The sequence below is a fragment of the Tachypleus tridentatus genome, chromosome 10 (genome assembly GCF_004210375.1).
Source record: "Tachypleus tridentatus isolate NWPU-2018 chromosome 10, ASM421037v1, whole genome shotgun sequence".
Classification (NCBI taxonomy): domain Eukaryota; kingdom Metazoa; phylum Arthropoda; class Merostomata; order Xiphosura; family Limulidae; genus Tachypleus; species Tachypleus tridentatus.
In genome coordinates this window covers 6,961,321-7,027,783 of record NC_134834.1, presented here as the reverse complement: position 1 = coordinate 7,027,783, position 66,463 = coordinate 6,961,321, and the positions used below count along the sequence as shown (strand labels likewise).

The 66,463-nt window shown below is 32.2% G+C and overlaps 1 protein-coding gene across 1 annotated transcript; it reads right to left on the bottom strand.

Moving 5' to 3' along the window:
• Positions 1–5,768: 5,768 nt before the first annotated feature.
• On the bottom strand, positions 5,769–35,315 carry LOC143227936 (uncharacterized). Its single transcript, XM_076459291.1, has 12 exons — positions 35,194–35,315; positions 34,384–34,495; positions 31,346–31,417; positions 29,392–29,463; positions 27,532–27,603; positions 16,763–16,834; positions 16,137–16,205; positions 15,867–15,938; positions 11,683–11,754; positions 10,081–10,152; positions 6,938–7,009; positions 5,769–5,844 (listed from the first exon to the last, which is right to left on the bottom strand). The coding sequence occupies exons 1-12, from the start codon at positions 35,294–35,296 to the stop codon at positions 5,769–5,771; spliced, it is 936 nt and encodes a 311-aa protein (XP_076315406.1). The 5' UTR covers positions 35,297–35,315.
• Between the last annotated feature and the right edge of the window lie 31,148 nt (positions 35,316–66,463).

Sequence of the window (66,463 nt, the reverse complement as noted above, 5' to 3'; positions counted from 1 at the left end):
AAGCTACCATCACTACAGTTTCACCAAGCTACTATCACTACAGTTTCACTAAGCTACTATCACTACAGTTTCACCAAGCTACCATCACTACAGTCTCACCAAGCTACCATCACTACAGTTTCACCAAGCTACCATCACTACAGTTTCACCAAGCTACCATCACTACAGTTTCACCAAGCTACCATCACTACAGTTTCACCAAGCTACTATCACTACAGTTTCACCAAACTACTATCACTACAGTTTCACCAAACTACCATCACTACAGTTTCACCAAGCTACCATCACTACAGTCTCACCAAGCTACCATCACTACAGGTCTCACCAAGCTACCATCACTACAGTCTCACCAAGTTACCATCACCACAGTTTCACCAAGCTACCATCACTACAGTTTCACCAAGCTACCATCACTACAGTTTCACCAAGCTACCATCACTACAGTTTCACCAAGCTACCATCACTACAGTTTCACCAGGCTACTATCATCACTACAGTTTCAATTCAAGCTACTACAGTTTCACCAAGCTCATCTACAGTTTCACACCAAGCTACCATCACTACAGTTTCACCCAAGCTACCATCACTCACGGTCTCACCAAGCTACCATCACTACAGTTTCTCTTACCATCACTACAGTTTCACCATCATCACTACAGTTTCACCAAGCTACCATCACTACAGTCTCACCAAGCTACCATCACTACAATCTTAAGCTACCATCACTACAGTTTCACCAAGCTACCAAGCTTACTTCATTACATACAGTTCACCCAAGCTACCATCACTACAGTTTCACCTGCTTACAGTTCACCAAACTCATCTATAGTCTCACCAAGCTACCATCACTACAGTCTCACCAAGCTACCATCACTACAGTTTCACCAAGCTACTATTTACTGGTCTCACCAGTTTCACCAAGCACTACAGTCACCAAGGTTTCATCACTTACCATCACTACAGTTTCACCAAGCTACCATCACTACAGTCTCACCAAGCTACCATCACTACAGTCTCAACCAAGCTACCATCACTACAGTTTCACCAAGTTACTATCACTACAGTTTCACCAAAGCTACCATCACTACAGTTTCACCAAGCTACCATCACTACAGTCTCACCAAGCTACCATCACTACAGTCTCACCAAGCTACCATCACTACGGTTTCACCAAGTTACTATCACTACGGTTTCACCAAGCTACCATCACTACAGTTTCACCAAGCTACCATCACTACAGTCTCACCAAGCTACCATCACTACGGTTTCACCTGTTACCATCACTACATTACTACGGTTTTCACCAAGCTACTATCACTAAGGTACCATCACTACAGTCTCAAGCTACCATCACTACAGTTTCACCAAGCTACTATCACTACATAGTTTCACCAAGCTACCATCACTACAGTTTCACCAAGCTACCATCACTACAGTTTCACCAAGCTACCATCACTACAGTTTCACCAAGCTACCATCACTACAGTTTCACCAAGCTACCATCACTACAGTTTCACCAAGCTACCATCACTACAGTTTCACCAAGCTACCATCACTACAGTTTCACCAAGCTACCATCACTACAGTCTCACCAAGCTACCATCACTACAGTTTCACCAAGCTACCATCACTACAGTCTCACCAAGCTACCATCACTACAGTTTCACCAGGTTACTATTACTACATACTATCACTACGGTTTCACCAGGCTACATCACTACAGTCTCAAGCTACCATCACTACGGTTTCACCAAGCTACTATCACTACAGTTTCACCAAGCTACTATCACTACAGTTTCACCAAGCTACCATCACTACAGTCTCTCACCAAGCTACCATCACTACGGTTTCACCAAGCTACCATCACTACGGTACTCACCAAGCTACCATCACTACGGTTTCACCAAACTACCATCACTACGGTTTCACCAAGCTACCATCACTACAGTCTCACCAAGCTACCATCACTACAGGTTTCACCAAGCTACCATCACTACAGTTTCACCAGGCTACCATCACTACAGTTTCATCACCAGCTACCATCATTACAGTCTCACCAAGCTACCATCACTACGGTTTCACCAAGCTACCATCACTACAGTTTCACCAAGCTACTATCACTATAGTTTCATCAAGTCACCATTACTGTGGTCTCACCAGGCTACCATCACTACAGTCTCACCAAGCTACCATCACTACAGTTTCACCAAGCTACCATCACTACAGTTTCACCAAGCTACCATCACTACAGTTTCATCAAGCTACCATCACTACAGTCTCACCAAGCTACCATCACTACAGTTTCACCAAGCTACCATCACTACTTCAGGTTTCACCAGGCTACCATCACTACAGTTTCACCAAGCTACCATCACTACAGTTTCACCAAGCTACCATCACTACAGTCTCACCAAGCTACCATCACTACAGTCTCACCAAGGTACCATCACTACAGTTTCACTAAGCTACCATCACTACAGTCTCACCAAGTTACTATTACTACAGTTTCACCAAGCTACTATCACTACAGTTTCACCAAGCTACCATCACTACATTCTCACCAAGCTACCATCACTACAGTTTCACCAAGCTACCATCACTATAGTTTCACCAAGCTACCATCATTACAGTTTCACCAAGCTACTATCACTACAGTTTCATCAAACTACTATCATTACAGTCTCACCAAACTACCATCACTACAGTTTCACCAAGCTACCATCACTACAGTTTCACCAAGCTACTATCACTATAGTTTCATCAAGTCACCATTATTGTGGTCTCACCAGGCTACCATCACTACAGTCTCACCAAGCTACCATCACTACAGTTTCACCAAGCTACCATCACTACAGTTTCACCAAGCTACTATCATTACAGTTTCACCAAGCTACTATCACTACAGTCTCACCAAGCTACCATCACTACAGTTTCACCAAGCTACTATCACTACAGTTTCACCAGGCTACCATCACTACAGTTTCACCAAGCTACCATCACTACAGTTTCACCAAGCTACCATCACTACAGTCTCACCAAGCTACCATCACTACAGTCTCACCAAGGTACCATCACTACAGTTTCACCAAGCTACCATCACTACAGTCTCACCAAGCTACCATCACTACAGTCTATTCAAGCTACCATCACTACAGTTTCACCAAGTTACTATTACTACAGTTTCACCAAGCTACCATCACTCAGTTTCACCAGCTACCATCACTACAATCTCACCAAGCTACCATCACTACAGTCTCACCAAGCTACCATCACTACAGTTTCACCAAGTTACTATTACTACAGTTTCACCAAGCTACTATCACTATAGTTTCACCAAGCTACCATCACTACAGTCTCACCAAGCTACCATCACTACAGTTTCACCAAGCTACCACCACTACAGTTTCACCAAGCTACCATCACAAGAGTTTCATCAAATTACCATCACTACAGTTTCACCAAGCTACCATCACTACAGTCTCACCAAGCTACCATCACTACAGTCTAACCAAGCTACCATCACTACAGTTTCACCAAGTTACTATTACTACAGTTTCACCAAGTTACCATCACTTCAGTTTCACCAAGCTACCATCACTACAATCTCACCAAGCTACCATCACTACAGTCTCACCAAGCTACCATCACTACAGTTTCACCAAGTTACTATTACTACAGTTTCACCAAGCTACTATCACTACAGTTTCACCAAGCTACCATCACTACAGTCTCACCAAGCTACCATCACTACAGTTTCACCAAGTTACTATTACTACAGTTTCACCAAGCTACTATCACTACAGTTTCACCAAGCTACCATCACTACAGTCTCACCAAGCTACCATCACTACAGTTTCACCTAGCTACCACCACTACAGTTTCACCAAGCTACCATCACTAGAGTTTCATCAAATTACCATCACTACAGTTTCACCAAGCTACCATCACTACAGTTTCATCAAACTTCATTGATTATAAAAAATTTCTTTTTATGTGAATTTGTACAATAATAGCCACTGTTGTAAAGTCTATAGTAGACCATAAACAAACACTTTACAATAATAACCTTTACTGTCAAGAGTAACACAGACCATAAACAAACACTTTACAATAATAACCACTACTGTCAAGAGTAACACAGACCATAAACAAACACTTTACAATAATAACCACTACTGTCAAGAGTAACATAGACGATAAACAAACACTTTACAATAATACCCACTACTGTCAGTTGTAACATAGACCATAAACAAACACTTTACATAATAACCACTACTGTCAAGAGTAACATAGACCATAAACAAACACTTTACAATAATAACCACTACTGTCAAGAGTAACATACACCATAAACAAACACTTTACAATAATAACCACTACTGTCAAGAGTAACATACACCATAAACAAACACTTTACAATAATAACTACTTCTGTCAATAGTAATATAGACCATAAACAAACACTTTACAATAATAACCACCACTGTCAAGAGTAAACATGGACCATAAACAAACATTATACAATAATACCCACTACTGTCAAAAGTAACATAGACCATAAACAAACACTTTACAATAATAACTACTTCTGTCAATAGTAATATAGACCATAAACAAACACTTTACAATAATAACCACTACTGTCAAGAGTAACATAGACCATAAACAAACACTTTACAGTAATAACCACTACTGTCAAGAGCAACATAGACCATAAACAAACACTTTACAATAATACCCACTACTGTCAAGAGCAACATAGACCATAAACAAACACTTTACAATAATACCCACCACTGTCAAGAGTAACATAGACCATAAACAAACATTATACAATAATACCCACTACTGTCAAAAGTAACATAGACCATAAACAAACACTTTACAATAGTAACCACTTCTTTCAAGAGTAACATAGACCATAAACAAACACTTTACAATAATAACAACCAATGTCAAGAGCAACATAAACCATAAACAAGCACTTTACAATAATAACCACTACTGTCAAGAGTAACATAGACCATAAACAAACATTGTACAATAATAACCACAACTGTCAAGAGTAACATAGACCATAAACAAACATTGTACAATAATAACCACAACTGTCAAGAGTAACATAGACCATAAACAAACACTTCACAATAATAACCACTACTGTCAAAAGTAACATGGACCATAAACAAACATTTTACAATAATAACTACTACTGTCAATAGTAACATAGACCATAAACAAACACTTTACAATAATAACTACTACTGTCAATAGTAACATAGGCCATAAACAAACACTTTACAATAATAACCACTACTGTCAAAAGTAACATAGACCATAAACAAACATTGTACAATAATAACCACTACTGTCAAGAGTAACATAGACCATAATCAAACACTTTACAATAATAACTACTACTGTCAATAGTAACATAGACCATAAAAAACACTTTACAATAATACTCATTACTGTGAAATGTAACATAGACAATAAACAAACACTTTACCATAATAACCACTACTGTCAAAAGTAACATAGACCATAAACAAACACTTTACAATAATAACCACTACTGTCAAAAGTAACATAGACCATAAACAAACATTGTACAATAATAACCACTACTGTCAAGAGTAACATAGATCATAAACAAACACTTTACAATAATAACTACCACTGTGAAGAGCAACATAGACCATAAAGAAACACTTACAATAATAACCACTATTATTGTAACATAGTAACTTAAACAAACATTGTACTTACAAAAACTCTAAGCTTTCTAGTTTTTCAAAATGTGTCACTTCAATGTTTCCAATTTCGACTTGTGATAAATTCCTACCATGAAATAAAAAATATGTTAATTATGTAACGGACAATTAAAGATTGACAGATAAGTTGGAACATGTAAAGAAGATACACCAAATCAATGTTTATAGAATAGAAAGAAATGTTAAGTTCTATAGCATAGAAAGTAATACAGTAATTTATTGTTTTATATAGATTACAGTTTGATTAAAATCATGGTGGGGAAACAAGATATTTTGAAGTGACATACTGGTTTACTTGTAAGTAGACAATTCAAGACATTTTTGAATCTAATCTTAAAGGAGTTGAATAATCCTACAGACTGCACACTTCAGTCAAAGTTTAAGTGTCAATAAGTGTTTGCTTCATCTTATAAGGAAACATTCGTGTACCTCTGAGAAAGTTTTAAATATGTTTAACTAATGAGCGAATTCGGAACGTGTAGACCAGTTATTTTAAAATAGGAGAGAATTTAATATTGGAAGATGAGGTTACTTATATGATAAGAAACCTCCCAACTTATGTTCTTTTTAACACTTGTTCTCCGAAAAACATTGTTCCTTTATTGAAACTATTTGTCGAAGATAAACTGTTCTATTTTAACACTAGTTGTTGTAAATGTGTTGCTATTTTTAAAAACTAGTTCTCTGATAAACATTCTTATTTAAAACTATTTGTCCAATAAACATTGTGCTTTTTTCATAAACTAGCTGTCAAAGAAACATTATCTCTTTCTGAAACCTAGGTATCATGGTTTTTTGTTGTGGTTTTTGCAGAAAGTTACACGGGGGCTGTCTGTACTGGCTGTCCCTAATTTTACAGTGTAAGACTAGAGAGAAGACAGATAGTCATCACCACCCACCGCTAACTCTTGGGCTACTCTTTTACCAACGAACGTTGGGATTGACTGTATCATTATAACGTCTTCAGAGCTAAAAGGATGAGCATGTTTGGTTATGACAGGAATTCGAACCCGCTACCCTTGGATTACGAGTCGAGTGTCTTAACCATCTGCCCGTGCCGGCCTGATATCATGGAAACTCCATTTTTTAACCAAACTTGTTGCCAAGATAATATTATTTTTATTTCTTTAAATCCAGTTGCCACTAAAACAACTACTCACAGTGTTTTCAATCTCAAGAGGTCCTGGAAGATGTTTATTTTCAAGGTTTTCAGTGGATTGAAAGCAAGTTCTCTACACACAGGTATTAAAGAAATATTTTAGTTTTTCTAGAAAATAAGTAAAAGCCAAGACTCTAATAAACTTGAAACATGGACTTATGATAAAACAATATTCCAATATTAGATTATCTGTAAAGTTTTGGAACTCAATTTTAAAGAAAGTTCGTAATTTATTGTAAAAATCAATGTTCGACAACCTTGGTGTACCACTAAGGGTCAAGCTGATGAACCTGGACATATTAAAGTATATTTAATGTGGCTAATTTTCATTTAAAATCATTGTTTCCGGCCCGTGACTGGTCATTAAAGTTTTGTGGCTGCTTACTGATGGGCCAGTTTATTTTAGGATTGGCCATCCCTGACTACAATACATTAAAATTAAAACCAATATTTATATAAAATTTACTCTGTCTGTCTATAATAATATATTAATAAATCGTTCATTAACTAAGCTTATACAGTTGTTTTTAATAACAGAAAAAAAGTAACTCTTTATTGGGTTTTATTCTGAAATACTGACAGTTTCAACCCCAGTGGCTCAGCGGTATGTCTGCAGACTTACAGCGCTAAAATCCGGCTTTCGATACCCGTGGTGGGCAGAGCACAGATAGCCCATTGTGTAGCTTTGTGTTTAATTCAAAACAACAACAACTGACAGTTTTTACTACGCATTGCTTCGTAAATACAGGGTGTTCCAAAATAACGTTTACACTATTTGACTGTGTATAGCTAATAAATCGTTTCTTTTGTTTCAGATTTGACTTGTGTCCAAGGATGGCGGATAATCAGCTTACAATCTAGCACAAAATATTCATTCTCAAAACTTTTTGGAAAGTCGAAAACAAAGCTGAAATGCAAAGACGTTTCACTGGAAAATTCCATATGGATGCGCCATCTCGCCCCAGCATTTCACGCATCATCGCCAAGTTTGATGAACACGGAACTCTCCACAATATGAGAAAGTGTCGCTCCGGTCGAAAAAGATCATCAACAAGCCCAACAAGAGAGCAAGAGATCATTGATAATGTTCTGAATTCTCCAGGAAAATCAGTGCGCCAACTGTCTCGTGAAACAGGTATCCCTAAATCCAACGTTCATCGCATTTTGAAGCGTTCCCAATTCAAAAGTTTCATCCCATCGCTTGTTCACGCTCTGAATGAAGATGACCCTGATCGAAGGTTTGAGTTCTGTGAATGGTATCTTGCTAGATGTGCAGGCGATGATGAATTTCCACTCAAAATTGTTTGGAGTGACGAAGCAACGTTTAAGCTGAATGGCTCAATATATCGACACAACTGCACCTACTGGGCAACAGAAAATCCACATGTTACAGAGGAACATCACTTGAATTTGCCTGGAGTGACTGTGTGGTGTGGTCTGTCCGCTAGGGGACTCATCGGACCATTCTTTTTCCAAGACACCATAACAGGATTGAATTATCTCAACATGCTACAAGAGTTTGCCATGCCACGCATCCAAAAACAATTTGGAGAAGAAGGGTGTTTCTTCCAGCAGGATGGTGCTCCTCCCCATCGCGACGTGAGAGCTTATCTGGATGCATCTATGCCAGACAGATGGATTGGACGAAGAGGAAGTGTAGAATTTCCTGCTAGATCACCAGATTTAACACCCATGGATTTCTTTTTGTGGGGTTTCTAAAAGACAAAGTTTACAGCACAAAAAGGGCAACAAATGACGAATTGAGAGTTGCAATTGAAGAACAATGTGCTTTAATATCAGATGAGATGGTGTTTGATGTGTGTACTTCCATTTCTTCCCGTTATTAGTGTGTCTGGAGCAGAACGGATTTCAGTTTGAACACCTGAAGTGAAGCAAGCAAATTGTGACATTTTACAATTTCAACCAAGGAGAGTTTTCTTTGGGAAGAATTTATTTGTTATTTTTTCTCTTGATTTCAGTATTAAATATTTAAATAAATCCTTTGGCTATCACCTGTATCTTGCTTCATTGTTAAAATCAATAAACAGGGCAAGTTATGATGATCCAAAGAGTGTAAGCGTTATTTTGGGGCACCCTTAACTTGTTGATAGTGGTGTCGTGAAGTTACCATTGAAAGACTCGGGCTGACATCTATGGAGTCAATCCGAAACTAACGTTCGATGTATTTTTTCGATACTGTATAAAGACGACAAAAGGCTGTTTGTGTTGCTCTCTTCATAAAATCGAATCTCGAATTTTAGTGTTACAATACCAAAGGCTTATGATATGTTTGTGTATGCTGTAAATACACAGTAAATGTATCGTTAGAAAACACAATAATTCAAAATGAGCTATATATATATATATATGTCATGTGTCCACCACAGGGATCAAAGTCCGCAGTTTAGCATTATGACGTTTACCACTAAACAATCAAAGAGACATCAATAATGAACACATTAATTATCCAACAGATTACAAACCTTTGTGTATTCATTATCAATTTTTATGTTTGTTTTTAATTTCGCACAAAGCTACACGAGGGCTATCTGCGCTGGCCGTCCCTAATTTAGCAGTGTAAGACTAGAGTGAAAGCAGCTCTACATCACCACCCACCGCCAACTCTTGGACTACTCTTTTGCCAATGAATAGTGGGATTGACCGTTACATTATAATGCCCCCACATTTGAAAGGGCGAACATGTTTGATGTGACGGGGATTCAAACCCGTGACCCTCGGAATACGAATCGAATGCCTTAACCACCTGGCCATGCTAGGTCCTCCAGAGAGCCAGTACTACTTCGACTTCTTTGACAGAGATCGATAATTGTTCGGTAATAACAACATTTGTTTTGTTTGGGGTCTAAAATAATATAATGTGTTTGACACGTCAAAAAAACACTTCATTTTACACTAAAACACCTATGAAATATACAGGGTGGACAAAAATTACTGTAGTTTTTGTCACCTACAAAAATATTCCAAAGACATGTAATTATTGCTTATCTCAGTGAGACGTTAAAAATTTAAATTATATTTTTAACAAAACAAGGTCTACAGTAAATGTTCTCAAAATTTATAAACAAATTTATTTGTTCAGAAAAAAATGACCAAAATGTGCATAATGTTCTAGTAAGGACTTACAGTTTTCTTAGTTGACATAGATTGTAGAATGTTTTAGAAGAGAGATATCCCAGCCTGTTGTTTGATAAATTCCTGAAAAGGAATTTTTTTTTTTTAGTTTGTAGTAAATGTCGTAAGTTTAAGCACCTGTCAACAATATCTCATTATTAGCGATAGCTACATACTAATAACTATTCCAAGTTTTAGAATTTTGCTTAAATCACACAAACGGATGTCTACGTATAGCTTCCTTTTCATTTTACAGACATAGGGAAGGCAACTAGCGAACAGCACCCACCGCCAACTCTTGAACAGATCTTGTCCAGTTGAATAGTGGTTAGATTGTTTTATAATGTTCTCAAAAACGACACTAAAGAATGTTTCCTTATAGCCTCCTTAACCCTGAACTTAAACACAAAAGGGAATGCAAATAATCAAAAGCACCCACCGCCAACTCTCAGTCTATTTTTGTGAAACCAACCAGTGAACATTTGACTGTTATTTTTTTCAGTGCATCGACAGACCCACATTACTTAGCGAGTATAACGAGTTGCAAACCCAGGGTCTACGGATTCACAGTCCGGGCACACTAAATACTAAGCCACGCGCAACGAATTAATTAATGGTACTTTTACTAAATGGTTTGAAACAACATTTTATGTTGATAACACAAATGTAAAAAATCATTTAAAGTGTACAAATGAATTCTTCAATTCTCCTCAACAGAAAACAAGACAGTATGAAAATTAACTGAGATAAATATATATATTAATGATGAACCTAAAAATATAAATATATATATTAATGATGAACCTAAAAATATAAATATATATATTAATGATGAACCTAAAAAATATATATATATATATATTAATGATGAACCTAAAAATATAAATATATATATTAATGATGAACCTAAAATATATATATATACATTAATGATGAACCTAAAAATAAAAATATATATTAATGATGAAACTAAAAATAAAAATATATATATTAATGATGAACCTAAAAATAAAAAAATATATTAATGATGAACCTAAAAATAAAAATATATATTAATGATGAACCTAAAAATAAAATATATATTAATGATGAAACTAAAAATAAAAATATATATATTAATGATGAACCTAAAAATAAAAATATATATATTAATGATGAACCTAAAAATAAAAAAATATATTAATGATGAACCTAAAAATAAATATATATATATTAATGATGAACCTAAAAATATAAATATATATATTAATGATGAACCTAAAATATAAATATATATATTAATGATGAACCTAAAATATATATATATATATTAATGATGAACCTAAAAATATAAATATATATATTAATGATGAACCTAAAATATATATATATATATTAATGATGAACCTAAAAATATAAATATATATATTAATGATGAACCTAAAAATAAATATATATATTAATGATGAAACTAAAAATAAAAATATATATTTGCACTAATTTACTGTTGGAAACATAAGAGTTTATTTTAATTAGAACTTAGAAAATATTGTATTATTATTAATTACATGAGTTAAGCACAAACGTTAGGAACAAAACAAACCCGGGAAACCCAATTGAACGTAGCCTACTCACAGGTCTATCAGGTTGACTAAGTGATGGAAAGCTTCTTTGTGAATGAATGAGACTCGGTTATTCTGGAGTGATCTGTAATCGAATGTAAGCAAGAAACGTTTGTCAATTACAAAACATTTTACAATCCGAATCAAATCTCTTACGTTTTATTGAGCACGTGGGGCCGCGTTATTATAGGAAACACATTCATACAGACACCTGTTCTGAGATTTAAACATCATAAATTACAAAAGCATAAGTTTCATGTCATAAATCACGCTGGAGGCAGCACCATCACCTGCTTGCAACTCGAGACAAACAGTACTGGCGTGGATAATCACATGGCTCGTACGTGCGACATATCAATTTCGTTCTTTTCGAGCAAAACTGATATACGGATATCTGCACTACTGTCCCTAATTTAGAGGAATATACTTCATGAAAAGTGAACACCGCCACCTCTTGAATACTTTTTTAATAATAAAAAGTGGGATTGACCTCACGCCTTAACATCTCCACAATTGTCATGGATTGGAACCCGCAGATTACGGGCCGTACTGGCCGCGAAACGTCAGAGACATAACTAACCTAGTTTCCTGTTGCCATATTCAGGTTAAACACGTTTCTCAGTCATTTAAAGAACAGGACTAAGATAGAAGAGTACGATACTGTATTATAACAGGACAAAGATAGAAGCGTGCGATACTGTATTATAACAGGACTAAGATAGAAGTGTACGATACTGTATTGTAACAGGACTAAGATAGAAGTGTACGATACTGTATTATAACAGGACTAAGATAGAAATGTACGATACTGTATTATAACAGGACTAAAATAGAAGCGTGCGATACTGTATTGTAACAGGACTAAGATAGAAGTTTACGATACTGTATTGTAACAGGACTAAGATACAAGAGTGCGATACTGTATTGTAACAGGACTAAGATACAAGAGTACGATACTGTATTATAACAGGACTAAGATAGAAGTGTACGATACTGTATTGTAACAGGACTAAGATAGAAGTGTACGATACTGTATTATAACAGGACTAAGATAGAAATGTACGATACTGTATTATAACAGGACTAAAATAGAAGCGTGCGATACTGTATTGTAACAGGACTAAGATAGAAGTGTACGATACTGTATTGTAACAGGACTAAGATAGAAGAGTACCATACTGTATTATAACAGGACTAAGATAAAAGAGTGCGATACTGTATTATAACAGGACTAAGATAGAAGAGTGCGATACTGTATTATAATAGGACTAAGATAGAAGTGTACGATACTGTATTGTAACAGGACTAAGATAGAAGCGTACGATACTGTATTATAACAGGACTAAGATAGAAGCGTGCGATACTGTATTATAACAGGACTAAGATAGAAGTGTACGATACTGTATTATAACAGGACTAAGATAGAAGAGTACCATACTGTATTATAACAGGACTAAGATAGAAGTGTACGATACTGTATTATAACAGGACTAAGATACAAGAGTACGATACTGTATTATAACAGGACTAAGATAGAAGAGTACGATACTGTATTATAACAGGACTAAGATAGAAGAGTACCATACTGTATTATAACAGGACTAAGATAGAAGAGTACCATACTGTATTATAACAGGACTAAGATAGAAGTGTACGATACTGTATTATAACAGGACTAAGATAAAAGTGTACGATACTGTATTATAACAGGACTAAGATAGAAGTGTACGATACTGTATTATAACAGGACTAAGATAGAAGAGCACGATACTGTATTGTAACAGGACTAAGATAGGAGTGTACGATACTGTATTATAACAGGACTAAGATAGAAGAGTACGATACTGTATTATAACAGGACTAAGATAGAAGAGTGCGATACTGTATTATAACAGGACTAAGACAGAAGAGTACCATACTGTATTATAACAGGACTAAGATAGAAGTGTACGATACTGTATTATAACAGGACTAAGATAGAAGTGTACGATACTGTATTGTAACAGGACTAAGATAGAAGCGTACGATACTGTATTATAACAGGACTAAGATAGAAGCGTGCGATACTGTATTATAACAGGACTAAGATAGAAGTGTACGATACTGTATTATAACAGGACTAAGATAGAAGTGTACGATACTGTATTATAACAGGACAAAGATAGAAGCGTGCGATACTGTATTATAACAGGACTAAGATAGAAGTGTACGATACTGTATTGTAACAGGACTAAGATAGAAGTGTACGATACTGTATTATAACAGGACTAAGATAGAAATGTACGATACTGTATTATAACAGGACTAAAATAGAAGCGTGCGATACTGTATTGTAACAGGACTAAGATAGAAGTTTACGATACTGTATTGTAACAGGACTAAGATACAAGAGTGCGATACTGTATTGTAACAGGACTAAGATACAAGAGTACGATACTGTATTATAACAGGACTAAGATAGAAGTGTACGATACTGTATTGTAACAGGACTAAGATAGAAGTGTACGATACTGTATTATAACAGAACTAAGATAGAAATGTACGATACTGTATTATAACAGGACTAAAATAGAAGCGTGCGATACTGTATTGTAACAGGACTAAGATAGAAGTGTACGATACTGTATTGTAACAGGACTAAGATAGAAGAGTACCATACTGTATTATAACAGGACTAAGATAAAAGAGTGCGATACTGTATTATAACAGGACTAAGATAGAAGAGTGCGATACTGTATTATAATAGGACTAAGATAGAAGTGTACGATACTGTATTGTAACAGGACTAAGATAGAAGCGTACGATACTGTATTATAACAGGACTAAGATAGAAGCGTGCGATACTGTATTATAACAGGACTAAGATAGAAGTGTACGATACTGTATTATAACAGGACTAAGATAGAAGAGTACCATACTGTATTATAACAGGACTAAGATAGAAGTGTACGATACTGTATTATAACAGGACTAAGATACAAGAGTACGATACTGTATTATAACAGGACTAAGATAGAAGAGTACGATACTGTATTATAACAGGACTAAGATAGAAGAGTACCATACTGTATTATAACAGGACTAAGATAGAAGAGTACCATACTGTATTATAACAGGACTAAGATAGAAGTGTACGATACTGTATTATAACAGGACTAAGATAAAAGTGTACGATACTGTATTATAACAGGACTAAGATAGAAGTGTACGATACTGTATTATAACAGGACTAAGATAGAAGAGCACGATACTGTATTGTAACAGGACTAAGATAGGAGTGTACGATACTGTATTATAACAGGACTAAGATAGAAGAGTACGATACTGTATTATAACAGGACTAAGATAGAAGAGTGCGATACTGTATTATAACAGGACTAAGACAGAAGAGTACCATACTGTATTATAACAGGACTAAGATAGAAGTGTACGATACTGTATTATAACAGGACTAAGATAGAAGTGTACGATACTGTATTGTAACAGGACTAAGATAGAAGTGTACGATACTGTATTGTAACAGGACTAAGATAGAAGCGTACGATACTGTATTATAACAGGACTAAGATAGAAACGTGCGATACTGTATTATAACAGGACTAAGATAGAAGTGTACGATACTGTATTATAACAGGACTAAGATAGAAGTGTACGATACTGTATTATAACAGGACTAAGATAGAAGTGTACGATACTGTATTGTAACAGGACTAAGATAGAAGTGTACGATACTGTATTATAACAGGACTAAGATAGAAGTGTACGATACTGTATTGTAACAGGACTAAGATACAAGAGTACGATACTGTATTATAACAGGACTAAGATAGAAGTGTACGATACTGTATTATAACAGGACTAAGATAGAAGAGTACGATACTGTACTGTAACAGGACTAAAATAGAAGAGTACGATACTGTATTGTAACAGGACTAAGATAGAAGTGTACGATACTGTATTATAACAGGACTAAGATAGAAGTGTACGATAGTGTATTATAACGGGACTAAGATAGAAGTGTACGATACTGTATTATAACAGGACTAAGATAGAAGTGTACGATACTGTATTATAACAGGACTAAGATAGAAGAGTACGATACTGTACTGTAACAGGACTAAAATAGAAGAGTACGATACTGTATTGTAACAGGACTAAAATAGAAGTGTATGATACTGTATTATATTGGCTACTTACAACACCTTCAGAGAGTTTAAGGACGCGAATGTATTTCTCCCAATGCTGGTGATTTGGTTGTTTTCAAGAAACCTAAACACAAAAATCATGTTAAAACATTAGTCAGATCTAAACACTGATCTAGAGTAAGGTACTTTTCCTTTAAACACAAATACCTTTAAGTCTCTGACAAGTTATTAGATCAGTGAGTGACATGACGTTAAGTTTTGATACCGCAATAAAACAACTGAAAATGGTGTAACATATTTAAGGACTGTTTATCGGACTTACAGCCACTTCACTTGAAGACCGTCAGGCCAAGTCACGCCATCTAGTGTTAACTGGTTGTAGGATAAATCCCTAGACGAAAAAAAGACAGTTGCTATAAATTATCTTACAATTCTTACACTTATACACTAAGGAGACTCAGTGAAAAGACAAAGCTCTGCCCCTAATCATTTTGTATTGATTTTGAACTTCACGCAAAGCTACGTGAGGACTATCTGCGCTAGCCGTCCCTTATTTTCCAGTGTAAAACTAGAGAGAAGGCAGATAGTCATCACCGCCCACCGCCAACTCTTAGGCTACTCTATTACCAACGAATGTTTGGATTGACCGTCACATTATAATGTTCCCACTGCTGAAAGAGGAGAAACATGTTTGGTATAACGGGATTCGAACTCGCGACCCTCAGATTACGAGTCGTGCGCCTTAACCGCCTGGTCATACCAGGCCATCATTTTTAAAAAGGCCAATATATATTCTAACCAACGCCTCCAAATACAAAACTGATGTATTTCGAGATAATAAGTTATAAACTACCGAGTTTAGTGTTATTACTTACATCAGAACACGTACTGTCCTAAGATGGTTTAAATTTTACTTTGGTTCGGAGCTGTCACTGAATTTGTACTCACAGTGTATCAAGTGATGGCAAGTCTTTGATAACATCAACTTCGAAACGTTTCAAGTTGTTGTGAGCCAGTAACCTGACAAAAGAAAACATATCAGATAATGCATCATAGAACAAACAGGGTAAAACTTCTAACCATTGAAAATAAAGTTCTGAAAAATTTGATGGACATGTTCTTAGTCCGAGCCAACAATGAGGCAATTGGAGGTCATATCCCCCACATCTCTACATTACTGACTGGTTGTTTAGTTTTCTATCAGTGAGGTGCACACATTACATAATATTGGAAATTATGACACTTTTGTCTGTTATCAATGGTCAGGATAAAAAACTGACCAAACCATTGTTTCAAGCCAAATATGTTTATCTCAAATATTCAGAAAACAAAACACTTACTGCAATGTTGAGGCACAACATTTTATAACTATATGAAAACATGAACCTAATGTTTCCACATATGATATCGGGTTTAAAGAAGATGTTTAAACACCAACAGTATCAACACTTCTTGCAGAACTATATCACTATTATTAACCAACACTTCCTGTAGAACTATCTCACTAATATTAATCAACACTTCCTATGGAAATATATCACTAATATTAATCAACACTTCCTATGGAAATATATCACTAATATTAATCAACACTTCCTATGGAAATATATCACTAATATTAATCAACACTTCCTATGGAAATATTTCACAAATGTTAATCAACACTTCCTGTGGAACTATATCACTAATATTAATCAACACTTCCTATGGAACTATATCACTAATATTAATCAACACTTCCTGTGGAATTATATCACTAATATTAATCAACACTTCCTGTAGAACTATCTCACTAATATTAATCAACACTTTCTATGGAAATATATCACTAATATTAATCAACACTTCCTGTAGAACTATCTCACTAATATTAATCAGCACTTCCTATGGAAATATATCACTAATATTAATCAACACTTACTGTAGAACTATCTCACTAATATTAATCAGCACTTCCTATGGAAATATATCACTAATATTAATCAACACTTCCTATGGAAATATTTCACTAATGTTAATCAACACTACCTGTGGAACTATATCACTAATATTAATCAGCACTTCCTATGGAAATATATCACTAATATTAATCAACACTTCCTATGGAAATATCTCACTAAAGTTAATCAACACTTCCTGTGGAACTATATCACTAATAATATTCAACACTTCCTGTGGAACTATATCACTAATATTAATCAACACTTCCTATGGAACTATATCACTAATATTAATCATCACTTCCTGTGGAACTATATCACTAATATTAATCAACACTTCCTATGGAAATATATCACTAATATTAATCAACACTTCCTGTGAAACTATATCACTAATATTAATCAACACTTCCTGTGGAACTATCTCATTAATATTAATCATCACTTCCTGTGGAACTATATCACTAATATTAATCAACACTTCCTATGGATCTATATCACTAATATTAATTAACACTTCCTGTGGAAATATATCACTAATATTAATCAACACTTCCTGTGAAACTATATCACTAATATTAATCAACACTTCCTATGGAAATATATCACTAATATTAATCAACACTTCCTGTAGAACTATCTCACTAATATTAATCAGCACTTCCTATGGAAATATATCACTAATATTAATCAACACTTCCTGTGGAAATATATCACTAATATTAATCAACACTTCCTGTGAAACTATATCACTAATATTAATCAACACTTCCTGTGGAACTATCTCACTAATATTAATCAGCACTTCCTATGGAAATATATCACTAATATTAATCAACACTTCCTGTAGAACTATCTCACTAATATTAATCAGCACTTCCTATGGAAATATATCACTAATATTAATCAACACTTCCTATGGAAATATTTCACTAATGTTAATCAACACTACCTGTGGAACTATATCACTAATATTAATCAACACTTCCTATGGAAATATTTCACAAATGTTAATCAACACTTCCTGTGGAACTATATCACTAATATTAATCAACACTTCCTATGGAACTATATCACTAATATTAATCAACACTTCCTGTGGAATTATATCACTAATATTAATCAACACTTCCTGTAGAACTATCTCACTAATATTAATCAACACTTCCTGTGGAACTATATCACTAATATTAATCAACACTTCCTGTAGAACTATCTCACTAATATTAATCAGCACTTCCTATGGAAATATATCACTAATATTAATCAACACTTCCTGTAGAACTATCTCACTAATATTAATCAGCACTTCCTATGGAAATATATAACTGATATTAATCAACACTTCCTATGGAAATATTTCACTAATGTTAATCAACACTACCTGTGGAACTATATCACTAATATTAATCAGCACTTCCTATGGAAATATATCACTAATATTAATCAACACTTCCTATGGAAATATCTCACTAAAGTTAATCAACACTTTCTGTGGAACTATATCACTAATAATATTCAACACTTCCTATGGAAATATATCACTAATATTAATCAACACTTCCTGTGAAACTATATCACTAATATTAATCAACACTTCCTGTGGAACTATCTCATTAATATTAATCATCACTTCCTGTGGAACTATATCACTAATATTAATCAACACTTCCTATGGATCTATATCACTAATATTAATTAACACTTCCTGTGGAAATATATCACTAATATTAGTCAACACTTCCTGTGAAACTATATCACTAATATTAATCAACACTTCCTGTGGAACTATCTCACTAATATTAATCAGCACTTCCTATGGAAATATATCACTAATATTAATCAACACTTCCTGTAGAACTATCTCACTAATATTAATCAGCACTTCCTATGGAAATATATCACTAATATTAATCAACACTTCCTATGGAAATATTTCACTAATGTTAATCAACACTACCTGTGGAACTATATCACTAATATTAATCAACACTTCTTGTGGAACTATCTCACTAAAGTTAATCAACACTTCCTGTGGAACTATATCACTAATAATATTCAACACTTCCTGTGGTGGAACTATATCACTAATATTAATCAACACTTCCTATGGAACTATATCACTAATATTAATCATCACTTCCTGTGGAACTATATCACTAATATTAATCAACACTTCCTATAGAAATATATCACTAATATTAATCAACACTTCCTGTGAAACTATATCACTAATATTAATCAACACTTCCTGTGGAACTATCTCATTAATATTAATCATCACTTCCTGTGGAACAAAATCACTAATATTAATCAGCACTTCCTATGGAAATATATCACTAATATTAATCAACACTTCCTGTAGAACTATCTCACTAATATTAATCAGCACTTCCTATGGAAATATCTCACTAAAGTTAATCAACACTTCCTGTGGAACTATATCACTAATATTAATCAACACTTCCTATGGAACTATATCACTAATATTAATCATCACTTCCTGTGGAACTATATCACTAATATTAATCAACACTTCCTATGGAACTATATCACTAATATTAATCATCACTTCCTGTGGAACTATATCACTAATATTAATCATCACTTCCTATGGAACTATATCACTAATATTAATCAACACTTCCTGTGGAACTATCTCATTAATATTAATCAACACTTCCTGTGGAACTATCTCATTAATATTAATCAACACTTCCTGTGGAACTATATCACTAATATTAATCAACACTTCCTGTGGAATTATATCACTAATATTAATCAACACTTCCTATGGAACTATATCACTAATATTAATCAACACTTCCTGTGGAACTATATCACTAATGTTAATCAACACTTCCTGTGGAACTATATCACTAATATTAATCAACACTTCCTGTGGAACTATATCACTAATGTTAACCCACACTTTCAAGTTTTTCTACAGACTTACCCCACTAACGTTAACCTACCTTCAACAGTTTCAAGTTTTACTACAGGCTTATCCTACTAATGTTAACCTACCTTCAACAGTTTCAAGTTTTACTACAAACTTATCCTACTAATGTTAACCTACCATCAACTGTTTCAAGTTTTTCTACAGACTTACCCAACTAACCTTAACCTACCTTCAACAGTTTCAAGTTTTACTACAGACTTACCCTACTAACGTTAACCTACCTTCAACAGTTTCAAGTTTTTCTACAGACTTACCCAACTAACCTTAACCTACCTTCAACAGTTTCAAGTTTTTCTACAGACTTACCCTACTAACGTTAACCTATCTTCAACAGTTTCAAGTTTTACTACAGACTTACCCTACTAATGTTAACCTATCTTCAACAGTTTCAAGTTTTACTACAGACTTATCCTACTAATGTTAATCTACCTTCATTTGTTTCAAGTTTTTCTACAGACTTACCCAACTAACGTTAACCTACCATCAACTGTTTCAAGTTTTATTATAGACTTACCCTACTGACCTTAACCTATCTTCAACAGTTTCAAGTTTTACTACAGACTTATCCTACTAACGTTAACCTACCTTCAACAGTTTCAAGTTTTACTTCAGACTTATCCTACTAACGTTAACCTACCTTGAACAGTTTCAAGTTTTACTTCAGACTTATCCTACTAACGTTAACCTACTTTCAACAGTTTCAAGTTTTACTACAGACTTATCCTACTAACGTTAACCTACCTTCAACTGTTTCAAGTTTTACTACAGACTTATCCTACTAATGTTAACCTACCTTCAACAGTTTCAAGTTTTACTACAGACTTATCCTACTAATGTTAACCTACCTTCAACAGTTTCAAGTTTTACTACAGACTTACCCTACTAACGTTAACCTACCTTCAACTGTTTCAAGTTTTACTACAGACTTATCCTACTAACGTTAACCTACCGTCAACTGTTTCAAGTTTTACTACAGACTTATCCTACTAACGTTAACCTACCGTCAACTGTTTCAAGTTTTACTACAGACTAACCCAACTAACCTTAACCTACCTTCAACAGTTTCAAGTTTTTCTACAGACTTACCCTACTAACGTTAACCTATCTTCAACAGTTTCAAGTTTTACTACAGACTTATCCTACTAATGTTAACCTACCTTCAACAGTTTCAAGTTTTACTACAGACTTATCCTACTAACGTTAACCTACCTTCAACAGTTTCAAGTTTTACTTCAGACTTATCCTACTAACGTTAACCTACCTTGAACAGTTTCAAGTTTTACTTCAGACTTATCCTACTAACGTTAACCTACCTTCAACAGTTTCAAGTTTTACTACAGACTTATCCTACTAACGTTAACCTACCTTCAACAGTTTCAAGTTTTACTTCAGACTTATCCTACTAACGTTAACCTACCTTGAACAGTTTCAAGTTTTACTTCAGACTTATCCTACTAACGTTAACCTACTTTCAACAGTTTCAAGTTTTACTACAGACTTATCCTACTAACGTTAACCTACCTTCAACTGTTTCAAGTTTTACTACAGACTTATCCTACTAATGTTAACCTACCTTCAACAGTTTCAAGTTTTACTACAGACTTACCCTACTAACGTTAACCTACCTTCAACTGTTTCAAGTTTTACTACAGACTTATCCTACTAACGTTAACCTACCGTCAACTGTTTCAAGTTTTACTACAGACTTATCCTACTAACGTTAACCTACCGTCAACTGTTTCAAGTTTTACTACAGACTAACCCAACTAACGTTAACCTACCTTCAACAGTTTCAAGTTTTACTACAGACTTATCCTACTAACGTTAACCTACTTTCAACAGTTTCAAGTTTTACTACAGACTTATCCTACTAACGTTAACCTACCTTGAACAGTTTCAAGTTTTACTACAGACTTATCCTACTAACGTTAACCTACCTTCAACAGTTTCAAGTTTTACTACAGACTTATCCTACTAACGTTAACCTACCTTCAACAGTTTCAAGTTTTACTACAGACTTATCCTACTAACGTTAACCTACCTTCAACAGTTTCAAGTTTTACTTCAGACTTATCCTACTAACGTTAACCTACCTTGAACAGTTTCAAGTTTTACTTCAGACTTACCCTACTAACGTTAACCTACCTTCAACAGTTTCAAGTTTTACTACAGACTTATCCTACTAACGTTAACCTACCGTCAACTGTTTCAAGTTTTACTACAGACTTATCCTACTAACGTTAACCTACCTTCAACAGTTTCAAGTTTTACTACAGACTTATCCTACTAACGTTAACCTACCGTCAACTGTTTCAAGTTTTACTACAGACTTATCCTACTAACGTTAACCTACCTTCAACAGTTTCAAGTTTTACTACAGACTTATCCTACTAACGTTAACCTACCTTCAACAGTTTCAAGTTTTACTACAGACTTTTCCTACTAACGTTAACCTACCTTCAACAGTTTCAAGTTTTACTGCAGACTTATACTACTAATGTTAACCTACCTTCAACAGTTTCAAGTTTTACTACAGAACTTATTCTACTAACGTTAACCTACCTTCAACAGTTTCAAGTTTTACTACAGAACTTATCCTACTAATGTTAACCTACCTTCAACAGTTTCAAGTTTTACTACAGACTTATCCTACTAACGTTAACCTACCTTCAACTGTTTCAAGTTTTTCTACAGAACTTATCCTACTAATGTTAACCTTCCTTCAACAGTTTCAAGTTTTCTACAGACTTATCCTACTAACGTTAACCTACCTTCAACAGTTTCAAGTTTTTCTACAGAACTTATCCTACTAACGTTAACCTTCCTTCAACAGTTTCAAGTTTTACTACAGAACTTATCCTACTAATGTTAACCTACCTTCAACAGTTTCAAGTTTTACTACAGACTTATCCTACTAACGTTAACCTACCTTCAACAGTTTCAAGTTTTTCTACAGAACTTATCCTACTAATGTTAACCTACCTTCAACAGTTTCAAGTTTTTCTACAGAACTTATCCTACTAACGTTAACCTTCCTTCAACAGTTTCAAGTTTTACTACAGACTTATCCTACTAACGTTAACCTACCTTCAACTGTTTCAAGTTTTACTACAGAACTTATCCTACTAACGTTAACCTACCTTCAACAGTTTCAAGTTTTACTACAGAACTTATCCTACTAATGTTAACCTACCTTCAACAGTTTCAAGTTTTACTACAGACTTATCCTACTAACGTTAACCTACCTTCAACTGTTTCAAGTTTTTCTACAGAACTTATCCTACTAATGTTAACCTACCTTCAACAGTTTCAAGTTTTACTACAGACTTACCCTACTAACGTTAACCTTCCTTCAACTGTTTCAAGTTTTTCTACAGAACTTATCCTACTAACGTTAACCTACCTTCAACAGTTTCAAGTTTTTCTACAGAACTTATCCTACTAACGTTAACCTACCTTCAACAGTTTCAAGTTTTACTACAGACTTACCCTACTAACGTTAACCTACCTTCAACTGTTTCAAGTTTTACTACAGACTTATCCTACTAACGTTAACCTACCGTCAACTGTTTCAAGTTTTACTACAGACTTATCCTACTAACGTTAACCTACCGTCAACTGTTTCAAGTTTTACTACAGACTAACCCAACTAACGTTAACCTACCTTCAACAGTTTCAAGTTTTACTACAGACTTATCCTACTAACGTTAACCTACTTTCAACAGTTTCAAGTTTTACTACAGACTTATCCTACTAACGTTAACCTACCTTGAACAGTTTCAAGTTTTACTACAGACTTATCCTACTAACGTTAACCTACCTTCAACAGTTTCAAGTTTTACTACAGACTTATCCTACTAACGTTAACCTACCTTCAACAGTTTCAAGTTTTACTACAGACTTATCCTACTAACGTTAACCTACCTTCAACAGTTTCAAGTTTTACTTCAGACTTATCCTACTAACGTTAACCTACCTTGAACAGTTTCAAGTTTTACTTCAGACTTACCCTACTAACGTTAACCTACCTTCAACAGTTTCAAGTTTTACTACAGACTTATCCTACTAACGTTAACCTACCGTCAACTGTTTCAAGTTTTACTACAGACTTATCCTACTAACGTTAACCTACCTTCAACAGTTTCAAGTTTTACTACAGACTTATCCTACTAACGTTAACCTACCGTCAACTGTTTCAAGTTTTACTACAGACTTATCCTACTAACGTTAACCTACCTTCAACAGTTTCAAGTTTTACTACAGACTTATCCTACTAACGTTAACCTACCTTCAACAGTTTCAAGTTTTACTACAGACTTATCCTACTAACGTTAACCTACCTTCAACAGTTTCAAGTTTTACTGCAGACTTATACTACTAATGTTAACCTACCTTCAACAGTTTCAAGTTTTACTACAGAACTTATTCTACTAACGTTAACCTACCTTCAACAGTTTCAAGTTTTACTACAGAACTTATCCTACTAATGTTAACCTACCTTCAACAGTTTCAAGTTTTACTACAGACTTATCCTACTAACGTTAACCTACCTTCAACTGTTTCAAGTTTTTCTACAGAACTTATCCTACTAATGTTAACCTTCCTTCAACAGTTTCAAGTTTTTCTACAGACTTATCCTACTAACGTTAACCTACCTTCAACAGTTTCAAGTTTTTCTACAGAACTTATCCTACTAACGTTAACCTTCCTTCAACAGTTTCAAGTTTTACTACAGAACTTATCCTACTAATGTTAACCTACCTTCAACAGTTTCAAGTTTTACTACAGACTTATCCTACTAACGTTAACCTACCTTCAACAGTTTCAAGTTTTTCTACAGAACTTATCCTACTAATGTTAACCTACCTTCAACAGTTTCAAGTTTTTCTACAGAACTTATCCTACTAACGTTAACCTTCCTTCAACAGTTTCAAGTTTTACTACAGACTTATCCTACTAACGTTAACCTACCTTCAACTGTTTCAAGTTTTACTACAGAACTTATCCTACTAACGTTAACCTACCTTCAACAGTTTCAAGTTTTACTACAGAACTTATCCTACTAATGTTAACCTACCTTCAACAGTTTCAAGTTTTACTACAGACTTATCCTACTAACGTTAACCTACCTTCAACTGTTTCAAGTTTTTCTACAGAACTTATCCTACTAATGTTAACCTACCTTCAACAGTTTCAAGTTTTACTACAGACTTACCCTACTAACGTTAACCTTCCTTCAACTGTTTCAAGTTTTTCTACAGAACTTATCCTACTAACGTTAACCTACCTTCAACAGTTTCAAGTTTTTCTACAGAACTTATCCTACTAACGTTAACCTACCTTCAACAGTTTCAAGTTTTACTACAGACTTATCCTACTAACGTTAACCTACCTTCAACTTTTTCAAGTTTTTCTACAGACTTATCCTACTAATGTTAACCTACCTTCAACAGTTTCAAGTTTTACTACAGACTTACCCTACTAACGTTAACCTTCCTTCAACTGTTTCAAGTTTTTCTACAGAACTTATCCTACTAACGTTAACCTAAATTCAACAGTTTCAAGTTTTACTACAGACTTATCCTACTAATGTTAACCTACCTTCAACAGTTTCAAGTTTTTCTACAGAACTTATCCTACTAACGTTAACCTACCTTCAACTTTTTCAAGTTTTTCTACAGACTTATCCTACTAACGTTAACCTTCCTTCAACTGTTTCAAGTTTTTCTACCGTCCAAAGTTTCCTTTAATTCTCACTTACATTTCTTTTAAAAAGTCTAATTCTTACTTACGTTTCTTTCAAAGAGTCTAATCCTTACTTACGTTTCTTTCAAGAAGTCTAATCATTACTTACGTTTCTTTCAAAGAGTCTAATCCTTACTTACGTTACTTTCAAGAAGTCTAATCCTTTCTTACGTTTCTTTCAAGAAGTCTAATCCTTACTTACGTTTCTTTTAAGAAGTCTAATCCTTACTTACGTTTCTTTCAGAGTCTAATCCTTACTTACGTTTCTTTCAAGAAGTCTAATCCTTACTTACGTTTCTTTCAAAGAGTCTAATCCTTACTTACGTTACTTTCAAGAAGTCTAATCCTTTCTTACGTTTCTTTCAAGAAGTCTAATCCTTACTTACGTTTCTTTTAAGAAGTCTAATCCTTACTTACGTTTCTTTCAAAGAGTCTATTCCTTACTTACCTTTCTTTCAAGAAGTCTAATCCTTACTTACGTTTCTTTCAAGAAGTCTAATCCTTACTTACGTTTCTTTCAAAGAGTCTAATCCTTACTTACGTTTCTTTCAAGAAGTCTAATCCTTACTTACGTTTCTTTCAAAGAGTCTAATCCTTACTTGCGTTTCTTTCAAGAAGTCTAATCCTTACTTACGTTTCTTTCAAGAAGTCTAATCCTTACTTACCTTTCTTTCAAGAAGTCTAATCGTTACTTACCTTTCTTTCAAGAAGCCTAATCCTTACTTACGTTTCTTTCAAGAAGTCTAATCCTTACTTACGTTTCTTTCAAAGAGTCTAATTCTTACTTACGTTTCTTTCAAGGAGTATGGTCCTCACCTACGTTACCTATAAGAAGTCTATTCTTCACTTACGTTTCTTTCAAGAAGTCTAGTCCTTATTTTGTATTTCTTTCAAGGAGTCTAGTCCTCACGTTTCTTTAAAGGAGTCTAGTCCTTACTTACATTTCTTTTAAGGAGTATGGTCCTCACCTACGTTACCTATAAGAAGTCTATTCCTCACTTACGTTTCTTTCAAGGAGTATGGTCCTATGGAATATTCTGATGATAGTGAAATTACTTGTTTCTACTTACAGTTCCTTCAAGGACTCTAGTCCCTTAAAAGCTGACGATGACAAAGACTCTAAACCACACTGCTGTAGATACCTAAACGAAGATGAAAATACTCCAGATGTTTTTAGATATATCACTGATCACTTACAAGTGGTGTATTTGTTGTTATTTCTTGAATTTTTCACATTCTATCTTTTTACCTGTTACAAGACGTCAGACTTTGCCTTGTTGACAGTCACAAAAATAGATGTCTCATTATAATGTCTTTATATCTGTCAGAAGGCTAGTGTTCTCGCCATAGTCTTTATATCTGTCACAAGGTTAGTCTTCTCGTTATATAATCTTTATATCTCTCACAAGGCTAGTGTTCTCGTCATATTGTCTTTATATCTGTCACAAGGCTAGTCTTCTCGTCATATTGTCTTTATATGTGTCACAAGGTTAGTGTTTTCGTTATATTGTCTTTATATCTGTCACAAGGCTAGTGTTCTCGTCATAGTCTTTATATCTGTCACAAGTTAATTTTTCGTTATATTGTCTTTATATCTGTCACAAGACTAGTCTTCTCGTCATATTGTTTTTATATCTGTCACAAGGTTAGTGTTTTCGTTATAATGTCTTTATATCTGTCACGAGGCTAGTCTTCTCGTCATATTGTCTTTATATCTCTCACAAGGCTAGTCTTCTCGTTATATTGTCTTTATATCTATCACAAGGCTAGTCTTCTCGTCATATTGTTTTTATATCTGTCACGAGGCTAGTGTTGTCGTTATATTGTCTTTATATGTGTCACAAGGCTAGTCTTCTCGTTATATAATCTTTATATCTCTCACAAGGCTAGTGTTCACATCATATTGTCCTTATATGTGTCACAAGGCTAGTGTTGTCGTTATATTGTCTTTATATCTGTCACAAGACTAGTCTTCTCGTCATATTGTCTTTATATGTGTCATAAGGTTAGTGTTCTCGTCATGTTGTCTTTATATCTGTCACAAGGTTAGTGTTTTCGTTATATTGTCTTTATATGTGTCAGAAGGCTAGTGTTCTCGTCATATTGTCTTTATATGTGTCACAAGGTTAGTGTTCTCGTTATGTTGTCTTTATATCTGTCACAAGGCTAGTCTTCTTGTCATATTGTCTTTATATGTGTCACAAGGCTAGTCTTCTCGTCATATTGTCTTTATATGTGTCACAAGGCTAGTCTTTTCGTTATATTGTCTTTATATGTGTCACAAGGCTAGTGTTCACATCATATTTTGTATATTTGGAATTAGAAATATAAGAAACGGTTTTAATAGTTTTTTTTACGTAGAGTAGATTGATAATAATTATTGACTTATAAATACTTAGATTTTTAAAATGTAAAACATTTTATTTGATACTTTAACTCAGAAGGAAGATTGAAGGTTTTCCTTCCGTGGTGTGAAACGGTTTGGTTGAAAGATAGGGCTAATAGATACATGCCATGCTATGGTTACCCATTAACTCTTGTCAGTATGGTGGAAGCTATTCATGTTACTGAAAGCTTTTCATCAGCTGTCAATGAGCTTCCATTTTTTCCTTTTTGATATAAATGAATAACAGTTTATTTAATTAAAGCTTAGATACCTGAACATAAATTTATCTCAAAATTAAAAAAAGAAAGATTCTTACGGTTTGTTTTCCATCTGCAAACAAATAAAGATTTTAATGCGATCCAATCCTTCAACACCCTACATCTTATTGATTATAAAAAAAAAACATGATTGTTTGAGAAACAATCCAACAACTTTCATACTTTGAATCTCCTCAGAGTTGTCTAAAATGTCACACAAATAACATTGATTATAACAAAAAACAACCACTACCATTTGTCAGTGTTCACCTTCAACGGAAACTCACAATTTCAACAAACCTTCGATACCCACAAACACGTCTGCCGACAGATGGCGGATAGGGTTTCCTGCTAAAGAACTAAAGAAAAATATTTATTACATTATATATATTTTAGCGTTATGTAATAAAAATTTTATTGTTACGTGCATATAAAAATATCGAAGTAAATAAAAAAAAATAACTATTACTCTCAGCTACCGGCAAGATTTAATTATTTATTGTATTTCTCATGGTAGATACGGCTTATACTAAGAGCTATCTATATATTTCTAAAAACGTTTTCACAGGATAATGTTATCGTAAGGTTCAATAACCATATTAAATATGTTGCCAGGCAACGGAATTACAGATCTATGTTTCCGCTGAGTTCCTAATATTTTAGTACACTGTTCAAGCATGTTACACGACAAAACTTATTTCCGTAACAAATATTTCTGGTTGCATGACCAAGATAAAGTAGGCCAGCCTCTTTATTACACTACAAACATGTATGTATTACAACTAGGGCTACAAACAACTGTACTTTACAATTAGAGCTACAAACAGCTGTACACTTCCACAATGACTACAAACATCTGTACTTTACAACTACGGCTGCAAACATATATACAAAACAATTAGGGCTACAAACAGCTGTACACTTCCACAATGACTACAAACATCTGTACTTTACAACTACGGCTGCAAACATATATACAAAACAATTAGGGCTACAAACAGCTGTACACTTCCACAATGACTACAAACATCTGCAATATACCACGAGGACAACAAACATATATACACTACAACTAGTGTTACAAACACTCAAATATTACAACTAGGACTACAAATATTTCCACATTACAAGCAGGGATACAAACATCTGTACATTATAATTGAACTACGAATATTTCCACATTACAGTCAGGGATACAAATATCTGTACTCTACAGCAAAGGTTATTAAACATCTGTACACGAGAAACAAACATCTGTAAACTGAAGCCACTACTCCAAACATTTATACATATAATCAGGGATATTAAGATCTCTATACTTGAATTAAGATCTCAAACTTCTATATGCCATAATGGTAGAACAAACTCTCTGTAGACCACAAGGTTATAATAAAATGTCTGTAAACCACAAAATTAGAACAAACTACCTGTATACCACAAGATTAGAACAAACTATCTGCAGACAACAAGGTTAGAACAAACTCTGTAGACCACAAGGTTAGAACAAACTATCTGTAGAGCACAATATTACATGAAACTGACTAAGCCACAAGGTTAGAACAAGGTATCTGTAGAGCACAATATTACATGAAACTGACTGTATACCACAAGGTTAGGACAAACTATCTGTAGAGCACAATATTACATGAAACTGACTGTATACCACAAGGTTAGGACAAACTATCTGTAGAGCACAATATTACATGAAACTGACTGTATACCACAATGTTAGAACAAACTATCTGTAGAGCACAATATTACATGAAACTGGCTGTAAGCCACAATGTTAGCACAAGGTATCTGTAGAGCACAATATTACACGAAACTGACTGTAAACCACAAGGTTAGAACAAGGTATCTGTAGAGCACAATATTATATGAAACTGACTGTAAGCCACGAGGTTAGAACAAACTATCTGTAGAGCACAATATTACATGAAACTGACTGTAAGCCACGAGGTTAGAACAAACTATCTGTAGAGCACAATATTACATGAAACTGACTGTATACCACAAGGTTAGAACAAATTGTGTGTAGACCACAAGATTAGAACAAGTTGTTTGTATTTTACATCAACACGAACTGTCTGTACCTTATATTATTTCATATTGCTTGTTTTACTACAGAGACCTTGAAAATTAGAACACTAATTTAACTATCAACGGTGACGTCAGAGGACTGGTGTGTGGATTATGTTTACCTAGAGTGTGGTGGCAGGTGAATGGTTAAGACATACTTACATAGACTGGAGTTTGGGGAAAGGTTTGAACGCTCCCTTTCTTAAGACAGAGATGTTATTAGTGGAGAGGGCGCTACACATCAAAATAAAAGTACTCAGTTTTCGAACAGCTACTTATTAAGATTAGACTTGAAACACAACAAGAAACAACAATAGATAAACACGAATGTTTCTGATTTTCACCGAAACAATGATGCAAAATTGTAATAAACAATAACAACAACAATAATAATCATCAGTAACCGAATTCTCAATAGTTGAAAATATTACAAATTACAAAATTAAAAATACTAAAATATTTGTCATGTTAGTTGGACTTTTAAAACTACTATAGTTACTTGCACGATACATAAGACACATGTTTGTTTCTTTGTTTGCGGTTCAAGCACAAAACTTCACCACTGGCGATCTTTGCTGATCCTGTTCCCCGGTTGAACCGCAAAGTCTTCGGATTTCCAACGTTAAAATCAGGGGCTCGATTCTCCCTCGGCGGACACAGCAGATAGCTCAGTGTGGCTTTATTATAACAAAAAAAAAATAACACATTGTGCCGTGCCCACAGGGAGGGCTTTAAAAATCTGTTAATTATCAGGGTTTTTTGGAAGAAATAAATCTCGAACTCGAGATTCTCTATCTGGTAAGTTAACGACTAGACCACAAACGGGCAATACACGTGAGAGAAAGTTAAAACTTGTGAGGTCGTAAACACGTGACAGAAAGTTAAAACTTGTGAAGTCTTAGACACTGAGAGAAAGTTAAAACTTGTGAGGTCTCAGACACGTGAGAGAAAGTTAAAACTTGTGAGGTCTTAGATACGTGACAGAAAGTTAAAACTTGTGAGGTCTTAGACACTGAGAGAAAGTTAAAACTTGTGAGGTCTTAGACACGTGATAGAAAGTTAAAATTTGTGAGGTCTTAGAAACGCGAGAGAAAGTTAAAACTAGTGAGGTCTTGGACACTGAGAGAAAGTTAAAACTTGTGAGGTCTTAGACACGTGACAGAAAGTTAAAATTTGTGTGCTCTTAGATACGTTACAGAAAGTTAAAACTTGTGAGGTCTTAGACACGTGAGAGAAAGTTAAAACTTGTGAGGTCTTAGAAACGCGAGAGAAAGTTAAAACTCTGAAAGTCTTTGTGCATGGCTGTTGTCTTTGCGAGTTTAATGAAACTACCCTTAAGTTTTAAAAGCTATAGCAGTGCGAACCACTTCAATGAAGTAACCGTACTTGATAAGACAGGCAGATTATTCCACACCAATGGAGTTACAGATCTCTGAAAGCTTGTGACCTAGAAATCCAGGACATTATCCATTTCTGTCTTCACCAACTCTCAGTGGAACGTTTAATTCAGGACTTAAAATCCACTTTAACTAAACGTAATCTTCACGATGGGACGGAGGATGATATAAACATCTCTGGACACCATAGTTTAGGAAAGTGTCTTTATAAAAGTAAGTAAATGGCACGGGTTTTCTTTTCTTTAACCGTACTAGAGAATCTGTACATTGTATTCACGACTGCTAAGCCTTGTTGCCTCGGTCCCTAATTCTAATCTTCTTGTTGTTTGTTCGGAATTGAGCGCAAAGCTATGCAATGGACAATTTGTGCTGTGCCCAACACGAGTGTCGAAACCCGATTTCTATCGGTGTGAGTCCGCAAACATACCGTTGTGCTACTGAGGGGTATCTACTAATTGCAGCCGTCCCCAGTTTTGTTCTAATTACCAGAGGGAAGGCAAGCACCCTGCTACCAACCATCGGCACTTTGACTCGCATAACGCGCTCATAGCTTAATATACGTGGAACACTTTGTGGTATCAACTGGGTTTGATCCTGACTCGCCAGATCCGAAATCCAGAGCAAACTGGTGCCCTCGATATGAACAACTTTCTCATTTGTTTATTCTTCGAAAGTACGCGTTTCTTTTGGAGGGGATGGAGGTAACTTTAATGTTTTATTTCACTTCAGACATGAAATACGTTAATCTCTGATCTGTCCCGTTACTTCATTATTAATCTCTGACCTGTCCCGTTACTTCATCATTAATCTCTGATCTGTCCCTTACTTCATCATTAATCTCTGATCTGGCCCGTTACTTCATCATTAATCTCTGATCTGTCCTGTTACTTCATCATTAATCTCTGATCTGTCCCTTACTTCATCATTAATCTCTGATCTGTCCCTTACTTCATCATAATTCTCTGACCTGTCTCTTACTTCATCATTAATCTCTGATCTGTCTCGTTACTTCATATTAATCTCTGATCTGTCCCGTTAATTCATCATTAATCTCTGATCTGTCCCGTTACTTCATTATTAATCTCTGATCTGTCCCTTACTTCATCATTAAACTCTGATCTGTCCCATTACTTCATCATTAAACTTTGATCTGTCCCATTACTTCATCATTAATCTCTGATCTGTCCCGTTACTTCATCATTAATCTCTGATATGTCCTGTTATTTCATCATTAATCTCTGATCTGTTCCGTTACTTCATCATTAATCTCTGATCTGTCCCGTTACTTCATCATTAATCTCTGATCTGTCCCGTTAATTCATCATTATTTTCTGATCTGTCCCTTACTTCATCATTAATCTCTGATCTGTCCCGTTACTTCATCATTAATCTCTGATCTGTCCTGTTACTTCATATTAATCTCTGATCTGTCCCGTTAATTCATCATTAATCTCTGATCTGTCCCGTTAATTCATCATTAATCTCTGATCTGTCCCGTTACTTCATTATTAATCTCTGATCTGTCCCATTAATTCATCATTAATCTCTGATTTGTCCCTTACTTCATCATTAATCTCTGATTTGTCCCTTACTTCATCATTAATCTCTGATCTGGCCCGTTACTTCATCACTAATCTCTGATCTGGCCCGTTACTTCATCATTAATCTCTGATTTGTCCCTTACTTCATCATTAATCTCTGATTTGTCCCTTACTTCATCATTAATCTCTGATCTGTCCCGTTACTTCATCACTAATCTCTGATCTGTACCGTTACATTATTCACATAATCAGAAATACGTACAGTTTAGTCACACCACGAGAAATTCCCACGGGTATTTCTGTGAGATTCTGGTTTCTGCAGCTAACAGCGGTCAGACGAGAACACGTACATCCGACTGGAATTATGGGTAAACCTGCAGCAATAAATAGAAAACCACATTAAAAACCTGGGTTCCTTGACTTTTTATAGATCCTTATAGTTTGGTCTGAACAATAGGTTCCATAACTTAAAATCTCTAATCTGTGAAATTGACACCCAGCAGGTATGTTTCGATATCTAAGTTGATGTATCTCATTTATAGAATATGGAAACTTTCCCATGTGTATATGGATATAACACGTACGTTTGCACACGAAAGCACACAGAGACATAAGTTTGTTTAGAATTTGTTCGCAGTGTTATAGAAAACTGCTCGTAGCTCTTCTTAACTTTGAGGAAGGCAGCTAACTAACAGCACTTTCCGCCAATTCTCTACTCTCATGAATGGTGGGATTTGACAGTCACTATTATAACGCAGCAATAGTCCTAAAGTTCGGAGCGCCTTTATAAGACAATGGGATACAAACCATGAATCTTTGGGCCCAAGGTCTGGGCACTTTCACGTGCCCACCCAGACTCTATGCGTGTAAAAACATAAACACAAACATATGTTTATAACATTAGCAGATTAAAATGAAGCTGTTAAAGTATTTCTTCCACAATTGGTGACAAACATTGTCAAACATTCTTATTACAAACAGAAAACAAAATAAATTATAATATCGAGCAAGACTGGAATTAAACAAGTTAAACAAACAAACATATTTAAACAGTACACGTGACGTAACTTACCGCAGCTGGTGTTGTGTTCGCGGGAGCTTGCGTTGAACGTGCTTTCAAAGAAATAGACGACGCTGCCGTGGTAATCCACTGGAAAACCAGAGTCAATGAACATGTCTAGTTTCTATGTTTACCACCAGTTACTGTTTAGTATTAAATATACATATGGATAATGTTAGCGTGTCTAGGTGATAATCTCCCTAAATCATTCATAAACGTTAATAAAATACATTTTTAACAGCGACTGTAAAGCTATAAATTCGTTGTTAATTAACTTTAACACAGTTAAAATAATTAGATATACAACCTAAAAAGAAACACAGCATTACACAGTAAAGTTGTAGCGATCGAATACCAGTTGTTATCATGGTTAGTTTGATAACTCTATCACCCTGACTGTTAATACAGCCGACCTGACACACAAGTAAGTAAACTTGGATACGCTATTAAAACCCTCCGTCGGGTAATACAATCTTCCGATCACATTAATATATGTTTGTTTGTTTTCGAATTTCGCGCAAAGCTACACGAGGGCTATCTGCGCTAGCCGTCCCTAATTTAGCAGTGTAAGACTAGGGGGAACGTAGCTAGTCATCACCACCCACCGCCAACTCTTGGGCTACTCTTTCATCAACGAATAGTGGGATTGATCGTTCCATTATAACGCCCCCACGGCTGAAAGGGAGAGCATTTGCGACGGGGATTCGAACCCGCGACCCTCAGATTACGAGTCGAATGCCTTAACCCACCTGGCCATGCCGGGCCTTACTAATATATGCACTTAGAACGAAACTAAAAACGAACCTGACAGTCAGTATAGTTAATTAAATACATTTTAATACTTCTCTAGGTGAATAGTTTAGAATTAGTTGTTTCACTAGTTGTGTGCCCTTGCTGCTAACGTTTGTTTTCGGGCATAATCCCAATAACATCTCACGAGGGTTGGCCAGGTTAAGGAGATTTAGATTAGGCCTAAATAACTATATATAAAGCTAATGACGCAAGATATCTCTATAATAAAAGTATAAAGGCAAGAAACAAAATTAAAAAGTAATAATACTGGCTATATTAAACAGTGAGCTAAGTTTTAATCGAACTTCGGCCCTTCTCACTATATATTATACTTCTCAGCTCTTCCCTGGAAACGTCAATATAAGTTATAAAGTCATAACTAATATAAATAGAGGGTAGAACCTACCACAGCTCCAGAAACTCTCGTCTTCTCCACCAGGGCAGTCAGAAACCCCATCACAGAAACGAGTTCGTTCTATGCAAACGTTTTTCTCCTTGCACGCGAATTCTCCCACACCACACAAACTCTGGATCTCACCTTCAAACAACAGATTGGTCATCTTATAAGAGACCATTATCCTATAAACTTAAAACATTATATTTTAATATAGTAACGGTTAAGCATCGAGAAAAAACAAAACGCTAACACCTGAACTGCGTAATTCTAGGTGGCGCTTAGATTCGTTTTTCAACGAACAACAATTTTTTAACCCGTATACAAACTTAAAAGACTAGAACAAGTTAATTATTAAAAATGCTTCAAAGGAAATAATAATAAAAACTAATCTCAAGTCTCCTGTATTTATGGTCAGCTGGTTCCAGAATCGAATTATCTCAGTTTACACCGTAACTTGTTAAAAGGCTTTACTATATATTGTCAGTAGCTACCAGTTGCTCTGTTACTGAACAACAAAGCATAGATTGTCTTAATATCAGACGACAGCAGACCCTCTGTTGTCCGTTGTCATTGTGTCCATGTTTTTAAGTTATCAGTGTGGTAATGGGCCTGGCATGGCTAGGTGGTTAAGACACTCGACTGGTAATCCGAATGTCTCGTGTTCGAATCCCCGTCACACCAAACATGCTCGTCATTTCAGCCATAAGACGTTATAATGGGACGGTCAATTCTACTATTCGTTGATAAAAGAGCAGCCAAAGAGTTGGCGGTGGGTGGTGATGACTATCTGTCTTCTTTCTAGTCTTACACTGCTAAATTAGGAACGGCTAACGCAGATAGCCTTCGTGTAGCTTTGCAAGAAATTCAAAACAAACCATAATGATAATGAATACTCCGAATTATTAACTTCACAAAGTTAGCTGAGAACCACTATCTGTAATTTATAGGTTAGCTACAATTGAGTTACCACAGTCTCTAGCTGATAATCACTATATGTAATTCTACAAATGAGTTACCACAGTCTCTGGCTGAGAATCATAAGTTAGTTACAAATGAGTTACCACAGTCTCTGGCTGAGAATCCCTATCTGTAATTTATAGGTTAGCTACAATTGAGTTACCACAGTCTCTAGCTGAGAATCGCTATATGTAATTCATAAGTTAGTTACAAATGAGTTACCACAGTCTCTGGCTGAGAATCCCTATCTGTAATTTATAGGTTAGCTACAATTGAGTTACCACAGTCTCTAGCTGATAATCACTATATGTAATTCATAAGTTAGTTACAAATGAGTTACCACAGCCTCTAGCTGAGAATCCCTATATGTAATTTATCAGTTAGTTACAAATGAGTTACCACAGTCTCTAGCTGAGAATCCCTATCTGTAATTTATAGGTTAGTTACAAATGAGTTACCACAGTCTCTGGCTGAGAATCCCTATCTGTAATTTATAGGTTAGCTACAATTGAGTTACCACAGTCTCTAGCTGAGAATCTCTATCTGTAATTTATCAGTTAGTTACAAATGAGTTACCACAGTCTCTAGCTGAGAATCCCTATCTGTAATTCATAAGTTAGTTACAAATGAGTTACCACAGTCTCTAGCTGAGAATCTCTATCTGTAATTTATAGGTTAGTTACAAATGAGTTACCACAGTCTCTGGCTGAGAATCCCTATCTGTAATTTATAGGTTAGTTACAAATGAGTTACCACAGTCTCTAGCTGAGAATCCCTATCTGTAATTCATAAGTTAGTTACAAATGAGTTACCACTGTCTCTAGCTGAGAATCTCTATCTGTAATTTATCAGTTAGTTACAAATGAGTTACCACAGTCTCTAGCTGAGAATCCCTATCTGTAATTCATAAGTTAGTTACAAATGAGTTACCACAGCCTCTAGCTGAGAATCCCTATATGTAATTTATAAGTTAGTTACAAATGAGTTACCACAGTCTCTAGCTGAGAATCCCTATCTGTAATTTATAGGTTAGTTACAAATGAGTTACCACAGTCTCTGGCTGAGAATCCCTATCTGTAATTTATAGGTTAGTTACAAATGAGTTACCACAGTCTCTAGCTGAGAATCCCTATCTGTAATTCATAAGTTAGTTACAAATGAGTTACCACTGTCTCTAGCTGAGAATCTCTATCTGTAATTTAACAGTTAGTTACAAATGAGTTACCACAGTCTCTAGCTGAGAATCCCTATCTGTAATTCATAAGTTAGTTACAAATGAGTTACCACAGTCTCTAGCTGAGAATCTCTATCTGTAATTTATAGGTTAGTTACAAATGAGTTACCACAGTCTCTGGCTGAGAATCCCTATCTGTAATTTATAGGTTAGTTACAAATGAGTTACCACAGTCTCTAGCTGAGAATCCCTATCTGTAATTCATAAGTTAGTTACAAATGAGTTACCACTGTCTCTAGCTGAGAATCTCTATCTGTAATTTATCAGTTAGTTACAAATGAGTTACCACAGTCTCTAGCTGAGAATCCCTATCTGTAATTCATAAGTTAGTTACAAATGAGTTACCACAGTCTCTAGCTGAGAATCTCTATCTGTAATTTATCAGTTAGTTACAAATTAGTTACCACAGTCTCGAGCTGAGAATCACTATCTGTAATTAATTACAAATAAGTTTCCACAGTCTCTATGGTCAGCTATAAATCAGATTCCACAGTTTCTATGGTCAGCTATAAATCAGATTCCACAGTCTCTATGGTCAGCTGTAAATCAGTTTCCACAGTCTCTATGGTCAGCTATAAATCAGTTACCACAGTCTCTATTGTCAGCTATAAATCAGTTTCCACAGTCTCTGTGGTCTGCTATAAATCAGTTTCCCCAGTCTTTGTGGTCAGCTTAATATAAATGTATACTGAAGTCAAGTTTTTAAAACACCAAAGCGGAGTGATCCAGTCTCTTCACAACATCCTATACACCGAGTTCTGTATTCCTTGTTCTGAGTCTTGTAATCATTACACTAAGTTTTAATCTATATTTGGATGAAGGAAGGAAGGGATACTGTCACCCTCCATCCCAGTTACAAAACACAACTATTCTTCTAGTTGTTATCATATTTTTATTGTATCTACATGTGGTACCATTATTATATGTATCTACATGTGGTACCATTATTATATGTATCTACATCTGGTACCATTATTATATGTATCTACATATTTTGACATATTTAATTTATTATATTACCATCAGTTTTGAAATAATCATTGCATGCTTCTATATTATATATTCCAGATCACAAAACTATTAAATGTTCTTAAGTTTTAATTTTGGAATACTTTTGCTATTTGTAGTTTGACCGGCCACAGGATGTAAATACTGTGTCATGGGACATTTGTGTTGGGCTCTGTTTGACCTTTATTACATCACATGGACTCTAGATTTTCTAGCATAACGGTTCCTGTTTTATTACTGGTCAGATGCAGAAATACAAACTATTGTAAATATAATTTTGGCCATTTTTTTCTCACTTTTGACAAGTTCAGTATCTATCACTTATGTTATACTGATGTTTTAATTTATTCATTCTAATGACCATCCGTGTACTTATGACCTCTTGCATACTTTTATATTTTCTTTATCAATTATCCTTCTTTCTTTCACCTGTCCTTCTGCATACCAGGCCCACAAACCCCTAATTTATTGGAGAAATCGAACACTTGAATTACCGTAAAGCAAAAGTTCAATAATGTTATTTCCGTCAGTTGAAATGCGTGTCCTCAGACTGCTGTACCCTGATTAAGAATCTCTGATTGAGGGACATTTTGCTTTTCATCAGACATTACATTCGCTGCAGGTTAGACCAAAGAAGTAAGGCACTAGTATGTAAACACCGAGTTGAGGTTTTCATCACCACATTTGTCATTTTTATAACTCACTTGGAGTGACTGGGTGGTCATTAAGATGCTCGATTGTGCTTCTTGTTTAGTTCGTCAGTAATCAACTTGTTTGATTCTCTTGGAGTGACTGGTTGGTCATTAAGGTACTCGATTGTGCTTCTTGTTTAGTTTGTCAATAATCAATTTGTTTGATTCTCTTTGAGTGATTGGTTGGTCATTAAGATACTCGATCGTGCTTCTTGTTTAGTTTCTCAATAATCAATTTGTTTGATTCTCTTGGAGTGATTGGTTGGTCATTAAGATACTCGGTTGTGCTTCTTGTTTAGTTGGTCAATAATCAATTTGTTTTATTCTTTTGGAGCGATTGGTTGGTTATGAAGAGAGTTGATTTTGTTTCTTGTAAAACACAGAAATGTCCCAAGTATTCTAACACGTCTTACTATGCATTTTTCAAAACAAATATGATTTCAACTTTTTAATTGCAAATTACCTGGAAAAAAAAAAAGAGACAAAATCCTAGAAGTTTGCATTTTATCTTTCTAAGAAGTTTCAGACTCAACTCCTGGTGCAAACAGTTACCTGTTTTATTGCGTTAATGAAATATTAGTTGACGGTTACCATTTGTGCAACATATATTTACAGCTCTGTAAATTGCAATAACCCCTACTCGTAAAGAGGGAAACATATGGCTTTGTTTCGCAATTTCAGGTCATTTACCTTAAACCAGATGAATGAAGTGGAACTCATTTACTGTCTGAACATGCCAAATGTTTGTTCTTCTGAATTCGCCTCAAGTGGATCAATTTCCAACATGGAAATAAACGCAAAAGTTAGCCCTAACCATAGTAGTCACGCGATGGTAATACGACCCTATCACATGCAAGAAATAATGATTTATTCCTTAGTATATCTGGATTAATGGGAACTGTAGGTAAAGTACTGTACAAGAGCAGGCTGTACGATTTGCGTGAAGGCAGTCCCTAAAATCCCACTGGCTTGGTCCGTTTTGGTGCACGAAACTAACTGTTTCATGTACATAAACGACGATAACGTTCTAACAACTGAATTCTAGTGTGTTTTATTTTGGGGGGTATTTAATTTGATTAGTGTTTGTTTGTTTCAAAAGTATGGCGCAGAGCTATCTACGCATAACGGTTCGTAATCTTGAAATGACAGATTAGACAGTAGAAGACTGGTTGTCATCAACCATCACCAGATCTTCGGTACCTCTCGTCTGAACAAATAGTGGGGTTGGGACTTGAACCATGAATCCACGGATTTACAGTCTGAGCAAAATAACCATTAACTTGACCAGAAATATAATATTTGAGTAATTCACGCGACAGAATGAAACGCCAGAAGCAGCTATTTCGACAAGTCGAAAATAAACTATTGTTATATATGTATATATTCATACATTTTTAGATATATGTATATACTAATACGTTGCTATATATATATACTAGTACATCGCTAAATATACATATATATATATTAACACATTGCTAGATATATGCGTAGCGTATGTATGCATACAGAACTGTGCAAAACTGTTTAGACAAAGTCAAAAGTCCCACGCTGGTACAGTGGTAAGTCTACGAATTTACAATGCTAAACTCAGGGGTTCGATTCTCCTCGGTGGACTCACCAGATAGCCAGATGTGGCTTTGCTATAATAAAACACACACGCATGTAAGGTCAAAAATTAAGTTTCCGGTTATTTCCAAAGAACAATTGAAGGTAAAACATAATTGTATTAATATTCATGTTTAGTACAACAGAAACTCAGTGGAAGTGTCTGAGTTCAATAAAGAGTTAATATTTTGTGTATCTCATTTTACTTTAATAACTACAGACAGTCTTTCAGGCATTGTTGTAACATATTTAATCAAAGTGTTCTTTGGGATTTTACTCCAAATGTCTCTAATGCACTCCCATAAAGTTTCTTTGAACATAACTTTTGATTTGCCAAGTTTTTGATCCATCAGATCCCAGATCTGTTCAGATGGGTTAAGATCAGTGATCTGTGAAGGATAATGTATCATTTGAATGAGTCCAGTAGCTTCTTTCTTAACTAAACAGTTTCTACATAGGTTGGATGTGTGTTTGGGGTTATTATCTTCTTGATAGTAGAATCATTTACCAATAATACATAAACTGCTTGGTATACCATGATGGATCAATATCTGATGGTACTTGACCTGGTCCATTATTCCATTTATTTTGTAAATATCTCTTGTTACCTCAATAAAAAAACACTCTCTAACCATTACACTGCCTCCCCTCATGTTTCATGGTAGGTGTTATACACTGAGGTAAGTATCTTTCACCTTTCTTCTACCAGATTTACAACTTATGTTTATAACTAAATATTTCAAACTTGGACTTATCCATCCATAAAACCAGTTTCCAATCATCAACAGTCCAGTTTTGGTACTTTTTACCAACTTTCAGTTTCTTGACAATGTTTGTATGTCAAAGTAAAGGTTTTAAACTGGTACATAACCAAATATTCCATTCTGGTTCAGTGTTCTTCATACTGTAGATCTGGACACTGTTCTGTTATTTGGCACATGTTGTTTGTGTCATGCTTGATATCAGTGACAGTCGTACTACTGTCCTGAAGACTTCATAAACAAACATATTTAACATCAGTATCCTTTCTTATTTTTAAACTTACCTGTCTCAATCTCGTGATCTATAGTGTACTTGACAGTGTTTGTGAGTCTAACCAGCATCACGTAAAGCTTGTCTTTAAATTCTCTGCTCTACTGACAATTCTCTAAGCTTTTTGGACATAACAAAATTTAATATATAGTGTTAAACACTGTTTTTATCAAGGTTTATTTATAGGGTGTTATTAAATTGATTTCTTATACCATATACCAGTACCACGTGGTAGCTCCTTGCCAGCTTCTTTCTATTAATATATAGTCAAGACACTAGATGGGGTACCATAAGAATTATTTGAGACCCTAAATTTTATCAGTATCTGTATTCAAACAGAACCCTTATGACATACACTTTAGAATATTTAATTCTAAAGAATAATAAGTGTTCTCACCCTGGCTCAGTCAGTTGTTAATAGGAACCAGTGAAACATTACCACAGTGTTAAAATTTACATTCTGTGATGACGTGGAAGACTTAACTCCATTAATATGGAAAGAATGACAGAATATCTCTTGTCCAAACAGTCTTGTCATGACACACACTTTATTAACATAACAATGCAAGTTTACCTATTTCATCACAGAACTCTAGGTCACAATTACAAGAACTGTCACTAAATGTCAGTCTGCGGACTGACTGGAAACTGATCAACTTGGAATGTTACAAATGCGTCGGAAGCGAACATTAGAGCCTAACATGCTGACATTGACATAACATGTTGACTAACATGATGATATTATACATTAACATGATGACATTATACTCTTCCATGTTGACATTAGACTCTAACATGGTGACATTAGACTCTACCATGTTGATATTAGACTCTACCATGTTGACATTAGACTCTAACATGATGACATTATACATTAACATGATGACATTATACACTAACATGATGACATTATACAATAACATGATGATATTATACATTAACATGATGACATTATACATTAACATAATGACTTTATACATTAACATGATGACATTATACATTAACATAATGACTTTATACAATAACATGATGATATTATACATTAACATGATGACATTATACACTAACTTGATGACATTATACACCAACTTGATGACATTGTACATCAACATAATGACTTTATACAATAACATGATGACATTATACATTAACATGATGACATTATACACTAACATGATGACATTATACAATAACATGATGATATTATACATTAACATGATGACATTATACATTAACATAATGACTTTATACATTAACATGATGACATTATACATTAACATAATGACTTTATACAATAACATGATGATATTATACATTAACATGATGACATTATACACTAACTTGATGACATTATACACCAACTTGATGACATTGTACATCAACATAATGACTTTATACAATAACATGATGATATTATACTCTACCATGTTGACATTAGACTCTAACATGATGACATTATACATTAACATGATGACATTATACACTAACATGATGACGTTATACACTAACATGGTGACATTATACATTAACATGATGACATTATACACTAACATGATGACATTATACACTAACTTGATGACATTATACACCAACTTGATGACATTGTACATCAACATAATGACTTTATACAATAACATGATGATATTATACTCTACCATGTTGACATTAGACTCTAACATGATGACATTATACATTAACATGATGACATTATACACTAACATGATGACGTTATACACTAACATGGTGACATTATACATTAACATGATGACATTATACACTAACATGATGACATTATACACTAACATGATGACATTATACACTAACATGATGACATTATATATTAACATGATGACATTATACATTAACATGGTGACATTATACACTAACATAATAACATTATACATTAACATGATGACATTACACATTAACATGATGACATTATACATTAACATGATGACATTATACATTAACATGATGACATTATACATTAACATGATGACATTGTACATCAACATAATGACTTTATACAATAACATGATGACATTATACACTAACTTGATGACATTATACACTAACTTGATGACATTGTACATCAACATAATGACTTTATACAATAAAATGATGATATTATACTCTACCATGTTGACATTAGACTCTAACATGATGACATTATACATTAACATGATGACATTATACACTAACATGATGACATTATACATTAACATGATGACATTATACACTAACATGATGATATTATACACTAACATGATGACATTATACATTAACATGATGACATTATACACTAACATGATGACATTATACACTAACATGATGACATTATATATTAACATGATGACATTATACATTAACATGATGACATTATACACTAACATGATGACATTATACACTAACATGATGACATTATACATTAACATGATGACATTATACATTAACATGATGACATTATACACTAACATGATGATATTATACACTAACATGATGACATTATACATTAACATGATGATATTATACACTAACATAATAACATTATACATTAACATGATGACATTACACATTAACATGATGACATTATACATTAACATGATGATATTATACATTAACATGATGACATTATACATTAACATGATGACATTATACACTAACATGATGACATTATACATTAACATGATGACATTATACACTAACTTGATGACATTGTACATCAACATAATGACTTTATACAATAACATGATGACATTATACACTAACTTGATGACTTTGTACATCAACATAATGACATTATACACTAACATGATGACATTATACACTAACATGATGACATTATACACTAACATGATGACATTATACATTAACATGATGACATTATACACTAACATGGTGACATTATACATTAACATGATGACATTATACACTAACATGATGATATTATACACTAACATGATGACATTATACATTAACATGATGACATTATACACTAACATGATGACATTATACACTAACATGATGACATTATACACTAACATAATAACATTATACACTAACTTGATGACATTGTACATTAACATGATGACATTATACACTAACATGATGATATTATACACTAACATGATGACATTATACACTAACATGATGACATTATATCTTTAACGGTGTCTGAAATAGTATTTAAATACATTACTTCTTTGTTTCATACGTGTTTCGTAACAAATTATTAAATACGTGTTGAATCGTCCATATTAGTAAAGTAGGTTCAGACTGTTCGTGGAGATATATCCTCCTAATCTTACGGCCTAGCATGGTCACGTGGGTTAAGGCGTTCGACTCCCTATCGCACCAAACATGCTCGACCATTCAGCCATGGGGGCGTTATATAATTTGATGGTCAATCCCGCTGTTAGTTGGTAAGAGTTGGAAGTGAGTGGTGATGACTAGCTGCCTTCCCTCTAGTCTACACTGCTAAATTATGGACGGCTAGCGCAGAGAGCCCTCGTGTAGCTTTGCGCGGAAAACAAACCTCCTAATATTTCCATTTCAATTTTATTAATAAGAGCGCGAGGCTTTTAATTATTTTATCTTATCCACTAGATATCGCTATATGTGATACAGTAGTTCACGCAACATAGGCTTACACACGGTGTTTTAATTACGAAACTTGGATTAACAAGGAAATATTTACTGAGAACAACCAGTTCTTCCTCGGTTACAAGAAACGTCAGTTTCCACTCATTTATCCAAAGTACTACCCAGGACAAAATGAAATAAGCAGTATATTAGCTTCTCATTATTCCAATCCAACACAACAGGGGTCGCCAGAGCTTGCTACTTTGAAACCGTGGGAGGTGTTGTTAGTTCGTTTGAAAGCACTCAACAGAGGCTTATAACGTTCACGATAAAAGGTTTTCACTCTCTCCATATCTATCTTTGTTTCAACGTAACGATGCTCTGACGACTCGTCACAAATATATTAATTTTCATAAAAGAAAAGTACCCTGGAAACTACATCAGAACAGACTGTTTACGTTACAATAAATAAGTTTAATAACCATTGTAGACTAAACTCATCGAGCGAAACGAAGATTTTATAAAACGATCTCAAATATTGTCAAATGCGTCGTAAAGAATAGACGTGGCCAAATATTTGAGGAATGGTGGAAGTATACAGAGCTGTAGAAAAATGTGACAATACAGTTATCGGATAAGCTGAAAGATAAATTTCTTTAAATTTTGAATAAGGTTTGGTCTAAAAAGTTATAGACTTGATAAAATTTTGGTTTAATCTAGAAATAAGCAAGGTTTAATCCTAATGAAATCTAGGGTTAAGTTTAGAATAACATAAGATTAAGGTACGTTTAAATGTAATATAGATCGAAATATTACATCTCTCTTTCTCATTTTGATTTAACTGTACCACAGCAATCTATGCATGACTTAGGTATAATACAAGGTTAAGCTTAATATCAGCTTGGTTTAAGTGTAATATAATACAAGGTTAAGCCTAATATCAGCTAGGTTTAAGTGTAATATAATACAAGATTAAGCCTAATATCAGTTAGGTTTAAGTGTAACATAATACAAGATTAAGCCTAATATCAGCTACATTTAGGCCTGTGTACATAAGCCTGTCAAGAACTTGCAGTACCTTTTTTTATGGTTCGTATTCAGATAGGTTTCGAACTTCCGTCGCACTGCAAAGTTAAGGCTCAAGTAGCTCTACGAACTATATATTCACAACGAATAACGTAGTGCTGTCAGTAACATGTAAAGTGACTTTTTCAATTAGTAGTGTTCATTGACAAAACTTAATCGCTGCTCAGAAGCGCTGTATACGATGATAACTGTGTAGTTATCTCCAGCTACGTAGTTATCCAGCTACGAAATCTAGGATCCCACCTCAAGGCCAACCCGTGCAGAAGCTTGACCAAGTCTGTGTTAACAGGTCGTCTTGAATAAAAGACAACAGACATTTTGTGTTATACTGACTTATATCCTTTGATATGCCTCCATTTGATCCTTCTTATGAAATCGTGATTAGTGCACCCAGGTTTGGTACCAGTTTCATGCCAAATTGAAATAGAAAATCCCTGAAGAGGGCGTCTTCCTGTTTATGTAAGGAAAAATACAAATATACTTCCAAACTCTGTTACTTAAACCTCAACTCACAATAAAGCAAGCATTGGAGGAGAATATAAAGAAAACACGTATCATCTCTGTATGACTCGTGTTTTATATTCTCCTTACTTCAGTTATGGGGAGACAGAATAAACATATAAAACGTTGTTTTTTTTTATTCCAACATCAGTTGGATGTTTTGAAAGATTAAAATGGATTCTCTCTGTGCGCGTGAATTGATCAGTCACGAGGTGATCTCTTTGTTTATTCCCTAAACAATAATCAGAGAAATAACGTAAAACTGAAGTAGTTCCATGATGATAAACTGGATTATTTATATTCCAGAAACAGAGGAAGGATATTCTAGAAACCCAACACGTCACCAGAGGGATACTGAAAGTTATGGAAATACAAGTGATATAAAATTAAATATCATTTCTTGGTACCTTACCCATCCTGTCATTCATTACTCAAACCTAAAGAAATTTAACAGCGCCACCTGGCGGTTGGTTTGATAGCTCTTATCTGGACGTCTATCTTACGACACGACAGGATTTTGCCAGGAAGTTTATAGCTTATAATTATGAATGTTTTTTTTTCTATTATTTTTTATATGAGGTCATGTCGATTATTGTGATGTCATGACAATTAAACATAATGTAGAATGACGTGTTATATCCGGGTAATTAAAATTGTTTGCGTAAACTCATGAAGAAATAGATCAACTGTTAGATAATCCCTGCTAGACTGATTATAAAGTTCTTATCGAAGTTTATAAAATTGGTATACATATCGTAATGTTTGTCAGTCATAGAATACACCATTAAAACTTATGAATATCTGTGATCTAATTAATATAAGAGATAAATTGTTGGTTCACAGAATTAACCACACAATAAAGTATTTAATGTGATACAACGATAATAGATAACACAACTTATAAATGCTTTAGGTCCATGATAGTACAAGATATCTTCTTACAAGGGTAGTTTTTAGAGTTATTAAAACTAAATGATCTTCACGTATAGAATGGTTAGAATGACGACATACTAGATGTATATTCTGTTTCAAGATGACTATTTACTACAGTCCTCACTGACAAGAAACACTGACTACATAAGAACTGTTGTGAAGGCTACATAGCTTTAGCTTCTAGTAACGCATGGTTTATAATATTCAATTTGTATCTTGAAAAACCATTGTCGTCAGTGTGGTCAACTGGTGGTAAAGTTCGGGACTTGTAACAAATGTTGGATGGAATTAAAATAATGAGTTAAAACAAATGAATCCTATTATAAACAGTAATTAACATGTTTATTAAACATGTAAACCAAAACTAGCAATGATGTCACTCACTTTGTTATAGATCATATGAACAGTGAGTGTATCATGCAGACTTTACATATGGCAACCTGTTGTCTATCAAACCTACCGCTAGGAGCGCTGCGGTTATCACTTTCAGACTGAAGACATTCCTAGCGATATGGAAGTTTTTGTTTCATATGAACAGTGAGTGTATCATGCAGACTTTACATACGGCAACCTGTTGTCTATCAAACCTACCGCTAGGAGCGCTGCGGTTATCACTTTTAGACTGAAGACATTCCTAGCGATATGGAAGTTTTTGTTTCATATGAACAGTGAGTGTATCATGCAGACTTTACATACGGCAATCTGTTGTCTATCAAACCTATAGCTAGGAGCGCTGCGGTTATCACTTTCAGACTGAAGACATTCCTAGCGATATGGAAGTTTTTGTTTCATATGAACAGTGAGTGTATCATGCAGACTTTACATACGGCAACCTGTTGTCTATCAAACCTACCGCTAGGAGCGCTGCGGTTATCACTTTCAGACTGAAGACATTCCTAGCGATATGGAAGTTTTTGTTTCATATGAACAGTGAGTGTTTTTTGTTGATTTTTTGAATTTCACACAAAGCCACACGAGGGCTATCTACGCTAGCCGTCCCTAATTTAGCAGTATAAGACTAGAGGGAATGCAGCTAGTCATCACCACCCACCGCCAACTCTTGGGCTACTCTTTTACCAACGAATTATGGGATTGACCGTGACATTATAACGCCCTCACGGCTGAAAGGTCCAGCATGTTTGGCGCGACCGGAATAACAGTGAGTATATTATACAGACTTTACATGTGGCAGCCTGTTGTCTATCAAACCTACCGCTAGGAGCGCTGCAACTATCACTCCTTACCAACATTTTACTCGATTTAATATTATTTATTAGACTCTAGGATCTCGAATAAATTGATGAAACAGGTAAGTGAGGTTGTGTTTCCATGTCACTTCGAATCCTTATAAAGGTTTGTTACAATGGGCATACTTTGTACTAACTGATGCAGATAACACAAGCTTCTTTCCTCAGGCATTCTGTAACGGTCAGTGTATGTTTATACGCATGAAATATTCTCTTCGGAAGCTGGTGTTGTGGTACTTGAAACCTTATTCGACAATGAAACCAAGTTATATGCCCAGATGTAAGTGTGTTCGTCTCACCTGAAATCTTATTCGACAATGAGACCAACTTGTATGTCCAGGTGTAAGTGTGTTCGTCTAATCTGAAACCTTATTCGACAATGAGACCAACTTGTATGTCCAGACGTAAATAAAAGGCTAAATGTGTGACATTTCAGTAAGGTTGTGTGTTGAACATTTCAGTAAGGTTGTATGTTGAACATTTCAGTAAGGTTATGTGTTGAACATTTCAGTAAGGCTAAATGTGTGACATTTCAGTAAGGTTGTGTGTTGAACATTTCAGTAAGGTTGAATGTTGAACATTTCAGTAAGGTTGTGTGTTGAACATTTCAGTAAGGTTGTATGTTGAACATTTCAGTAAGGTTATGTGTTGAACATTTCAGTAAGGCTAAATGTGTGACATTTCAGTAAGGTTGTGTGTTGAACATTGCAGTAAGGTTGTATGTTGAACATTTCAGTAAGGCTAAATGTGTGACATCTAAAAAGGTTGTGTGTTGAACATTTCAGTAAGGCTAAATGTGTGACATTTAAATAAGGTTGTGTTTGTAATATTTCAGTAAGGTTGTGTGTTGAACATTTCAGTAAGGCTGTATGTGTGACATTTAAATAATGTTGTGTGTGTAATATTTCAGTAAGGCTGTATGTGTGACATTTAAATAAGGTTGTGTGTTGAACATTTCAGTAAGGCTGTATGTGTGACATTTAAATAATGTTGTGTGTGTAATATTTCAGTAAGGCTGTATGTGTGACATTTAAATAAGGTTGTGTGTTGAACATTTCAGTAAGGCTGTATGTATGACATTTAAATAATGTTGTGTGTGTAATATTTCTGTATGTTGAACATTTCAGTAAGGCTGTATGTATGACATTTAAATAATGTTGTGTGTGTAATATTTCTGTATGTTGAACATTACGATATACGTCACGAATGCTAGCTACTTGCGTGTTTGGAACTTTTCCAGATCCTGTCGATCATTATGTAAGGTTTAAAAGATAGAGTTAGTTATGTTTGTCTGTTTTGTAAATCATATCCGGAGTAGGTGTCAAGTAACAGACGTCTAAACTCGCTCCAAAACAAAATATTTGCTTTTTATTTCCACAAATGAAATGTATTCCAAAAGTCCAACAGTCGCCTGTAAAACTGTTTATGTTATTATGGAAGTTGTACTGCAGAGAAATCAGACATCAGAGGTTTGTCGTTTGTTAAGCACAGAGTTATAACGTGAGCTATCGGTCATCTGTAAATCCAAGGTATCGAAATCCTAGATTTTAACTTTATATAATGTGAGTGGGATGTGCCATTTCAGATGAGAAAATAATCCACTAATTTTTTTAAGTTAGATAAACTACAAACATTACATAGGAGTCAAACTTAGAACGTGGTGTCACTGTCAAACAGAGAACGTAAGAATTCAGTACTGAATGTTTTACTGATGTAAAACTAAAACTCATGTTTACTGTGACACCCACTGAACTGAGTGATTTACTCAAGAATACAATCATAGTTAGTTTTACAGTTAGCAAGTTCTGATTTCAATTGTTACAACGTTTCTACCCATTTTATTGTGGTCATCATCATCAGGTCAAAGTTTCATTCACAACGCACTTTTTAATGCAACAGTGACTTTCTAATAATTGAGATCAGAACTTCCTAACTGTAAAACTAGCTATAATTATATTCTTAAGGTAATTTTTGGCCCTATATATCGTAAAATCGTGTGAAAGTTTCTAATTTGTTCGGTAGTGAACTTCACAACACATCAGGTCACGTAACGCTTTGTGACAAACGTAGGGAAGCTAAGTTCTAAACCTGTTATGTACGTGTACTGATTTAGAGCGATAGAAAGCTATTAATAGTCACCCATGTCCTGTCTCGTCAGTTACAAAACACTTGTCCTTACTGATAGCTTCACGGTGATCTGCCGTAAGATTATTCACGTGCGCGTTCTAAACCAGACGCTCAACAGGTGTCAGAACAAAGTTCATAGAACTTCGTGACACAGAAGGGCAGAGATGTCATAAGGTGATGACAGCCTCTCATTAAAACAGAAAACAAAAAACTGGTAAACTAATAAAAAACTTAAAAAAAGAAACCGTCCTTGTTAAACCGTGGGTTTGTAAAAAGTTACCACAAAGATGATTTTAAAAAGTTTGTTTGTTTGTTTGGGAATTTCGCACAAAGCTACTCCAGGGCTATCTGTGCTAGCCGTCCCTAATTTAGCAGTGTAAGGCTAGAGGGAAGGCAGCTAGTCATCACCACCCACCGCCAACTCTTGGGCTACTCTTTTACCAACGAATAGTGGGATTGACCATCACTTTATACACCCCTACGGCTGGGAGGGCGAGCATGTTTAGCGCGACGCGGGCGCGAACCCGCGACTCTCGGATTACGAGTTGCACGCCTTACGCGCTAGGCCATGCCGGGCCATTTTAAAAAGTGGTAACAGAATTTGTTTCGTTCTAACCTCAAAACAAACCCATATTTAGAGACTTATTTTCATAATAAGGATCAATTATCCCGGGAGTTTTGATCTGTTAACTATTAACCAACAATGTGAGGGAAGCTATTATTCAATCATTTTAAACTTGAAACATTTATATGTGGGTGAAGGGGGCGTTACTTTATATTAATTTATCTTTTCTGTTCTCTTGTGTGCGTCTACCGCTTTCATGGGAAAAAAATGTACCTCCCCCTATTTAAAATACTGTGTCCTTTTGATGAAATTCTATTACAGTCTCTTTCTATAAAAATTTCCCTGTCAATAGCTTTTTTTCTAAACATCGAGTCGTAAGGGAACCAATGAAGTATTACACCAGGAATTGTTCCTGTTTATACTGTTATTTACTGGATATTCTTACGGAAGATTTAGTTAAACTATATTAGTTATTTACTGGATATTGTTACGGAAGATTTATTTAAACTATATTAGTTATTTACTGGATATTGTTACGGAAGATTTATTTAAACTATATTAGTTATTTACTGGATATTGTTCAATAAGAATTAATTAAACTATATTAGTTATTTACTGGATATTGTTACGGAAGATTTAGTTAAACTATATTAGTTATTTACTGGATATTGTTACGGAAGATTTATTTAAACTATATTAGTTATTTACTGGATATTGTTACGGAAGATTTATTTAAACTATATTAGTTATTTACTGGATATTGTTCAATAAGAATTAATTAAACTATATTAGTTATTTACTGGATATTGTTACGGAAGATTTAGTTAAACTATATTAGTTATTTACTGGATATTGTTACGGAAGATTTATTTAAACTATATTAGTTATTTACTGGATATTGTTACGGAAGATTTATTTAAACTATATTAGTTATTTACTGGATATTGTTCAATAAGAATTAATTAAACTATATTAGTTATTTACTGGATATTGTTACGGAAGATTTAGTTAAACAATATTAGTTTTTTACTGGATATTGATTAGGAAGATTTAGTTAAACAATATTAGTTATTTACTGGATATTGTTACGAAAGATTTAGTTAAACAATATTAGTTATTTACTGGATATTGTTACGGAAGATTTAGTTAAACAATATTAGTTATTTACTGGATATTGTTCAATAAGATTTAATTAAACTATATTAGTTATTTACTGGATATTGTTACGGAAGATTTAGTTAAACAATGTTTGTTATTTACTGGATATTGTTACGGAAGATTTAGTTAAACAATATTAGTTATTTACTGGATATTGATACGGAAGATTTAGTTAAACAATATTAGTTATTTACTGGATATTGTTACGAAAGATTTAGTTAAACAATATTAGTTATTTACTGGATATTGTTACGGAAGATCTAGTTAAACAATATTAGTTATTTACTGGATATTGTTACAGAATATTTAGTTAAACAATATTATTTATTTACTGGATAATGTTATGGACGATTTAGTTAAAAATATTTGTTATTTACTGGATATTGTTACAGAAGATTTAGTTAAACTATATTGGTTATTTACTGGATATTGTTACAGAAGATTTAGTTAAACAATATTAGTTATTTACTGGATATTCTTACGGAAGATTTAGTTAAACAATATTAGTTATTTTCTGGATTTTGTTACGGAAGATTTAGTTAAACAATATTAGTTATTTACTGGATATTGTTACGGAAGATTTAGTTAAACAATTTTAGTTATTTACTGGATATTGTTACAGACGATTTAGTTAAACAATATTAGTTATTTACTTGATATTGTTACAGAATATTTAGTTAAACAATATTAGTTAATTACTGGATATTGTTACAGAATATTTAGTTAAACAATGTTAGTTATTTACTGGATAATGTGATGGACGATTTAGTGAAAGAATATTACTTATTTATTGGATATTGTTACGGAAGATTTAGTTAAACTATATTAGTTATTTACTGGATATTGTTACAGAAGATTTAGTTAAAGAATATTAGTTATTTACTGGATATTGTTACAGAAGATTTCGTTAAACTATATTAGTTATTTACTGGATATTGTTACAGACGATTTAGTTAAACAATATTAGTTATTTACTTGATATTGTTACAGAATATTTAGTTAAACAATATTAGTTAATTACTGGATATTGTTACAGAATATTTAGTTAAACAATGTTAGTTATTTACTGGATAATGTGATGGACGATTTAGTGAAAGAATATTACTTATTTATTGGATATTGTTACGGAAGATTTAGTTAAACTATATTAGTTATTTACTGGATATTGTTACAGAAGATTTAGTTAAAGAATATTAGTTATTTACTGGATATTGTTACAGAAGATTTCGTTAAACTATATTAGTTATTTACTGGATATTGTTACAGAAATTTTATTAAACAATATTCATTATTTACTGGATATTGTTCAATAAGATTTAATTGAACTATATTAGTTATTTACTGGATATTGTTACATAAGATTTAATTAAACAATATTAGTTATTTACTGGATATTGCTACATAAGATTTAATTAAACAATATTAGTAATTTACTGGATATTGTTACATAAGATTTAATTAAACAATATTAGTTATTTACTGGATATTGTTACAAAAGATTTAATTAAACAATATTAGTTATTTACTGGATATTGATACAGAATATTTTGTTAAACAATATTAGTTATTTACTGGATATTGTTACAGAATATTTAGTTAAACAATATTAGTTATTTACTGGATAATGTGATGGACGATTTAGTGAAAGAATATTACTTATTTATTGGATATTGTTACGGAAGATTTAGTTAAACTATATTAGTTATTTACTGGATATTGTTACAGAAGATTTAGTTAAAGAATATTAGTTATTTACTGGATGTTGTTACGGAAGATTTAGTTAAACAATATTAGTTATTTACTTGATATTGTAACAGAATATTTTATTAAATAGTATTAGTTATTTACTGGATATTGTTACAGAAGATTTGGTTAAACTATATTAGTTTTTTACTGGATATTGTTACGGAAGATTTAGTTAAACAATATTAGTTATTTACTGGATATTGTTACAGAATATTTAGTTAAACAATATTAGTTATTTACTGGATTATTTTATGGACGATTCAGTTAAAGAATATTAGTTATTTACTGGATATTGTTACAGAAGATTTAGTTAAACAATATGAGTTATTTACTGGATATTGTTACGGAAGATTTAGTTAAACAATATTAGTTATTTACTAGATATTGTTACAGAATATTTAGTTAAACAATATTAGTTATTTACTGGATAATGTTATGGACGATTTAGTTAAAGAATATTACTTATTTACTGGATATTGTTACATAAGATTTAAATAAACAATATTAGTTATTTACTGGAAATTGTTACAGAATATTTAGTTAAACAAAACTTGTTATTTACTGGATATTATTACGGAATATTTAGTTAAACAAGATTAGTTATTTACTGGATTATTTTATGAACGATTCAGTTAAAGAATATTAGTTATTTATTGGATATTGTTACAGAAGATTTAGTTAACCTATATTAGTTATTTACTGGATATTGTTACGGAAGATTTAGTTAAAAAATATTAGTTATTTACTGGATATTGTTACGGAAGATTTAGTTAAACAATATTAGTTATTTTCTGGATATTGTTACGGAAGATTTAGTTAAACAATATTAGTTATTTACTGGATTATTTTATGAACGATTCAGTTAAAGAATATTAGTTATTTATTGGATGTTGTTACAGAAGATTTAGTTAAACTATATTAGTTATTTACTGGATATTTTTATGGACGATTTAGTTCAAAAATATTTGTTATTTACTGAATATTGTTCAATAAGATTTAATTAAACTATATTAGTTATTTACTGGATATTGTTACGGAAGATTTAGTTAAACAATATTAGTTATTTACTGGATATTGTTACGGAAGATCTAGTTAAACAATATTAGTTATTTACTGGATATTGTTACAGACGATTTAGTTAAACAATATTAGTTATTTACTTGATATTGTCACAGAATATTTAGTTAAATAATATTAGTTATTTACTGGATATTGTTACAGAAGATTTCGTTAAACTATATTAGTTATTTACTGGATATTGTTACAGAAATTTTATTAAACAATATTCATTATTTACTGGATATTGTTACATAAGATTTAATTAAATAATATTAGTTATTTACTGGATATTGTTACAGAAGATTTAGTTAAACAATATTAGATATTTACTGGATAATGTTACGGAAGATTTAGTTAAACAATATTAGTTATTTACTGGATATTGTTACGGAAGATTTAGTTAAACAATATTAGTTATTTACTGGATATTAATACGGAAGATTTAGTTAAACAATATCAGTTATTTACTGGATTTTGTTACGGAAGATCTAGTTAAACAATATTAGTTATTTACTGGATATTGTTACATAAGATTTAATTAAACAATATTAGTTATTTACTGGATATTGTTACATAAGATTTAATTAAACAATATTAGTTATTTACTGGATATTGTTACATAAGATTTAATTAAACAATATTAGTTATTTACTGGATATTGATACGGAATATTTTGTTAAACAATATTAGTTATTTACTGGATATTGTTACAGAAGATTTAGTTAAACGATATTAGTTATTTACTGGATATTGTTACAGAATATTTAGTTAAACAATATTAGTTAATTACTGGATATTGTTACAGAATATTTAGTTAAACAAAATTAGTTATTTACTGGATAATGTGATGGACGATTTAGTGAAAGAATATTACTTATTTATTGGATATTGTTACGGAAGATTTAGTTAAACTATATTAGTTATTTACTGGATATTGTTACAGAAGATTTAGTTAAACAATATTAGTTATTTACTGGATTTTGTTACGGAAGATCTAGTTAAACAATATTAGTTATTTACTGGATATTGTTACAGACGATTTAGTTAAACAATATTAGTTATTTACTTGATATTGTTACAGAATATTTAGTTAAACAATATTAGTTAATTACTGGATATTGTTACAGAATATTTAGTTAAACAATGTTAGTTATTTACTGGATAATGTGATGGACGATTTAGTGAAAGAATATTACTTATTTATTGGATATTGTTACGGAAGATTTAGTTAAACTATATTAGTTATTTACTGGATATTGTTACAGAAGATTTAGTTAAAGAATATTAGTTATTTACTGGATATTGTTACAGAAGATTTCGTTAAACTATATTAGTTATTTACTGGATATTGTTACAGAAATTTTATTAAACAATATTCATTATTTACTGGATATTGTTACATAAGATTTAATTAAACAATATTAGTTATTTACTGGATATTGCTACATAAGATTTAATTAAACAATATTAGTAATTTACTGGATATTGTTACATAAGATTTAATTAAACAATATTAGTTATTTACTGGATATTGTTACAAAAGATTTAATTAAACAATATTAGTTATTTACTGGATATTGATACGGAATATTTTGTTAAACAATATTAGTTATTTACTGGATATTGTTACAGAATATTTAGTTAAACAATATTAGTTATTTACTGGATAATGTGATGGACGATTTAGTGAAAGAATATTACTTATTTATTGGATATTGTTACGGAAGATTTAGTTAAACTATATTAGTTATTTACTGGATATTATTACAGAAGATTTAGTTAAAGAATATTAGTTATTTACTGGATGTTGTTACGGAAGATTTAGTTAAACAATATTAGTTATTTACTTGATATTGTAACAGAATATTTTATTAAATAGTATTAGTTATTTACTGGATATTGTTACAGAAGATTTGGTTAAACTATATTAGTTTTTTACTGGATATTGTTACGGAAGATTTAGTTAAACAATATTAGTTATTTACTGGATATTGTTACAGAATATTTAGTTAAACAATATTAGTTATTTACTGGATTATTTTATGGACGATTTAGTTAAAGAATATTAGTTATTTACTGGATATTGTTACAGAAGATTTAGTTAAACAATATTAGTTATTTACTGGATATTGTTACGGAAGATTTAGTTAAACAATATTAGTTATTTACTAGATATTGTTACAGAATATTTAGTTAAACAATATTAGTTATTTACTGGATAATGTTATGGACGATTTAGTTAAAGAATATTACTTATTTACTGGATATTGTTACATAAGATTTAAATAAACAATATTAGTTATTTACTGGAAATTGTTACAGAATATTTAGTTAAACAAAACTTGTTATTTACTGGATATTATTACGGAATATTTAGTTAAACAAGATTAGTTATTTACTGGATTATTTTATGAACGATTCAGTTAAAGAATATTAGTTATTTATTGGATGTTGTTACAGAAGATTTAGTTAAACTATATTAGTTATTTACTGGATATTGTTACGGAAGATTTAGTTAAAAAATATTAGTTATTTACTGGATATTGTTACGGAAGATTTAGTTAAACAATATTAGTTATTTACTGGATATTGTTACGGAAGATTTAGTTAAACAATATTAGTTATTTACTGGATTATTTTATGAACGATTCAGTTAAAGAATATTAGTTATTTATTGGATGTTGTTACAGAAGATTTAGTTAAACTATATTAGTTATTTACTGGATATTTTATGGACGATTTAGTTAAAAATATTTGTTATTTACTGAATATTGTTCAATAAGATTTAATTAAACTATATTAGTTATTTACTGGATATTGTTACGGAAGATTTAGTTAAACAATATTAGTTATTTACTGGATATTGTTACGGAAGTTCTAGTTAAACAATATTAGTTATTTACTGGATATTGTTACAGACGATTTAGTTAAACAATATTAGTTATTTACTTGATATTGTCACAGAATATTTAGTTAAATAATATTAGTTATTTACTGGATATTGTTACAGAAGATTTCGTTAAACTATATTAGTTATTTACTGGATATTGTTACAGAAATTTTATTAAACAATATTCATTATTTACTGGATATTGTTACATAAGATTTAATTAAATAATATTAGTTATTTACTGGATATTGTTACAGAAGATTTAGTTAAACAATATTAGATATTTACTGGATAATGTTACGGAAGATTTAGTTAAACAATATTAGTTATTTACTGGATATTGTTACGGAAGATTTAGTTAAACAATATTAGTTATTTACTGGATATTAATACGGAAGATTTAGTTAAACAATATTAGTTATTTACTGGATATTGTTACGAAAGATTTAGTTAAACAATATTAGTTATTTACTGGATATTGTTACGGAAGATTTAGTTAAACAATATTAGTTATTTACTGGATATTGTTACGGAAGATCTAGTTAAACAATATTAGTTATTTACTGGATATTGTTACAGAATATTTAGTTAAACAATATTAGTTATTTACTGGATAATGTTATGGACGATTTAGTTAAAAATATTTGTTATTTACTGGATATTGTTACAGAAGATTTAGTTAAACTATATTGGTTATTTACTGGATATTGTTACAGAAGATTTAGTTAAACAATATTAGTTATTTACTGGATATTGTTACGGAAGATTTAGTTAAACAATATTAGTTATTTTCTGGATTTTGTTACGGAAGATTTAGTTAAACAATATTAGTTATTTACTGGATATTGTTACAGAAGATTTAGTTAAACAATTGTAGTTATTTACTGGATATTGTTACGGAAGATTTAGTTGAACAATATTAGTTATTTACTGGATTTTGTTACGGAAGATTTAGTTAAACAATATTAGTTATTTACTGGATATTGTTACATAAGATTTAATTAAACAATATTAGTTATTTACTGGATATTGCTACATAAGATTTAATTAAACAATATTAGTTATTTACTGGATATTGTTACATAAGATTTAATTAAACAATATTAGTTATTTACTGGATATTGATACGGAATATTTTGTTAAACAATATTAGTTATTTACTGGATATTGTTACAGAAGATTTAGTTAAACAATATTAGTTATTTACTGGATATTGTTACAGAATATTTAGTTAAACAATATTAGTTATTTACTGGATAATGTGATGGACGATTTAGTGAAAGAATATTACTTATTTATTGGATATTGTTACGGAAGATTTAGTTAAACTATATTAGTTATTTACTGGATATTGTTACAGAAGATTTAGTTAAACAATATTAGTTATTTACTGGATATTGTTACGGAAAATTTAGTTAAACAATATTAGTTATTTACTGGATATTGTTACGGAAGATTTAGTTAAACAATATTAGTTATTTACTGGATATTGTTACGGAAGATTTAGTTAAACAATATTAGTTATTTACTGGATATTGTTACGGAAGATTTAGTTAAACAATATTAGTTATTTACTGGATATTGTTACGAAAGATTTAGTTAAACAATATTAGTTATTTACTGGATATTGTTACGGAAGATTTAGTTAAACTATATTAGTTATTTACTGGATATTGTTACAGAAGATTTAGTTAAAGAATATTAGTTATTTACTTGATATTGTAACAGAATATTTTATTAAATAGTATTAGTTATTTACTGGATATTGTTACAGAAGATTTGGTTAAACTATATTAGTTTTTTACTGGATATTGTTACGGAAGATTTAGTTAAACAATATTAGTTATTTACTGGATATTGTTACAGAATATTTAGTTAAACAATATTAGTTATTTACTGGATTATTTTATGGACGATTTAGTTAAAGAATATTAGTTATTTACTGGATATTGTTACAGAAGATTTAGTTAAACAATATGAGTTATTTACTGGATATTGTTACGGAAGATTTAGTTAAACAATATTAGTTATTTACTAGATATTGTTACAGAATATTTAGTTAAACAATATTAGTTATTTACTGGATAATGTTATGGACGATTTAGTTAAAGAATATTACTTATTTACTGGATATTGTTACATAAGATTTAAATAAACAATATTAGTTATTTACTGGAAATTGTTACAGAATATTTAGTTAAACAATATTGTTATTTACTGGATATTGTTACGGAATATTTAGTTAAACAATATTAGTTATTTACTGGATATTTTATGAACGATTTAGTTAAAGAATATTAGTTATTTACTGGATATTGTTACAGAAGATTTAGTTAAACAATATTAGTTATTTACTGGATATTGTTACGGAAGATTTAGTTAAAAAATATTAGTTATTTACTGGATATTGTTACGGAAGATTTAGTTAAACAATATTAGTTATTTTCTGGATATTGTTACGGAAGATTTAGTTAAACAATATTAGTTATTTACTGGATTATTTTATGAACGATTCAGTTAAAGAATATTAGTTATTTATTGGATGTTGTTACAGAAGATTTAGTTAAACTATATTAGTTATTTACTGGATATTTTTATGGACGATTTAGTTCAAAAATATTTGTTATTTACTGAATATTGTTCAATAAGATTTAATTAAACTATATTAGTTATTTACTGGATATTGTTACGGAAGATTTAGTTAAACAATATTAGTTATTTACTGGATATTGTTACGGAAGATTTAGTTAAACAATATTAGTTATTTACTGGATATTGTTACAGACGATTTAGTTAAACAATATTAGTTATTTACTTGATATTGTCACAGAATATTTAGTAAAATAATATTAGTTATTTACTGGATATTGTTACAGAAGATTTCGTTAAACTATATTAGTTATTTACTGGATATTGTTACAGAAATTTTATTAAACAATATTCATTATTTACTGGATATTGTTACATAAGATTTAATTAAATAATATTAGTTATTTACTGGATATTGTTACAGAAGATTTAGTTAAACAATATTAGATATTTACTGGATAATGTTACGGAAGATTTAGTTAAACAATATTAGTTATTTACTGGATATTGTTACGGAAGATTTAGTTAAACAATATTAGTTATTTACTGGATATTAATACGGAAGATTTAGTTAAACAATATTAGTTATTTACTGGATATTGTTACGAAAGATTTAGTTAAACAATATTAGTTACTTACTGGATATTGTTACGGAAGATTTAGTTAAACAATATTAGTTATTTACTGGATATTAATACGGAAGATCTAGTTAAACAATATAAGTTATTTACTGGATATTGTTACAGAATATTTAGTTAAACAATATTAGTTATTTACTGGATAATGTTATGGACGATTTAGTTAAAAAATATTTGTTATTTACTGGATATTGTTACAGAAGATTTAGTTAAACTATATTGGTTATTGACTGGATATTGTTACAGAAGATTTAGTTAAACAATATTAGTTATTTACTGGATATTGTTACGGAAGATTTAGTTAAACAATATTAGTTATTTTCTGGATTTTGTTACGGAAGATTTAGTTAAACAATATTAGTTATTTACTGGATATTGTTACAGAAGATTTAGTTAAATAATTTTAGTTATTTACTGGATATTGTTACGGAAGATTTAGTTGAACAATATCAGTTATTTACTGGATTTTGTTACGGAAGATCTAGTTAAACAATATTAGTTATTTACTGGATATTGTTACATAAGATTTAATTAAACAATATTAGTTATTTACTGGATATTGCTACATAAGATTTAATTAAACAATATTAGTTATTTACTGGATATTGTTACATAAGATTTAATTAAACAATATTAGTTATTTACTGGATATTGATACGGAATATTTTGTTAAACAATATTAGTTATTTACTGGATATTGTTACAGAAGATTTAGTTAAACGATATTAGTTATTTACTGGATATTGTTACAGAATATTTAGTTAAACAATATTAGTTAATTACTGGATATTGTTACAGAATATTTAGTTAAACAAAATTAGTTATTTACTGGATAATGTGATGGACGATTTAGTGAAAGAATATTACTTATTTATTGGATATTGTTACGGAAGATTTAGTTAAACTATATTGGTTATTTACTGGATATTGTTACAGAAGATTTAGTTAAACAATATTAATTATTTACTGGATATTGTTACGGAAAATTTAGTTAAACAATATTAGTTATTTACTGGATATTGTTACGGAAGATTTAGTTAAACAATATTAGTTATTTTCTGGATTTTGTTACGGAAGATTTAGTTAAACAATATTAGTTATTTACTGGATATTGTTACGGAAGATTTAGTTAAACAATATTAGTTATTTACTGGATATTGTTACGAAAGATTTAGTTAAACAATATTAGTTATTTACTGGATATTGTTACGGAAGATTTAGTTAAACAATATTAGTTATTTACTGGATAATGTTACAGAAATTTTATTAAACAATATTCATTATTTACTGGATATTGTTCAATAAGATTTAATTGAACTATATTAGTTATTTACTGGATATTGTTACAGAAATTTTATTAAACAATATTCATTATTTACTGGATATTGTTCAATAAGATTTAATTGAACTATATTAGTTATTTACTGGATATTGTTACATAAGATTTAATTAAATAATATTAGTTATTTACTGGATATTGTTACAGAAGATTTAGTTAAACAATATTAGATATTTACTGGATAATGTTACGGAAGATTTAGTTAAACAATATTAGTTATTTACTGGATATTAATACGGAAGATTTAGTTAAACAATATTAGTTATTTACTTGATATTGTTTTAGTTACGAAAGATTTAGTTAAACAATATTAGTTATTTACTGGATATTGTTACGGAAGATTTAGTTAAACAATATTAGTTATTTACTGGATATTGTTACGGAAGATCTAGTTAAACAATATTAGTTATTTACTGGATATTGTTACAGAATATTTAGTTAAACAATATTAGTTATTTACTGGATAATGTTATGGACGATTTAGTTAAAAATATTTGTTATTTACTGGATATTGTTACAGAAGATTTAGTTAAACTATATTGGTTATTTACTGGATATTGTTACAGAAGATTTAGTTAAACAATATTAGTTATTTACTGGATATTGTTACGGAAAATTTAGTTAAACAATATTAGTTATTTTCTGGATATTGTTACGGAAGATTTAGTTAAACAATATTAGTTATTTACTGGATATTGTTACGGAAGATTTAGTTAAACAATATTAGTTATTTACTGGATATTGTTACGGAAGATTTAGTTAAACAATATTAGTTATTTACTGGATATTGTTACGGAAGATTTAGTTAAACAATATTAGTTATTTACTGGATATTGTTACATAAGATTTAGTTAAACAATATTAGTTATTTACTGGATATTGTTACATAAGATTTAGTTAAACAATATTAGTTATTTACTGGATATTGTTACATAAGATTTAATTAAACAATATTAGTTATTTACTGGATATTGTTACAGAAGATTTAGTTAAACAATATTAGTTATTTACTGGATATTGTTACAGAATATTTAGTTAAACAATATTAGTTATTTACTGGATATTGTTATGGAAGATTTAGTTAAAAATATTTGTTATTTACTGGATATTGTTACAGAAGATTTAGTTAAACAATATTAGTTATTTACTGGATATTGTTACAGAAGATTTAGTTAAACAATATTAGTTATTTACTGGATATTGTTACGGAAGATTTAGTTAAACAATATTAGTTATTTACTGGATATTGTAACAGAGTATTTTATTTAATAATATTAGTTATTTACTGGATATTGTTACAGAAGATTTAGTTAAACAATATTAGTTATTTACTGGATATTGTTACGGAAGATTTAGTTAAACAATATTAGTTATTTACTGGATATTGTTACAGAAGATTTAGTTAAACAATATTAGTTATTTACTGGATATTGTTACAGAAGATTTAGTTAAACAATATTAGTTATTTACTGGATATTGTTACAGAAGATTTAGTTAAACAATATTAGTTATTTACTGGATATTGTTACGGAAGATTTAGTTAAACAATATTAGTTATTTACTGGATATTGTTACGGAAGATTTAGTTAAACAATATTAGTTATTTACTGGATATTGTTACGGAAGATTTAGTTAAACAATATTAGTTATTTACTGGATATTGTTACGGAAGATTTAGTTAAACAATATTAGTTATTTACTGGATATTGTTACGGAAGATTTAGTTAAACAATATTAGTTATTTACTGGATATTGTTACGGAAGATTTAGTTAAACAATATTAGTTATTTACTGGATATTGTTACGGAAGATTTAGTTAAACAATATTAGTTATTTACTGGATATTGTTACGGAAGATTTAGTTAAACAATATTAGTTATTTACTGGATATTGTTACGGAAGATTTAGTTAAACAATATTAGTTATTTACTGGATATTGTTACGGAAGATTTAGTTAAACAATATTAGTTATTTACTGGATATTGTTACGGAAGATTTAGTTAAACAATATTAGTTATTTACTGGATATTGTTACGGAAGATTTAGTTAAACAATATTAGTTATTTACTGGATATTGTTACGGAAGATTTAGTTAAACAATA

Coding starts and splice junctions, on each gene's coding strand:
- LOC143227936 (XM_076459291.1), bottom strand. CDS start 35,296: ATGTTCATTGACTCTGGTTTTCCAGTGGATTACCACGGCAGCGTCGTC. Junction 29,464..31,345: donor TTCCCCAAACTCCAGTCTAT/GTAAGTATGTCT, acceptor ATTTTTCTTTAG/TTCTTTAGCAGGAAACCCTA. Junction 27,604..29,391: donor ATCGAAGGTTTGTTGAAATT/GTGAGTTTCCGT, acceptor ATCTTCGTTTAG/GTATCTACAGCAGTGTGGTT.